The sequence below is a fragment of the Nuphar pumila genome, chromosome 15 (genome assembly GCF_984573655.1).
Source record: "Nuphar pumila chromosome 15, dmNupPumi1.hap1.1, whole genome shotgun sequence".
NCBI classification, from domain to species: Eukaryota; Viridiplantae; Streptophyta; class Magnoliopsida; order Nymphaeales; family Nymphaeaceae; genus Nuphar; species Nuphar pumila.
Genome location: NC_143263.1, coordinates 90,980,664 through 91,052,752, shown reverse-complemented (window position 1 = coordinate 91,052,752; position 72,089 = coordinate 90,980,664). Strand labels below are relative to the sequence as shown.

The 72,089-nt window shown below is 37.0% G+C and overlaps 1 protein-coding gene across 1 annotated transcript; it reads right to left on the bottom strand.

Annotated features, from left to right (window-relative positions):
* Positions 1-30,073: 30,073 nt before the first annotated feature.
* Positions 30,074-63,863, bottom strand: CCD1 (carotenoid cleavage dioxygenase 1). Its single transcript, XM_089988867.1, has 14 exons — positions 63,505-63,863; positions 62,576-62,646; positions 62,192-62,206; positions 59,004-59,115; positions 57,553-57,652; positions 57,268-57,330; positions 35,915-36,025; positions 35,650-35,834; positions 32,947-33,082; positions 32,192-32,309; positions 32,011-32,112; positions 31,393-31,644; positions 30,740-30,851; positions 30,074-30,367 (listed from the first exon to the last, which is right to left on the bottom strand). The coding sequence occupies exons 1-14, from the start codon at positions 63,736-63,738 to the stop codon at positions 30,338-30,340; spliced, it is 1,641 nt and encodes a 546-aa protein (XP_089844993.1). The 5' UTR covers positions 63,739-63,863; the 3' UTR covers positions 30,074-30,337.
* Between the last annotated feature and the right edge of the window lie 8,226 nt (positions 63,864-72,089).

The window sequence follows — 72,089 nt, the reverse complement described above, 5'->3', positions numbered from 1 at the left end:
CCTAGGAAAACTCGCGACTCGAAGGTTTCGAGTGAAGGGTAGGGAAACAATTAAAATTTTTGTTTAAGGGTACAATTGGGCTATTGATGGAAATTTCTGTTGTAACAAGCTTTTAGCAAGTAAAAGCTCAGGCAACGGTGTTCGAATTTTTCAAAAAAAACCTATGTAGACGTTAATGCCCCTAACCAATTGATCATTTCCTATTCTTCTGAAAAGTAGTTGCCTCACTACCTGACTCACCTGCAACACGCAATTTTAAAGGTGTCAAGTTTGGTTCAAAATCAGGTAGAATCAGACCTCGTGATTTAATACGATGGTATCGGGTTTGGACTCAGGTTTAATTGGACCTATTACAAGAGAAACCATACCTGCGCCAAAAGGGGTGGCAAAATCTGGCACGACCCGCCAACCCGTTTCTTAGGCGGGTTCGAGTTTGGCTTAAATGAGTTCGTGTCGTAAATGGGTCGATCCGCCTAACCCTGGTTGGGTTCGGGGATTGCCAACCCATACCATTTTTCTATAAAATATATTTTTTTCTTTCAAGTTAAAAAATTGTAGATCTTAATCGAAATTCGGGTCGAGATCCCAAGGAGAATCATCGTTCCACGTGTCAACCAAAACAACCAAAGATTCCTTTTACAAACTCGTCATTTTATCAACATATCAGTTTATTTTCTCTTCATTTTTTTGGGTGTCATGGCAGCTACTGCTATCATGTTCAGATTCTCCATCAATCAAACCCGCACTTGCTGACATATGATAAAATGCCAAAAGAAACATTTCGTTATGAGACAATGATTCTTCCTTGTGGACAATGTCAGCCGGAGGAAATCCCACGATAAATTAAAAAAATTTGATATTTTGAAAAAATAATAAAAATCATGGCATATCCATTAAGGGCTTAAAAGCAAAGGCTCCTGTCGGTGCTTCCAACACGTGAAAACAAGTTGATAGGTGCAGTAGCAGAGAGAATAATGCCTACAGCAAAATATACAAACTATCTCCAGCGGTGCGGATCAAATTGTTTTTTTGAGTTTTTTCTTTCTTCACTCATTTGATGAGTTGTGCCATCAAATCATTTCTCAATACTTCGAGAAGATCACTAGTCAGTTGACCGGTGTTACTTTCTCATTCTAACAACACTGCAAGTTTAGCCCTTCGACTCAATACATCATCAACCAAAGTGGTCTTGTCTGGCTGGCTTGTATTATAGGATCATGTCAAATTTCACTAAAAACTTTTGTCAATGAGCTTGATTTGGATTTGACTTTTTTTTGGGTACGACACAATGTTGTTAGTTTATACAACAAACTATGACCCCTGCCTCCACTGTAAACTATGACCCCAAAAGGCAATGCCTCCACTGTAAAACCCATTTGAAAAAAAAAAAACAATCGAACCCTGGTTGGGTTCAGACCCAACCCAGATCCAACCCCTAGAAAGAGTCTTTTAGGGGGGCTGGCAGCCCAAAGGGGGGGGGGGGGGGGGGATCGCCGGCAACACAAGGGGCAGCCCCTGTGTGTGCCTCCCCTTATAAAAGGGCGAGAGGGGAGGGCTTACGAGCCTCTCCCCCGATCCCTGACTCTCTCTCTCTCGCCTCTCTGCATCTCTCCCCGACACCATCTCTCCCGTTTGCCAATGCCGACGCCGACGACTTCCCTTCCCGGTGACCTCCCTCCTCTTCAGCAGCCCCAGGTAAGCCCTCCCGTCTCTTCTTTTCCCCCCTTTCCTCTTCTTCTACCTTCTCCTCTCCCGACAGCCGCAGGCAGGGGCCAAAGGCCCCTGCGTCTCTCTCTCTCTGCTTACCTTCCGGCAGGGGCCATTGGCCCCTGTCCCTCTTTTTTTAAAATCCAGCAGGGGCCGATGGCCCCTATTGTTTTCTTTTCTCAAGCCCGACAAGGGCCATTGGCCCCTGCCTCCTCTCCCAAATGCCACAGGGGGGCATTTGGCCCCTACGCTCCCTCTCTTTGCTCATTTTTTCGACAGGATCCATCAACCTCTGCCCTTTTTACTTTTTGGCAAGGGCCATCGACCCCTGCCCTTCTCTTTCTAGTAGGGGCCGATGACCCCTGCCCTTCCTTTAAAACCAACAGGAGCCTTTGGCTCCTGCCTCTCTTTTTGGAAACCCAGCAGGGGCCGATGGCCCCTACCCCTCTCTTATTTGTTTGGTTGGGGCCGAAGGCCTCTGCCCCTCTTTTTATAAAACCGACAGGGGCCGATGGCCCCTGCCCTTCTTTAAATATTCGGCAGGGGCCGATGGCCCTGCACTTGTTTCTTTTGACGGCATGGGTCATTGGACCCTACCCCATTTTGTTTCAAGTCGGTAGGGACCATTGATCCCTGTCTTGTATTGCAGAGAAGCTGAGTCGCCTCTCTACCTTTGCTCATTTATTTGTCTTCTAAAAGGTCATGTTTTTGCAGTTACGCAATGGAGCCCGTACGTGCCTCGCAAATCGAACCGACAATCACTTACGTTCGCAGGTGACCTCTTTCTCTCAACACCCCGATGTAGAAAAAATTGCACAAGGACTTAAATAACTAAACCAAGCCTAAATAATTAAAGACCAGAATAATTAAAATATATATTTATATATGTATAAGTATATAAGTATGCTCTTAGCTCAAGAACGCGGTTTCGTGATCCTTGTCCTTTACTTACGTATTTTCTTGCTTTCTGTGTTTAAATTTGCCGTCGCTTTTTGCACCCAGGCTTTTGTTTCTGCATTTACTACTTTCTGTCTTTTAGCTCAAGGATGCGGTTTCACGATCCCTGTCCTTTGTCTTCACATTTCTTGTTCTCTGTCTGTCGTCGCGCTTTGCGCCTAGGCTTTTGCTTTCACATTTTCTGCTTTCTGTCTTTAAATTTGTCGTCGTGCTTCGCGCCCAGGCTCTTGTGTTTTTGCATTACTGTTGTTGTTTTCACCTTGCTATTGCACACACTATCATGTAGCATTTCTTCATACAGAGTTTCATAGTTTCAAACTCAGGGAATATGCGTAGGCTTGCACCTCTCTCGCGCCTACGACCGAGGAATAACAACGTTTAAACTTTGCAACCTCGATGATGGAAGGGGCTCTTTGTAAGAACCCTGATTCATCGATTGAACAGTTTTACCAATAATGCTGGAGGCTTTGGGTATTGCGCCATCACAGTTGGTTTTCCTGAATCAAAGCGTTCAGAAGGAGTAGTTTTTCTACTCTGTTTAGTATTTTTGATGCAACTCAAGATTTCCCAAAATCTGGGAGTCGAGCAAGCTTTTGAGCATAATTTTCTCATGCAAAATTTGCATTCTCCATTCATCGTTATCAGTGTCAAAATTTGTGTTGCATGTTGACACTACGATGATGAATGTGAGATTCGAGAAAATCGCATGCCATAAGTTGGCACATGATATTGGTCATTTCAAAAGTTTAGAATGATGACATTATATCGTTACAAATTATATTGTTGAGGCTCCTATTACGGTCCTACAACCGTTCCTCGTAACGTACTCATAGGCATGCATGGCATGCGAGTAATACGACAGATGTTTGAGACGGTTATACGACCTCAACCAGTGCTATAAGCATATTGGTAAACCACATTACAGATTGATTGATTTTCGCATTCACAGGTAAGATGCTCGATTGGGTCAAAAGACCAGAGCATGTAGAATGGGTCGTTGGTTAAGTAACCCGTGACACACCCATTTGTTTCTTGTTGTCTGTCAAGGGAAAGAACAGATTGATACACACACTTCGATGGACAGATTGTTAACAACCATTCTAAGAGCAAAGACTCGGTGTCCCCAGTTATCGGAGTTAGGGGATGGGACTACCAGACATTATCCTAGGTAGTAGATCTTTTGGACTTATGCATAAGTAGGATGCATCCGTAGCCACGAATGCCTTTAGGGAATTCTCTCTCGGCTAACTGTCGTCCCCTTACGAGAGGACTTAACTAGATATTCGGGTTATTCAAAATACATAGAATAACAGATGACTGAACTAGTCTCAGTTGTTTGTACGAATCGCGTCTACGCGTACCCGCAAACCAGTTAATGATGAAACATAAAGTAACTTGTGCACTCTACCTAATAAGCATATAATTGTTGTTTTGCTTAATGCTCAGTAATTTTCAATTCATTGTTAAATGCTTTGATATAATGTGTAGCATGTGTCAGTTAGACTTTCACACATGCTATTAAACTGCACATGTTAATTCAGTAACTGCTTAGTTACTCATCATGCATAATTAATTGTTTATGCTTCTTTCAGACGTTTTTGTCTACTTGTGCACCTACTAGTTTTTCATAAAACTAACCCATTTTATGAGTACATGTGATGATTAGATACTTAGCAGGCGATGACGCGATTGCGAGATATTTTCAGGATCCACTGTTACCACTTGCAGCTCTTGTCCTGATCGTTTTGGGTTTTTGTTACGGATTTCTTAAGAAAATCTAAATTTTGTACAACTTGAAACTGTTTATAATATGAATGATTTCATCTAGATATTTGTAAACTATGCCTTTGTCATTTGTGCGCTTTTAGCTAACATACCCAAGATTGTCGGCTTGCTCTCTTTTCTTTTAAAGACATGTTTCCTCTGAATTTATAAATAAACTCTGAAAAGAAAAAGGATTCTCTAGTCTTCTAACCGTTTTCAAAAAGGTTTACAAGTTCAAAATTTTTGGGGCGTTACATCCACATGCAAAGATAATATCCAACCTGCATCGCTTGACGTTTTTTAGCTTGCAACTTTCAAAAGTGATGAAATGTCCTTCCTGTAACAACACCCCACCAATCGCGAAGTCAGACACATTTGTATGTACTTTAAATAGCTTCTGCTAATCAAGAAACTATAGCAATGATTCTTCTGTCAAAACACGCTTTAGCTTCTCGAAGGCTTCTTAACAAGCATTAGTCCACAACCATGACTTGTTTTTTTTTTCAGCAGATCATTGAGTGAGGCGACAATTAGTGAATATCCTTTAATGAATCGTCGACCATAGCTCCATGAAAGGGCACAACTCGAGAACCTTAATAGGTAGTTTTCACTCTCGAATTGCCTTAACCTTTTGTTTTGAGAAGTGATATAAAGAATCGTAAGGTGACTGAAGTCGCATTCTAAGCACAAAGAAATGGAAAAATGAAACTCATCTAGCTGACTCTCTATCACTCAAATAAGGCTTGATGATGATGTTTGTTGCAAGGTTGGTGAATTGAGGCAACTGGTGTTCCAATATGTTATTTGATAGTTTATGATGTAATCTAAATCATAGTTTCGTTCGTATAATACAACATATGGTGTATGAAATTTATTTTCTAAACTATAGAAAGAAGTATCAAAAGTTGAAAAGGCGTTGGGAAACTTGTACCAACTTACATAGAAACATGTTTTATAACATTATATACATGAGTATGAAGTTCATTTCTATTAGCATTTTTGCATTCAAGCAACAACTTCATTTTATAAAACATTATTTTTATTAAGATTTTTAACATTAAAATTCATAAAACTTATTATATAATAATTACTGCTTTATATATTATGTTTAATTATTTTAATTTATAGATACTTTTTTTGTAAAAAATACACTTTGTATCAGCTTTTTAGAAACTCGCACTAATTCTTTTAGAAAACATATTAATGTTTATTAGAAACTTTTATCACTATATATTTGAATCATATCAATGTGTTTCAAATAAAAATGTAGCCCAAACTTTTTAAGCCCTTATGTACCTATAGTCAGAGGCGTAGCTGGGGGGCGGGGGGGAGGACTGAGCCGTAGCCCAGTCCTGATTCCATATGAAATAGATTTTTATCCATTTTTTGTAGCCCAGCCAAGCCCTGACTGCAGCAAATAGTTTGATTTGTCCATATGAAATAGTTTTTTATTAATAATTGCAGCCATTTTTTATTTTATCTCAAAAAAATTTTTTTTGCGTCTCGGAACCCTCGACTACCCCACCAAATATATATTTTTGGCTACACCCTGTTTGTCCCCTCCCCCCCCCCCACACACACACATGAATTCTAGCTACGCCACTGCCTGTAGTAGTACCTCGTACTTGTATCAGTGCCCGTACCCATTTCTGACAAATATGATCTAAACATCTAAGCAAGTTGTGGTTTGTAGGACTAGTAAATGAGCTCAATAAGTCGAGCCAAGGCTGTTCAAACTCAGTTTATTAAGTGCATATGCTTGCTCGGGCTCCGCTCGTGAACTTGTCACATGCTAAGTTGAGCTGAGCCCGAGCTTGTTATGAGTTGAGCCCCACAAGCTGAGTTGAGTTACCAAAAAAATTAAATTTTTTTTTTGAAATTTGATAATATATAGTACATGTATACTATACATATAAAAACCCATCCACGTGTCAGAATCCAACACTTCGAGAGTTGATCCCTATAAAATCAAGTACATAGATCACAACTGTATAGTCAAAATTAAAAAATAAAATGAAGAAACCTTGAAAAACTCATTTAACACTTATCATACATACTCTCTCTCTCTCTCTATATATATATATAAAGAGAGAGAAAATAGGGTGTAACATGGAACTTACAAGTAATTCAACGGTTTTTCGCCACTAAAAGCCTTTAAAACACACAATCAGAAGGATTGTGTATATATATATATGTCCCGAAGTTAATTATAGGTTTTCGGTGTGTACTACCGTGGCCTACAATTGAGTTATAGGCCCTACGTAACATACAAATAACACACGGAAGCCAAACTGAATGCAAAAGAGGGCAAATCAGCCACATTAAGAGGGCAAATTTTGACTAATGTTAAATTGTTTCAATAGGTGAATCAATTTCTCAAAAAAGGCTCTGAATCGAATCGAATCTTTTGTGAATCGGTATTTTCACCATTGAGTGACAAGTGTTATTAAAAAAAAAAAATTAAATGTTATAAAACTTCAGTTGAAATGACATGTGAATCGGCCGGCAACCTTTGAATCGGTCGATTCTTACAACATTGGTTTTCCCTTATAACACGTAAGATGTGATATAATGAATAAATGGGAAAGAGTTGATCATCATAGAATCTTGCCCATGGGAATAGCAGTGGGAAATGACCTCCCGTCCCACTTAGCTCCATTTGGACTGGGGATGGAAGACATAAAATGGGAATTAACCTGGGATGAAGGTTAAAATTAAAACCCGTGCAGGAATGGACTTGTTCTTGCCCCAGCCTTGCCCACGATTTCTGTTAAAAAAATTACTATTATACTTTTATACATATTATAAAATCTTATATATATATATATAACTTAACATAAAACCCTTTCTCGAATATGTCTTCTCTTTTTCCTCTCGTTCCTCTAACGAGTCATTGGAGCTTTCATTTTTCTCCTCTCCTTCTTCTAATGGTAGAAGGCGGCATCGGAGAAACGAAGTCTCACCTTACCCTATTTGGATCGTGAATGAATAACATGAAACAGGGAATAAACCGGAGATTGAGGTTAAAATCAAAACTTGTGCGCAAATGGAGGCAGGGATGGAGGACGAAATTTTGAAACTGGGCAGGGTTAGAGACCTTGTCCCCAGCCTCCACCCCGTTCCACTGCCATCCTTAATTACCCATGTGATCCATGTTTCACTAGCTAGGTCTACTCCTCCTGGGCCCACTAGGTCCATATGATTCTGGTGTCTCAAGTGTCCTCTCCCAAAGTTTGGCTTTGTGTGGATAAGAGTGCACCTAACGTTCTCCCCTCTTTAGTCTTTACCCTGGTGGCCTAATTTCCTGACCACAATGTATCCGGTGATTCCGTTCCAAAGGACAAGACCCATTTGTGCGCATGAGCCCACAGCCATAATCATTGCTCTGTCCGACTTGATGTGAAAAAGCACATGACGAGTACATGTGGCCGAGCCAGGGATGGCAATGGACTGGGGCAGGGGACAAGGTCTCCACCCCCGCCCCGCCTCAAGATTAGAACCTCCATCCCTGCACGGGGATGGATTTTAACCTCCACCCCTGCCTTCATCCCCGTTTCATGTCCTCCATCCCCGGTTCAAACGGGGATGAGGCAGGGCAGGGCCCGTTTCCCCGTAGTCTATTGCCATCCTTTAGAAGGACGGGGGATGGGGCGGGGCGGGGTTAGGCAGGGATCGTGGCGGGGCAGGGAAAAGTGTAAGTCCATCCCCGAACGGGGATGGATTTTAACCTTCGTCCCCGCCTCCATCCCTGTTTCATACCCTTCATCCCCGGTCCAAACGGGGCGGGCCCCCGCTTTCCCCCGGTCCACTGCCATCCCTAGGCCGAGCAGGTTCCTTTTAAGCACTAAATGATCAATTAGTATTAAAAGTATTTAAGAAAAAATTTAAAAATAGAAAAAGTATAACAAAATATAAATATGGTGTTAATAATGTGATAACATTGTGATAAAAATTTTCAAAACAAGTGATCTTTTGAAAATATTGTATTTTCTGATATTATAATAGTTTTAAAAAATCTTTCAACAAAGTTGCGAGATTTTCAAAAAAACTGACTGATATTTGTAAGCAATTTTATAAGTCGTAAAATCTCCATGAGGAAAAATATAGTGAAAAATCTAGTTTTCCTCAAGAAAATCTTGGGAAAATATCAATATATATAATAACATACAAGTTTATTTTATATATAGAAATTTTTTAACTTGCTTATATCATGATAAGTGATATTTGAAAATATCGCGTTGTTTGGGTATTATGTCTTTATTTTCTGAGAATAAGTAAAATTGTCTGGGTATTATATTGTCGTTTGAAAATACCTTGATTTTAAAAAACATGATAATCAAATTGCAATTTGTTCAAAATATTAGAGATATTTATCACACAGCATACAACTACAATTCTCTTTTGGCATATCACCTTGTTATTGGATTCGATGACATGGAAGAGTTGCATGATATTTATCACAAAATATGATCATCTAACTTCTGCTTATTGGATTCGATGACATGAAAGAGTTGCATGATAATCCACAACTACCATTCGTTTATAATTGTTCAAATTTGTAAATGCCATGGCCTTCGACTAAGATTTGTAGTGAATTTGATACTTGAGGGTTGGTTGCTGCCAAACAGGGTTTGTCAATCAACTTGGAAGCTCGGATTTCCATATTTTAGTACCAGTTAATTGTAGTCAATCATACTTTGAAACCTGAACTATTGTAGAGATGAGTTGAATCTGTTTCCCCTTGAATCAAACCTGCGACAGGTATTGAGCAGCACCGAGGCCAGTTCTGATTCCTAAGGTTTACCACTATAGAGTAGGGCCAATTAGTAGGGATGCAAACTGTTCGGATCCGGAAGAGTTAAATGCATGGGGATTTGGATCAGAATCGGATCTGAAACAGCCAAAAATTGCAAACCTCTATTATCGATCCGGCCCATCTGCATCCTACCAATTATGGTATGAACCTGAGGGGTTTCTTTGTTGTTACCAACAAAAAATCCAAAAGCAAAACAAAAAGTGGATGCACATTTGGCAAAATACCTGGTTCAACCTATATTTTGAAAGAACTAATTAACCATTATCACCCAAATTTTGAAAACCAAAAAGCGGGTTTTATTAAAAAAAAAATGGATTGAAAAAGCCAGATCCGAATATAATATGAGAGAGTTGTGGGGTCTATTCTTCAAGTTGTGTGGCTTTTCTCCTCTACCGAGCAGAGATCATCTTCACTAAGAACTCAAAATATTCAATGTCGGGTTTTAGCTTGCGAGTGATCGTACCTCATATGCAGATCTTAAAAAAAGGTGTGGTTGATAGTTTGAAGCACCACCAATGCTCGAAAAAATACAAAAAATATGATAAATATCATATTCGTTAGAAAAATCCATACTTTTATAATGAAATAAATATAATAAAAAGTGTAGAGAAAACAATCTCACTTCGGGCTTAGGTAGCCCTTTCTTACGACAATGACAGGCGCAATGGAACCCGAACAACACTTCAGCTAAGCGTAGGCAGCGGGAAGTTAGGTGAGAGAAGGGACCTCGACCTAGACTAGTCTTGAGTTGGCTCAGCTGGGTTGGACTCATGTGGGTAGAGTCTGGTTGATGTCTTCTAAGAAGCTAGGTTGGATAGTAGGTGTAACAAAGTTTCTTTACTTAGGTTCTCCATAACTAGAATAGAGAGGAGAGTCTTTATTTATAGTTTTTATAACGGGTTTGAATTTTAATCTTATAAATCTAAGGTTTAAAGATTCATATCTACCTTCGGATGACATGCGGTCATTGGTTGAAGGTCTTTGTCTAATTTGCCAGATATACTTTGCTTGGGGGCTAACGTTTTTTAGATAAGACAATAGACATGATAAGTATTTTGGGACTCCAAGATGTAGTCTAGGTTCAATCAATATGGTTTTTGAATCTTAAGAAAAGGAGAAAAAAGTTTCTATAGGCATATCTATTAACGTGTGAATCAGGATCAAATGAACTGCAAATGACATACGATGCTAATGACACATGCTGCTAACGACAATACAGAAGTATTAATGATACTCCAAAATGCTAACGACACATTGAAATTTGCCAACGACAATTCATGACCTAACGACAATCCAATTGTTGTCCATACTTTTCTAATGACAAACCCTAATGTTTTTAGAAAATTTGCTAAAATAAGCTTGATGGGTTAACTTGTTTTAACTATAACTTTATATTCGGATGTCAATCAAGATATAGTTTGCTGAATTGGAAAGCCAAAATCCTTAACTTTAATTCATCTTTGAAGTGTAAAACCAAATTCGATCATTTTGGTGATAAAAAAATGACTCAAAATGGGTCCTACTTAAAAAAAAACTATTAAACAAGTCACTTTGTTTTAGTCATCACTTTTGATTTTGATAACAGATTGACCTTATTTTTAGTTTATTTGAAAGTTAAGTTCCTCTAGCTTAACTCATCTTTTGGGTAAAAATCTTGTGAATATCAGTTTGAAAGCAAAAAATAAAGTTGTAATTATAATAATACCAAAATAAGCTAAAAAAAATAGATTTTGGCATAACATAACATGAAATGACTCAATCAAAAATGGGGTGTCTACATATGCCTCTCTTTGTTGTCGAGTGTGTGAAACTCGATCAATAACAAAGAAAATAGACACACTATTTTAAAAAGACCAAAGGATTGACTCTCACACTGTGCTTTTTGAAAAAGTCTTATGAAAAGACAAAGATATTAACAATAGATTATGCACTCTATAACTAAAGGTATGTTGTGGCACAACACGAGAACCTCTCTATGATGCCTATCTATATAGGAAGAGAGGTATTATCGAGCGAGGTTGTACTACAGACTAAGTCAATACCTTATTTTACACAAGGGCTTTCCCTTGAACTCAATATGATGAGCAGAATGTCTTTGTTGAATGAGGTTAGATGAAAGATAAAACAAGAGTTTTTCTCGTGTAAGGTTGCATAGAAGATGATTGACAAGTTTTTTCAAAAGATAGAGACTTCTTGAAAAGAGAAGGACATAGACAAACTTTTTTAGCAAAGACACATTTGGTCTGGACATGCTTAGAGATAAAGGTGGTTATGTGCTCGTCAAATGAGGATTGGATTGCTTTAATAATATGAGGGACAACCTATTAACTTAATATCCATATATCCATAAGATGATCCTAAGATAGGACCAAATAGGATTTTCCTAATGGAACAATTGGGTTCATAAGAACTATGTCAACTGCAAAAAAATTTAACCCTTTATTTATGTGATTATTTAATAATTATAAGCCTTTACATTGAGATTTGTGCTTTATATTGATGAATAAGGGTTCATCATTAAAATCAGATCATAAAATGGTCATATTTGAGTTTGAATCAGATCCATTTGGATCTGAGGACATAATGGTCATTTTTGAGAAAGATTATGGCTTTTTGGGCAAAAGACATGCCCGATATTTTGGGAGAAAGGTGGAGGATATTTTTGATAAAGAATATGTAGAATTTATCAAAAAGAGGTTAGTTTTAAGGGTAATGACAGAGTTGTTATTTGCAATGCACATAAGGGTATTTTCAGTAGGTAAAAGACCTACCTGGGATTGTTTTTCTTTTTTAGGGCATCTCTATCATTTCTCAAGGAAAACTGGTGAAGGATAGGTGCCCCCCACCCTTCTTCTGGTTTAACCACCTCACCCCCCCCCCTTTCATTTTGGTTTATGGGGCTATTATCTCCTTAACCTTCTCTCTCTCTCCATTTTGTGCATTATCTCTTCCCTCTCTCAACTGAACCTCTCTCTCTTGTTCTCTCCTTTGTTGTCTCTCTCTAGACACTCATCCTTGGTGAGAGAAGTTGTATGGTTCGTTTTGGGAGGAGTCCAAACTGGTGGAGTTGTTGCGGAGGAGTATTTTTCGGTGGTGTTGGATATCTTTGGATGGAGAGGTGAGTCTAGAAGAATTTTCGGGGTTGAGGCTTTTCATTGACGAAGGATTGACCTAGATTTGAAGTATGATCTATAACTCCACATTTTGCTTACTGGTGCAGCATGTACATAGGAAAGTGGGCGTTTGGAATAGGAAATCATGTTCTATTTCTGTGATTCTAACATGATTGTGAGAATCTGTGAATTCCTACGTAGTTTAAGATTTTAGCATATTAAACCATGTTTAAATGATTTTGATCTTCAAGATTATGACCTGTTTCAAATGAGTTCATGTTTAGATATCTGAATGCAATATGCTTATGATTGTTCCATGTTTAGAATTATGTTGGTTCAAGAGATGGTGGGTGTCCATTGTACGATGAACTCTAGTGAAGTGTTGCTCGATTTTGTTGTGCCTACATATGTTCTTAGTTCTGCAGAATTAGTAGGCATCAACTAATCTTGTTTATATATTGGTCTGTCAGTCAGGTATGTGATACTAGTCGCACCACTTGGCAGCTTGAGATATTTCAGTTGGACTGAATAAGTCCTTCCAACCCCTTACGCCAGACATGACCCTTATGTTTTAACTACACACAAGTGGTCTATCAAAGCAGAGCTTCTAGGAGACTTTAGAAGCTCTCACAAGTAGGTGACATATATGTTGCATGGTCACTAACACTTTACTCAAAATAAACAACATAGCTAGCTTCCTACTCGGCCTAGGAAACATTGGGCATGCATTCCCTTTTTTGTGAAAATATGTGCTTGATGTAAGGCATACTCCAATGAAAGGTTGTTGTAGTAGTTTATTATCAGAGGTTGTATGCATCATTCTGAGGAAACACAACATTGAGTGCAGACAACGATAGAAACTTGTTCTATTGTGCAACTGCAGTAGCACGTTGTAGACAACGACGCCTTTGTGTTCAAAGAATGGTCGACAGAACGCGTGGAAACACTCTTAAGATGGTTGCAATGTTGCTCCTTCATGAAATATGGTTGTACAACAATAATTTGTGGTCTGCTGTAGTCAATTGGCAACCAAATTCCTCTTCATCATGTTCCTCGCTCTGAACAATAGGGTCAACGAAGAAGGTGTCAAGATTCTCATCTACGAGAATCTGATCCTTCTGCCCCTTCTTTGCGAACAAATTCTTGTGCATCCTTCTGTTCATCATGCTCCTTGAGCAATCCACCACCTTCGTTAGTGGATTGTAACTCATGTTAGATGGCTCGTATATCCACTCAAAGTTGATGCAACAAGTTTATTTATTAACAGTCAACTTCAAAATTAGCCAAGCGAACACCACTGTATTTGGTGTTGGTCCTTCAACCGAACATGCTAATGAATTTGAAATTCATCTTCTGTGTATAGTCTTGGCCTTACTTAGGTGGCATGGGTTTGCTTTAGTTTGCTCTGATACCAGTCGTTACATGCCTGAGCCATGAGGTGGGTCTTGGTTCAATCCTAGGTTTAGGTAGGTTGGCTAGGTTAGAAAAAGGGTTAGGTTATGTTTGGATTCAAACAGGATTTTAGAAAAAATACATAACACCCAAATTACAGCAGATAAAATGCTAAAAATTTAGGGTGAGGTTTAGGACACGTGGAAGTAGGTACTCACCAATTTTCAGAGCCAAACTCCACTGGGTTTGAGATTTATGAGTTTGGGATCAGGTTGCAAGGAACTAGATTGAGGCTAGGTCTGAACTGTATTTTGAGTCCAATAGGGTTCAATAGAAAACTCAAATCTCTCTACTGGGTTAGGATAAAATGTTGATTTTTTGAAGAGTAGGTTGGAGACATATGAGACATAAAATACACATTGATTATGGGTTAAATCTGGATCCAAAACTCATATGGATTTTATGTGAATCCAGATATCATGTCTCATGAGCCTCACTCAAGTTGTACATAGAGAGAATCATGGATAACTTGCTTTTTAGATATCAAAACCTTTGTTTGCTCAGTCCCTTTGTGAGCAAATTTGCAACTTGATCTTTGTCCCAACAAATTTATCTTTAAGTTTACCATTTTTTGTTTTTCTTATGATTAAATATTGATCTATTTTGATGCACTTTGTCCTTCCATGTTGAATTGGATTAAGAAAAATCTTAATTACACTTTGATTATCGCATAATAAAATGAAACTTGTTGTCCTCTGGTTCAAATCACTCAAGAAATATTTAATCTGACCAATGAGGAAGTTGTAGCCATGGCTCGATACTTAGTATCTGTGCTGGAATGAGCAACTATTTTTTGTTTCTTATTGCTCCATGAAATAAGATTTCTTTCAACAAAAACACATTATCCTGAAATTGATCTTTGTTCATTTAGATCTCTTGTCCAATTTGTATCTGAAAAGCCATTATAGTGAGCATATCTTCACTTCTATCACTTTTCTTATAGCAAAGCCCATCTCCAAGAGTACTTGTAAGGTATCTAAGAATCCTTTTAACAACTTCAATATAACTTGTTCGTGGATAATGCATGTACTATGAAACTTTATTTATAGCATAAACAACATCTGGTTGAGCAAAAGTGAGGTATTGAAGCATACTTATAATACTTGTATATGGTAGGATCATCATATACACCTCTTTCATCACAACTAACTTTTTCATGCAATGGGATAGGAGTTAACAAAAGCTTACAGTCTTTCATACTAGCTTTATTTAGGATATCAATGATATACTTGTATTGACTCAACACTAGAGTATCCTTTCCCCTATCAACCTCTACTTCTAGAAAGTATTTCAACCTTCCTAGATCTTTTATTTTGAATCTGTGGCTCAAGACTTTCTTAAAATCAACAATATATTTTTTTGAATTCCCCATAACTATTATGTCATCTACAAAAATTAGCAGTGTAGTTATCCATCCTACACCTTTATAAATAAATAGTGAATGATTAAGAGAGGATCTATAAAACCATACTTTTGTATTTCAAGAGAAACTCTCAAACCATGATCTGAAAACTTGTTTTAGGTCATATATTGTCCTATTCAGCTTGCACACATAATTTATCAGATCTTTTTTTCTATACCCTTGAGGTTGCTCCATATAGATTTCCTCTCTGAGATCTTCATGTAAAAATGCATTTTTAACATTAAATTGGCTCAAAATTCAGCCATGATCAACATGGGAAAGAAAAACTGGAATTTTTTTTTATCTTCATCATTGGACTAAGAGTTTTTTCTTATAATTCGACTCATGATATTGAGTGAAACCCTTCACTACAAACCGAGCTTTATATCTCTCTATATTGTCATCTGGTTTATACTTGATTTTGTATACTGATTTTGACCCAACAATTGCAATATCCCATGTTTGGCATTCATACAAAGCTTTTATCTCCTCATTCATGGCCTCAATCCACCTATTGGATTTGAATGCTTGGTTGTATATTTTAGGTTCTTCTTGTCTTGAAACTATAGTAGGAAAGGCTTGATGTTTTGTGCTAAAATTCTCATAGTTGGCTCATCTCTTAATATGATGCCAAATTCTATCAGATCTTCTTGATCATGTATACATATTTTCATTTTACTCGTCTTTATTTATGCATGATCCATGATAAAATCACATTAAAAACCCGTCTTTATCATTGTTTTCGAGAATTTGCTTTGAAACTCAATTATCAGGAAAAACCATATTTTTTGATTTGACCCTGTGTTTTACGGTATTTTATTAGATAAAACATTTCTAATTTAGATTCGATTAGGACTTTATCAATTGTCTCTAATTAGTTTTAGGAAAAAACCCTTTTGAAAAACTTGTTTTTCAAGAAGAGACCTTTTTGAAATTATTAAAAATTTATCATATATCTTTTGAAAAGCTGATTTTTAACCTAATGAGGACTATAAATAGTATTATTGAGGGCTGGAAACACGTTTTTTCCAGCAGCCCTCTTGCTTCCCCTCCTTCTTGCCTCCCTCTTCTCTCTCTCCCTTGCTTCTCCTCTCTCTTTTGCCGATTTCTTTCTCTCCTTGTTCTCCACTTCTTTTTCTTTCTCTTTTTCTTCAAGCTTCGAACCCTTTCGTCATCGGCAACTTCTTCTTCTTCGTCGGGGCAACATGTATGCAGCTGGGATCAACCATCTTCTCTTCTCAACCCGTCCATCGAAAGCAATCCGCGAGGTGATCTTCTTTTTCTGTCTTTTTCATCATAGATCTAGATTTTTCATTTCATTAAGCATTGCAGAGCATATAGTTTTAGTTATTCATAGCATCTACATATTTCATCTAGTTTATTTTATGTTTTGCATCTAAAAAAACAAAAAGAAAAAAAAATCGGTGAAGTATAGTTCAACATCTAGCGTTTTAGTTGTTCTTATTAGTCATTTTTTTTTTCTTTTGTTAGTAGGTTTTGTTTACTGCCTGTTATTATTTTTTTATTAAGTCTATAGTTGCTTCATTAGCAGTCCAGCGTCTTACCTCATTCAGTCTATGCATTTTTTATTCTTATCATATAGTTTTTTTTAGTTTGTAGTTTCTTAGTAATAGGCGGTTCAATCAATGTTTTCTTTAGTTTTGTCCTTAGCGTCTTTCAAGCAATGGTTATAGTTTTTTTTTAGTTTATTTGCAGCAGCGTTTCTTTAGTTGTTTTGAATCAACGTTTAGTTATTAGTTTACTAGTTGTCATTTTTTTTTAGCCTAGCTAATCAAACATTTTTTTTTTACCTTATTAGTTAAGCCCATTAGTCATGTATCCCATAAGGTATTTCAATTAACATAGTTATTTTCTTAAGTTATTTCACTGCTACAATCATTGATTTCATTTAGTTTTTTTAGTTCTTATTTCATTAGTGGTTACTTTATTAGTTTACCTCATTAGGTTTTTACCTTAGACAGTCTTTGTGTTGCATATAATCCGTAGAGTATTGCATTAGATTTTCATAGATGATGGGTAGTTTGCTTTGACATTTTTGCTGAATAGTTAGTATTATAATATAATGGGTAGATTAAGCATTATGTTATTTAGTTAAATTAGCATTTTTTTAGTCAATGTTTGCCTCTAGTTAGTATATTCATATATGTTGCTAATTAATTAGATTTTTACGTACATGGTATAGTATTTATAGTGGGCAGTGCATTCAGCCATCATGTGTTTACACTAACCTTAGTTTAATTAGCTTAATTTATCTCTTCTTAAGTTATTTATTCCAATCAACATGTTGCCAAATTTAGGTATTCAGAATTTGCTTTAGTTTGTCTTATAAGTAGTCAACTTTAATTAGATTATTAAATAATCAATTCTAGTCCACGTTTAGTTAGATCATCTTTCGTTAATTAGATTATTATTTGATTAGTTCATAAAAGTAGATTGAATTCTTGTTAGTTGATTTTAGTGTTAGCAATTTTTATTTAGCATGCATATTTAATTAGTAAGATAATCAATTTTATTTGTATTACTTCATTTGATTTTCAGCATAGTTTAGGTTACTTTTATATTTTAGTTTTATTTATTAGTTTACATTCATAAACTGTATAGCAGCATATCTTATGTTCATTTAGTTTAATTGGTTATTAGTTGCTTTCTTGAATCAGTTTGTTGCAATTTAGTTCTTGAATTCTAGTTAGTTAGGTGGTTTTGCTATTTTGACATTTAGTGTAGGTTGTTACAAGTAGTTCATAGTTTAGTTCTTGTTATTAGTTTGTTTTCAATTAGTTGAATCTTGTTTTTGCTTAATCTTTTTTAGTCATTAGTTAGTAAATTCTTGTTTAGACTGATTCGTACTGCTTTGTTTCTTGTTTTTGTTTTGCAGGGAAGCATTGGAACTTGCGGTAGAGCTCTTTTCGTGCTCCTGAAGAGCCCTCTGAGGTCCCCTAAAAGGACCCTTTGAGGTCCCCTCAGTCTCTCAGAAGTGCCCTCAGGGAGCCCTTAGAAAAGCAAAAGTTCAAGAAAACATGCATTATCTCAAGAAGGGACATGAAGACTCAGAGCACTTAAACCTTTTCTTTTAGTTTTAGCTTAGGATTTTTAATTCTTTTATTTTATTAATTGGGTCTGTAATAAAATAATTTATATTTATTTTGTTTAAGCTCTCTGCGTAGGGCCGTACACCCTTAGTTAGTTAATTATTGAATTAATTCTTTTTATTTTGGGCAATAAAGAGTAGTTTAGATTGTGTGATTGAATACAAAGTATTTTCCATTCTCTGAGATCGACTCGGACTCCACCACTCGTGCGAGCCAGTTTTTATTATTTGATGTCTGGCTTTCACACTTGTTTTCATTAAAAATATTGTTTTAAAAAAAACATTTTCATAAAAACCACACTTCTCACATTTGAAAGCATTTAATCATCTTGAGATGGAATATTTTTCTCTTGTTATTGAATGTTAGGTGTTTCGCTATTTTTGCAATTGCACATAAGTCCATTGAATTTGTCAACTTCTGAGATTGAATCATAAACACTTGTTTGTAAATCAGTTGAAACCATGTTGTTGTCTTGTTTCTCTGCATTATGTTGTCCTTGAACCTCACGTTCTTAACTTATGATTTATTTATTATGCTCCTCGCTAGATGTATCAAATTCTCTTAGAAATAAGATTTCACTCATCCATGAAATTGAGGTCATTGAGGCCGAGTCTTTGGATGTGTGTTGCCTTTGTGCTCAAAATCCAGCTCATTAAAGACAACATTCCTTGAAATTTGAATGCACCTATTCTCAATATCATATTATTTATACCTTTTATAATCATCAACATATCTAACAAATTTACAAAGATATGCTTTCTTATCAAACTTATTTTTCAAAGAAGCATCAATGTGAACATAACAAATACATCCATAGGCTTTCAAAAAATCATAATCAGAATAGATTTCAAACAACTCATAATAGGGTGATTTGTCCTGAAGTATCGTTATAGGTAGCATGCTAATAATATGAAAGGATTTTGTCCAAAGCGATAAAGGAACATGCCCCTCATGCATCATGGCTAGAGAACTTTTAACATATGTCTATGCTTTCTCTTAGGAAGTCCATTTTGTTGAAGTGTTTGAAGACAAGATACTTTCTTATTGATCATTTTTTTCTTGTATTATTCAATAGTCATTAGAAGAGTATTTGCCCCCAACATTACATTGGAAGTTGAGAATAAAGAGAAAAAACTGATTATGAATTAAAGCATGAAATTTTTTAATGATTTTAAAAACTGCATATTTGTATTTCATCAAAAATATGTAGGTATATTGTGAGTAGTTATCAATGAAAGTAACTATCGACTCCCAAAAGAAGAAACATTGGGAGTTGGTCTCTATACATCAGAATAAACAATTTCAAATAACTTGAAGGTAAACATGATGCTTAGACATTTGAAAACTTGGACAAATGATTGTCTGACTCTTGACTCAAACTCGACTTTGGAATTAAATTACTAGAAATAAGTTTTTTAATAAAAGCTTTATTATAATGTGCAAGATGACTGTCAAACACATGACTTATTTGACTCTAACTCATTCATGAAGCAAGAAGAAGAATGACTCGCAAACTCTTTAGTGGACTTGTTTTTTACTTCTACTGATGGTTCTTCCTTGAAAAGATACATATTTTCTCACATTTCTCCTTCAGTGAATGTTCTCTTCTTGTGAAGATCTTTTACATAAACAGAATAAGTAAAAATAACACATGGATTGGTATTATCAACAAGTTTGGAAATAGAGACAATTCTTTTTTATGTTGGATTTAAGAAAGATATTAGATAACTGAAGACTGAAATTGGACATAGGAATATAAACTTTTCTAGTGTGTGTGGTGGGGTGGCGAGTGTCATCTTCAGTGATAACTCTATCTTTTTCAAAATAAGAGATCAAATTCTTAAATTTACTTTTATCTTCGGTGATATAATTTGTTGCCCTTGAGTTCACATACCAAACTCCCTGATAATTTGGATTAAGATTCAGTCCTATAAGAGCTGCCAATGAGAATTATTTATCCACAGGCATCTGTGACTCTGCTACTGATCCTCCTATCTTATTTGGAGGTTTTTCTTGAATGTTGGCTTTAATGTTGTTCCTTGGATCATCATTGAACTAGTTGTTGGCTTTACTGTGTCCTAGCTTTTTGCATATAAAACAAGTCAGAGCTTTTTTACCTTGGTTGACTAAAGGTAGAATGTTTGGAAGAGAAAGAATTCTACAACCTCCTTGTTTTTCTGCATGCCTACATTCTCATCCTCCTCGCATACCCCTCAGCCTCTTTCATACTGCTTCCCAAAAATGAGAACATTATGACTCTTTGTTGCATGATTTTTTTGTTGTATATAATAGGTTCATCTCAAATTAGAGTAGTTCGAGGTGCAATGCTTCAAAAGATGACAATGCAAAAAAATAGGACAAGGTAGTGTAGAGTACATTATACTTTGGCCCAAGTCCATTGAAGGCTACTGTACATTATCTCAATCTAAAATTTCACACCTAACCATAGCAAGTTGGACAATGATTTCTTTCGTCTTTTGTCAAAAAATGTTTGTACTAATTTTGACCAAAGTTCTATAATTTTACAGTTATCAGGAATGTTGATCAAGACTTTATGAGATAACATGGACATGATGTAGGCAACAAGTGCCTGATCACGTTTCATCTAAGATACATAATCTGTATTTTGAACATATGAGGTTGAGACATCAACCCATTTTCATCATTTTCTTTATACAAAATAAATTTTGGTGGGATCTTGATTGACTCATCCAAGTAATCCGAGAGATATTGGCTACAAATGAATTGAACAATTTGTCTTTTCTATGTAAGGAAATTAAAATTTGTTAAATTTTCAGAAACAAGATGATTAAGAAAAAGATGAAGAAGAATCCATTAAAAAAATAGGAAGAGGAATGATATTAGATTTCAGATTTTTTCAAGAAAGATGGCACTATTTTCAAGAAAACATGGTTATAAGAAAGGGCTTTCTTTCTCAAACTGGCTGCTATTGATAAATATTTAAAGTTAAAACATACTGAAGAAAAATAGTCATTAATGATATACAAATTTGCACGCTTTTTTTGGCAGAAAACAACTACAAAATTAAAGATATATGTTGTAGAAGTCAAAGTTTGATCTATAAAAAAGCTTTAATAAGAGAAGGCTTGAAAGAGAAAAAACAAAAGGGATGCTCACGTGAAAATAGGGTATCCATGTGAAAATAAAACATACAACAAGAATTACGACAATACTGAGATGCTATGCAAAGAAAATTTCAAAATAAATGTTCAGCAAGAACGAAGAATAGAGAAATCTAAGCACAAGAACAAGATTTAGGATTTTCAACAAAAAACAACCAAGAAAGAAGGAAGATAAAGAAAAGTATCCAAGCCTTCTTAGACTCACCTTGATGAATAAATCAGGACCAAACGCGTGTTGATACCATGTTAAATTATATCTACACCACCAGTGAAGGAGAGAAGAAAGAGAGGGAGAGGTAGAGCAAGGAAGAAAGGGGCGGCAGAAAACCCAATGCATGATTCCCAACATGAGATACGTGGGTTGCCTCTATTAATATTAAACTGTAAATGATTTGATTACATTGACTATATTACTCCTCTTTATATTAGGACATAAAATACAACTCAAAGGTAAAAATAGGAAACATAAACTAAACATAAAATGCACACTGATTATGATTCAAATTTGGATCTAAAACCCACATGGATCTGATTTGAATATGGATATCATGTCTCATTAACCCCAACATCATAGCTAGTCATCTTAGTAATCAAATGCATATATGGATTAATATAAATGTACCCTTTTCCATTGGTCAATTTTTTTTTGTGTTTTTTTTAAAGATGAGATCACACTAGAATAACAATCTCTAACACTCATTCACCCACATTATTTTTGGGCATCCAAGCTAGAGACAACCCCCAATTGGAATTTGACCCCAGACCTGCTGGTTAAGGATGGTGCATCTCAGTCTCCTACATGCAGTAATAAACTCTATACTGAAACTCACTAGACTAGCACTTTTGCTCATATGGCAGAGTTGTGAAATATTGGGTTATCAAACTCCAGGCAGTAGTACTAATCTGCCACCATCCACCGGTCAAAGTCCTGGTAAGTGGAATTGAAGGGTTTTGAAGCAAGCACACCTTCCTTTCTTGAAGCATGCTACCAGACTTGGCTGGACAATTTAGAAGAATCCAATTTTATGGATAAAATGCATTTTTAATGGAATCAGGTAAAATCCAAATCTTAAGTCACCCGCATTTAACTCTCAAAAGGACAAGCCAACTCGTGCATGCAATTTTTTGCATGTATTTTATGTAAATTGCAATTTAAAGGTTTGATGGTAGCTGCTAGAAACAGGTATGGCTTAAAAAGTTTTAGGTGCATTTTTAGTTGAAAAACATATTGATACAACTTTGAAAAAATATTGAAATGAGTTTGTAAAAACATTGATATAGTCCCTACATGAGTTTTTAAAAACTAGATATAGGTATATTTGCATAAAGATACCTACGTAATCCATCATTATTGCATAATAAATTATTTATAAATTAGAATATTTAAAATCTTTGATAAAAATAATATCTTTTTAAAAATAAAACTATGTTTGTATCCAAAGATGTTAATAAAAATGAACTTGATACTCATTTATAATGTAACAGAAACGAGTTTCTATACTCGCTAATACACATTTCTCAAGTAATTAAGACAAATATCTTAAACATTTAATAGTTCCATTTAGGGTTACAGAAGTAAGTTTCATAAATATCAAGTGGGTACACCTGATGCACGATATGCCAGGGTGTGTGCCAAAGCAACTATGGGTCCGAGTTTGACCAAACATCCTCTAATACTCATAAAACTCCACTTATGCATGATTTTGCATTCAGAATATATGGATATACTTAAGGTGTGTTTGATATGTTGGATAAACCAGGGTTATCAAAAATGCTATTAGCAATGCGAAAACGTGTTTTCCCAAAATGCGTTTCGAAAGCGTGAAACACGACGCTTTCGAAATGCTCAAGAAAGCACAAAACATGGGGCTTCTGAAGCGCTCGATGAAGAGCACCTTTTTAAATGGGAAGCGAGCTTCCCAAATAAGGGAAACACGATTCTCAAAATTGGTTATCACATTTCCTGATATTTTAGGGCTTGGACAATTTTACCTCTTAATAAACTATTTTTTACCAAAAAAAAGAAACAATGTTTTTTTAAAAGGGCAAAATGGTTATTATAAAACTTTTGCAAAAAAACAACATAAAAACGAGTAGGGTATGTGGTTTTCATTCTCAAATCCCAACTCTCTCTCTCAACCTTCGATGACCATGGGTGTCCTTAGGTAGGTCCTCTCTTTCACTTTAACTCTCTCTCTCTCTCTCTTCCTCTCTTTCCATCTTTCACTCTCTCTCCCTCTGTCACTCATTCTTTCTGTCTCTCACTCTCTCTGACAATCTCTCCTTCTCTGTCTCCCACTCTCTTTGTCTCTAACTTTCTTTGTTTTTAGTTTTTACTATTGTTATAATCCAGAATATGGTAGTAGATCTAGATTCAATGTCTAGGATTTAAATGTTGCATGACAATTAAGAAATGGGGTCCACCTAGGGGTGTATAATGCTAGAGTCCTATGAGACATCCCCTAATTATATAAATTAATTAAGGTTAATCAAGTTTGGTTAATTATTATAGATGAGTCATTTAGTTGATTTGTTCTTGCGAGAAGTCCTTAGTTAGCTATGTAGAAGTCCTAGTCTAGTGAGTTTCTTTATGTCATTAGCACTCAACTCAAGCTTTCCTTATATAAGAAGGCCTTAAAGAGTCATATCAAGCATTGAATATTGAATTGAAGTTTCCTCCAAGGCCTAGTTGTCCCCATCTTTCTCTCTTTTCTCTCTTCTTTCCCTTGGATGACCCTCTTCCTCTAAGGTCTTCTTTTCTTCTCTTTCTGATATCACTTGGCACAATGTGTGTGCTGGTGGATATAGCTTGAGCAAAGGGCCCAAATTTTTCATGTTTTCCTTTTAGAGATTTAAGAAGGCTACACTACTCAAGAAAGTCGTTCAAAAGCCTAACAGTTGTGGTTCAGATATACTGCCCTCTTTGAAGCCTAACTCAGGTAACCAACCCTTTAAACCTTTGATACTAATATTGTAGATTTGTAACCAGACCTTAGGTTGCATTATCTTGTTTTTCATAGCCTTAGAACCAAAACTGTATCTACTTGATTAACATGAAAAATCTTGTTTTATCATTTGAGCATCCCAACCATCCAATGACCTATTTTACTATTTTTTTACCTTCAGAAGTCTAACCTAACTGACACATGTCCCTAGGTGTCCAGCAAGCCCTTGGTTTAGCCCAAATCAGATTTGAACCAAAACTCTTTCCTGACTAGTCTTTTGAGTCATTTTTAGCCTATTAGATTTCTTTATTTCCTTGTCTTTTCTCAAAACCACATAAATCTTACATCACGGCTACCCTTAAGCTTCTACTCCATCGTATCCAACAGGTCTGAGAACTGCAAGCACGATCCTCAGGGTCATGCCTCTACTCCATCGTGTCCACCTAAATCTTACATCACGGTTGTCCTAACTGCGGAGGTCTAAGAAACGCAGGCACGATCCTCTCGCTTTTGTCGAGCTCTATTGCTAGCTCAAGGCTCCCTTCTGGTCCAAGATCTAAACCGTCCGAACCGGATCTTGAGAAGGGTGCAACACTATTCAAAGTTTTTTATGATAATTATCAAGATAATCTTGTGATATTATTGATAGCACATTATGAAATATTCAAACTAGATGATACTTTGAAATTGTTGGGTTTTATACTTCTATTTGATAAAATCTTTGTTATAGTATACAATATTTTTAGTATGTTAGAGATACATGTGCTAAAGGTGTCAATTAGTGTAACACCTAAGAATTTTTCATATTAAATAAAGATGAATTTGTGTGTCAAAATTTGGTTTGAATTTAACTTGGAATTTAATTTGAATTTCAATTTGGGTTTGAATTTCAATGTGGGTTTGAATCTTAATTTGAATTTGAGATTCAATTTGGAGTTGAATTTTAATTTGAGATTTAATTTCAATTTGATTTAAATTTAATTTGGATTTAATTTGGGTTTGGAATTTGGATTGAATTTGAAAACTTAACTCATAAAGTGGGATGCCCCTTAGGTGTGCCCCTTTTAGATCTTGGTGTTCATTATGGGATGGACTCAATCAAGTCAATCCGAAGGGGACATCTCCACCTACTTTTCATATTTCACTTCCTTAGTTTAGTCAAACTTGTTAAATTGTTTATGAATCCTAATTAGCTAGAATTCATAGGTAGTTTCTTAATCTAATAAGAATCTCAATTACCTAAGACTTCTTAGGGATTTTCTTATTAATTAAAGTTCTCATAAGAAAATTTATTTATAGAGAGGCCTTTCTCTCCCTTCCACACATTTTAGCTTTCTTCCTATTTTTTTCTCTTTCTTATTTTTTTCTCTTTCTTATTTGTTTCTCTCTCTCTCTCTCTCTCTCTCACACACACACACACACACACCTCCCTGAGAAGGCTCCATAGAAGTTGGTGTAGGGTGGCCACACCTCCATTAAAGGGTGTAGTTGTGGTTGAAGAGATTGTTCGGTGAAGACGATTTCAGAAGATTATTCATAGATTTACTGATTTTGAGATAGGTATACAATAACTTTGTACGTGTGTATAAGGCTAAGATACATGAGCATACCGTGGGATAATCTTCGAATATATATTAGCACACATATCAACTTAGATTTATGTAGGTACTAATGTGGTTGTATGCATAGGGTTTTAAAAATACAAAATCCTTTTTTAAAATTGATTTTATGGTCTTTATCGAGAAAACATATCTTCTATGTAAAACATTAGATTTTAGATACTAGATTCATAATTTTATAGCCTTTGTTTGCATGTTGTTCTGTGTATTTTGGTCTAACCAATCTTAATGATAAATCTAGTTCTTCAAAACTGTGAACCCATAAATCTTATAAAATTATAGAGATGTTTCATACATATGCAAGTAATCTCAGTCTAAATCTTAGACTCAGATAAGTCATGGTTTGAGAGATATGACTTCGGAAAATCGTTCCTGACAGGGATTTTATGAAGTCATAAAAAACTTTGTAAAAATTATATCTCCCTAAATACTCAAGATTTGGAGCAGAGATTTTAGGGTGTGTTGGTCTGTATATGAAAGAACACACTGTTAAAATTTTGGAGGTTGATTTCTCATTGTTTGAAATGAAAAATAAGTGCTCTAGAATCTATAATTCTCTGAATCTGGTTTGGTCAAATAACAGAAACAACAAATATTATGTAAATTTTAGTTCTCTGTTAAAATTGAATTTAATTCTGGGTTTTCATAAGCTTGAATTAGACATATTGAGCCACCTACTGTAAAAATCTAGCATTTAAGTCGTTGTGTATGATTTATGGTTAATTTTACATTGGAAAGACAAAATTGGATAAGATAGTTCTGTAAATAGAAAACATTATGTGCTTATAAAATTTTTAATTTTTGATCTGTAATGAGTTAAGGTTTAGGTTTTTGCTTGTATGAATATAACATATGTGAGAATCTTCTATGAAAATTTCAGAGCTTAAATCATTTTAAATGAATTATGGTAGAATTTACAATAAAAGGTACATTTTGTGTTAACAGTTACAAATTGAAAATTTATGTTAGAATGCATGTCATGGTTCCAAAAGTAAAGCAAATGAACTTGGCATGGTTCCAAAAGTGAACCAAATGAACACATGATACACTGATGAACAATATGTGAACCTATTGAGGCAAGATGAATGTACCGTCACTTTTGAATACTATGTTCAGAATTTCTATCATAATGTTGTAATGTGAAGCATGATGTGTTGATGTATAACATGATGTTATGATATGCAACATGATGTTATATAATATTATGATGTACTATAAGATATAAAAAATATACATATGGATGCTCGTGAATGAGCTTGTGGTTTAAAATAACCAATGTGGTGACATGAGTACATGAATATATTATGTGGCATGTGATGATAATGTGCTATAATGCATGAAAAACATGCATACCCACAGGATCACTCATGAAAGAGCAAGTGGTTGAAAAGAACCAATGGGGTGCTAAAGTTGCATCAAGTTATGAAAAGATTATACATGCACATATAATATAAGGTTACCTCAAAGCGGATGTGGGGGTATAAATGCTCGATTGGTTTAAAGGCACCAGAATATTCTAAATGGGTTATCAACATAAATGAGCAAATGTACCATATAATTACCTCAAAACGGATGTGAGGGTATGATGCTCATGCCATGAATGACAATGTGAAAAGCTACCTTGGGGGATACTTGAGCTATTGGGCACTCAAGTGTTGAATGATAAAAGGCACATGTGATGAAATGCAATGAACTTTTTCTTTAATAAAAATACCCAATAACCTATTTAGATCTAGTTTACCATAGAGAGGGTAGGTGGTACAAAACTTCGTTGGGCAATTTTATGTTTGTGAGAACAAGGGGTCTCATTTGGTTTCCAGTCCTCGAAGTTAGGGGTTAGACTACTAATGTGCCATAGGTGGTAGGTCCATGCCTTCTACAAAAGTTTAGGATGAATCATTGGAATCAATGGCCATTATAGATTTTCTATGGGTCATGAATTGCCCTTAGTGGATCAGTTTCAGTAAGTCACTCAGAGAAATTAAAATACATAGCACAATAAACATCCAAGTGGTCTTCTCTGATTCGATGACTTATCATGTGCGTAACCGCATGAGTGGTAAAAAGAGAAACAAAAACCTTACACTTTCATATGGTGTTAAACTTATATTGAAAATATGTCTTAATAATTAAGATGCATAATTATGGACATGTTCTTGATTTGTTACATGCTGCATGAATTTAATTGTATGATTTATTAAGACTTGTTATTTTTATTAATCATGAATTCAAACACTTCAATTAGTTCATGAATGATATTGTCTTATTGATTATCTTTGATTTCAGATTTTTTAGTTGGATTAATCCACGATTTGGATATGGACCCAAATCCAATATGAAAATTGGATCAAGTCCCACGTTGAGTTGAAATACTTGTAACCCGTCCAAAATTCTAATCAAAACCAAAACTAATGTTTTCGTTGTATTTATGTTTTCTTGATAAAGGGTTCTTATCCTTGGTTATCTCCTTCGCAAACTTAGTTATGGTGGGCTAATATACGGTAGTGCTTGCGTACAAGCGAGAGTGCTTAGTCGGATTAGAGTATTGTCATCAATAAGGCCTTACATAAAAAATTATGCTCTTTTTTTGTGTTAAAATTTTGGAGTGTTACAATTGGTGTGTGTGGTGTATGTTTTTAGCTTTTTGCTTGTAGAAATAGGAAAATTTAAAAAAATTAATTGTTTATATCACTAACATTTCTTGAATACAATGTAAATTGATAATCGATTTATCAAATCAGCAATGCAAAAATGTTAAGGCCAATGATCCAACAAAAAAAATTGTAATTAAAAAAATTGCTTAAAAGTTGAAACTCTTTATAGTTGCAAATGTGATTAGTTTATAGATTTGCCGTTGTTTCTTTACACAAACACATAGATATTTGTTTGCTTTCTATAGTTCATCATTGTTTGGATTTCATTACTAGTTATCTTATTACCATCTTGATGTGCTCATGTTACATAGTTTCACTTTCACCTACATCTTTAAATTGTTGCACTTACATATATGATTCAATTTTGAGATTAATAGCTGAACTTTAATATTATTTATTCATGTTTTATTTTGTCAATGATAACATAAATTTTATTATTTTATTATATTTTGGGTTCTTATTTGGTTCCTATTTGCTTTCCTCTTTGTTTCTCCATTGAATCTGGGTTCGCTTAGGGTTCAATTCCTAAGTTGCTTTTGGGTTTGCATACGAGTTGATTCCTAGGTCGCTTCTCTTCTCGCTTTCTAGACAATTCTCGGTTTACTTTTAAGTCATTTTGCACTTCCCACTTTCTAAAATTTTAAAAGTGTCGCTTCCCGCTTCTGATTTCTCGACTGGCAACTCTGGGACAAACACCACCTGAACGAATAAGGTGGCATTTGTCCAGGGTGTGACTCACTGGTTCCATGCTACCCTTTGAAATACAAAGAGGTGGGAAGCAAGCAGTTCCCCGCCAGGACAGGTTGGTTCCCAGGTTCCCACGTATCAAATGCAGGACACCACCCAAGCAGTTCCTGCATGGGTGTGTCCCACGTATCAAACACATCTTTAATGGTACACATTTTCTGCACAGAACAAATGTTCTACAATACAATGAGATGCCAAGAAATCTTGATGAAATGCCTAAACATAAAAGGAAAAGAAAAGAAAGGAAGAAAACAATAGAACTTTTTACAATAACTCGACAATGCAGACATCTCTTATGATCCATTGAATGATGTAAACTCAAGCCACTTGGCCTAACATTTTTGGAGAGCTGCTTGATGTGAATGGCTCCAATACTTGGGGTAAGTGGTAGAATTAAGATTAATGACATTTTTATTTTTTATTTTTTATTTTTGCATCATTTCAGAATTGATATCCTCAGAGAATGCCAAAACTAAAATGACATCTTTGTATTCATTGATAATTCTAGAAATGGGATTCAGCAAATATACCATTATCTAAATCAATGAAAAAACACTTGATATTATATAAACAGGACATAACCTGAGGATGCATTATGCAGGTAACCATTTCATCAGATGATGGATTCGCATCTTACGATGAGATTACATATGTAATGCTAGTTTCATTCATTCATCAAGGAAACAGAGGAAATATTCCGGTAAAACAGCACTATATTAAGCATGTCTTTTATTGGCGGTGGAATGCAGAAGAAAGATCCCCAGGAAACAGCATTACACAACGCGTATTGGTGACACTGGTACTACTAAAGTTTACAAGGACAACTAGAAATACGAGTTTACAAAGAGTACAAATATGTATCCAGCTAGTGCCCCAAGAGCAAGCTCTTCACATCTCCAGAGACAATATCAACCCCTTGGCTGCTGCTGAAGTTGCTCCTGTTTATGAACCAGAAATCCGGATTTCAAGAAATCAGGTTCAACATTAGGTGCACAGAGTAACTATTTTCTTGTATTTTTGTAAAAGTTACCTTCATCTTCATATTGAAATTTTCCAAAATAATTTCATGACATAAAATGACTAAATTTACATGAACAGGAGCTTAGGAGCATGATCTTTGTTAAGATCCTAATAGGCACAAAGTGGCTTGTCAATTTGCAGAATTGGTGACAACACCGAGTTGGTTGATGTTGGATTAGGTGCTCAGGAAAATTAGATCAGAGTCTTGACAGAAATCATGTTCTTCAGTAATTAACCTTCATAATTGGTGAGTTTTGAAGGGACCAATTACATTTGAAAAACAAACTAACCTCAGTAACAAAGAAAGCATGGAACCCATATGGAACTCTGCTAGGAAGCTCAACAACAGCAACTGGTTCTGCTGACATTGTTTTAGCATCAATTACATGCACTTCTGATTTTCTGAAACATCAGATATCAAACATTAACTTTGATTTTTCAAATGGCACTGGCAAAGACAGATGTAGAAAAAAAGTAGCAGATTATCATTCTCAGGATTGTAGAATAAAAAGCAGAAATAAAATTTCCAAAATGAGAAACTTTATGACCTCTTGAAAAAGCTCTTAATTGCTGTAGTAAAGCTACTGACTCTGCTAATTGCAATGTGCTATGCATATAAATTCCATAGGTGCAGTTTAGATGTCAAAAAGATCAAACTCCTCTACTAGAAAGCCAGAACAACGTTCAGTGTCACTACACAGATCAAGCCGATTGAATGCAATTCAACAAACTATTCATCATTTCATAATGGTAGTTATGCTAGTGATGAGACGAGGGTGACTACCTTGTTGACAATGATACCGATGATAGTGAAGATGAGACAATTAAAATAACAATCACTATGAAGAGAGAATTAGGTAACCACTGGTTTAATAGTGATAATGACAGTGGTGGTGATGATGTATGACAAATAACAATAGTAGTGCTGTGATATGGAAGGTACCCAGCATTCTCATCATGCACAAAGAATATCAAGTAGCCATCATCCTCTTCTTGGGAAATACCAGACAGCTTGGGCACAAATACTGCTTCTGAACCAAACCTTCCAGGCCCCAAGTCATAGATACCTTGAACAGTCCCCCCAACCTCAATGCTCGTTTTCCCACTCACTGGTGTGGCATGCAGATCAAACTTAACAACTGCTGTCACTTTTGTCACTTTGTCAAGTATAGTTCCATATACGAACTGCTGCTTTCTGCAATTTTGAAGTGTCAGATCTCGTAGAACTACTAATATGAAAGACAAATAGAACAATAAAATTCTAATATAACTGAAAGAAAATATATATAGCAGTTTTTTAATCTGATGACTTTAAGATACAATAAAAGAGAGCCAAATCTTTACTAGTGACATACACTCAAAAAGATGTAAGAAAAAGAATAGTACTACGAAACTGATGAATAACAGAAGACAAATGGAACATCTGATTATCAACAAAAGAACCTACAAAATCTTGTTTTTCTGTTTATCGTGGGCTTTGTCATTTGAAGTTCAAAAGCCATGAAGTACATTTGGATGTTTCATAACATGCAATATGGATGTCCAAACAATCAATGCATACCGGCTAGTGTAATTTTCATTGATCCGAGGGAAGTCAATAGCTGATTCCGACAATTTTTTCTGTGAAGCCTCTCCAGTTTTTGTATTAAATCGCATTTCATACCTGAATATATCAAGAAGACATTCAGATCCACAGAGTATTATGGCACAAAAAGAGAATAATGAAAGGTGAAGTATCATACAGCTCATTCTTAAAATTTCCCCGTACAACTGGATTGGGTCCTGCGAGTATTTCCAGATCTGGATTTTCCATGCGGCATGTGATTAGGATGACCTCATCACCCTCCTCCCAGGCATTGGCTGGCAACAATTTTTTCAAGTTAGAACACCTAAAACTATAATTTTGCAAGCTTCTGCCTGAAAAACCTCTTGTAGTCTAATACAAAACAACTTCATCCAAAAACAATAGAATGAATTAGCAAAGCATTATTCAAGGACAAGGAAGACGCTTGTGCATGAACTATTATATAATAGGATTTTTATTATATTACATATATATGATGAGAGAGAGATGTTCACAAACACATGATTTTCTTGTCAAGCTTATATTATGGTCATTATCAATTGAAAAAATAGACTTCATCAGCAGAACCTTAGAAACCAAGTTAACATAAACCATTACAAAAATATGATTTTTTTTAGTTTCCAAATAATCTTAGACTGTGATTATTTCTTCATATTCAGATCACAAGTAGAAGCCACACAGATTGAAAAAAGCACCAAGTCTGATGAGTAACCAGGATAAACATGAAATAGAAGCTAGACTCTGATAATAATATGAAGAATTGTCATAAATCAACTAGAAAGCTCAAGATAATTTTTTCAAATCTTAGAGAAAAGGGATATAAAGGTAATCTTAGAAATCAACTTGGCTAAGCTTCTGAGAATCAAAGGAGCTATTATACAAAAAGAAAGCAGACAAGGAAAGGTATCTAACCATTATGAAATATAAAGCAATTGGGAAGTTCAAACCATCGCATTTGAAGCTCATCTTTCGCATAACGGGGAAGTATGCCAAATCGAGCCTTTTTTGTCTCATCAAATTTGTAGGCTAGTCCTCCTTTTGCAATGTTCTGAAACACAAGCGAAAACTTTAACTAAGAGTTCTTTGCAGCTAGCTATAACACCTTTCTTATTATTCTGTTAAAAATGCACCTAAAAAACTTGGAAATGCATTCAAACTTCACATCCCAATGTTTGTCAACATTGCTAATCAAGCTCAAGATATTTTTGTTAAACAAATGCCTATGGATAATAACATGTTTATTGAGTTTTGGAGTACAGTTAGATACATTGAGCATTCATTGGTTTTATTCAGGTCCTAAATTATGAAAGAAATAGCCCAGATGGACTGGATAAGTGTGGGTCCACATTCACATCTGACTTGGCAGATTCCAGATTCAAGTTGCAACAAGTGACAAGTTCTATCTGGATCAGACCTTGCCTAGCTAATGTAAAGTGGGTTAAATCCATGGTTGCCAGTTGAGGAAGCGGGAGCGGGAAGCGAGGCACTTTCAAAATTTTAGGAAGCGGGGAAGCGTGGGACCACTTAGGACCGATTCGGGAAGCGTCTCGGAAGCGACCTAGGAAGCGTCTCGGAAGCGACCTAGGAAGCGTCTCGGAAGCGAGGGGGAAGCGAAAAAAATAAAAATAAAAAATACAAAAAAATTGGAAAAAACAGGGGAAGCGAGGGGGAAGCGTGATGGGAAGCGTGCTTCCCATTAAAGGGAAGTGTGTCCCCCATTAAAGGGAAACGCATCCCCCATTAAAGGGAAGCGCGCTTCCCAAAAAAGGGGGACGCTTCCCCCCACGCTTCGGAAGCGCGGCGTTTCGCGCTTCCGAAGCGCGCTTCCCCTTTTAGCTAGGCGCTTCCGGTAACCCTGGTTAAATCCTGTTGGAACTCAAGACAGGAATTGAATTCTTTTATATAAGATATGAAATGATTAAGCACAATCAAAACCAATCCCATAGATGTGCTCAGTATGTCACCTGGGTACAGGTGCAGGTGCGGGTATGGAGAGTATGACACGGCAATTCCAAAAATATCGCATAAATACAAAATAAATTAAAAAAAAACTGAATATAATCTAAATATATATGCTATATCTAAAATATATATTATATATTTATATACTATGTCACATGGGTGCGGGTGCGGGTGCGGCAAAAATATATATATAGTCCAAAAGTTGGACATAAATGACCCTGGGTGCGGTCAACGCACCCAGGGTCAGGTTGGCCGCACCCGCATCGCGTTGCGTCGACGCGGGTGCAGCACCCAGTTTGCCGAGTCCCTGTGACATAGATTATATACTGAAAAAAAGTTATAAACTGAAAATATAATTATAAATTATAAATTAAATACAAACTTGTATGTACGGAGGATAAATGGCATGTCCGGGAGTCGATGCGTGTCGACAAGGGGATACGTGTGTAGACACAGGTACGGAGGGCAAAATGAGTGTCCGGGTACCATAGTCAGCATGGTTTTTCAAGAAGGAAATACACTTTGGATTAGCCATTTTAACATAAAACCAAAACTTTTCCAATCATGAAAGTTTGGTGAATTGTGAGAGGTTGATTTTTGAAGCTCCTGAAAACCTGTCTTGCACAATCTAAAACATGGTTCTTACCAAATAAGCTATGTATATCATATCTAGGGCCTGAACCATAAAGCATTAAAAAAAACAATAAAAAAAAATCAGAGGGCTCTACTAGGTAGCACAGCATTAACTATTAACAACACGACACATACACAGATATATATATATATATATATATATATATATATATATATATATGGGGCAGACAATGCTGGTTTTTCAAAATTTACATTTTTCTTGGTTTTCTTTCTAATCTGACCTTGGAGATGTGATCAACATGGTGTGTTTAGTGGGAATTGACTTTTGGATCTTCTGATTATGACACACAAGCAGGCTTCTTAAGGGTTTCAAAAAATCAACAGCCCACAAATTTCTAAATTTTCAAGACAAAAAGATCAGTTTTTTAATCAAGAAAACATGGCATTTCGTTTAACAGACATGTAAGTTAATGTTAAATCTGCTTAAAATTATGCTGTTGCAGACTGGGATCTACTGATCCACTTACTAATCAATAAATAAAACCTATGAATTTATCTCCTCTACAGTCATCACTACATTCTTTATTTGGGCTAAAGTCCTAATAAGTTAATAACTGAATCAAAAGGATTTCATAGATTTCCTAAATTTTTTTGCTTTGGTTTAAGATCGGGAGTGATAACATATATTGCAATCACATGCTTCTACCGTCTATGAAATCCACTCTTCCCTGAATACAAAAATCTCTTTTCCCTTACAAACTCAAAACAGTTAGCCCGATTAACTGGTTTATGCCTGCTGTATAAATAGCATGATCATCGCAGATGATATATGAGACGGATGTTGTGCACTTATTCTTCTATGGAACTATCCTAAGTGTTTGACCCTGGACTTTGCGGAGGCCATCCATCTATGAATGATGCACTCAACAGTCACACAGTAGTTGTTTCTTTTACTCACCTTGAAATTGGAAACATGATTTTGGCATTTTTCATCAGCACCATGCTTCTTGAAAGGAAATTATACTATCTTTCAAGCACGTGGAACAATGTAAGAAGTACCTTTGGTGTGAAGTACAGAGGTAGATCCATGAATATTGCAAAATTTTCAGTGATCGCAAAGTCGTGCATCATGATAGGGGCTGATAATGTTATGGGCACAGGATCAAGTATAACGCCTTCCTTGGTAATGACTCGATAAGTAACATATGGTGGAGTCCTTGAGTACCCAAAAGTGAACATTTCACCTGCGCCAATGTGAAGCCCAAACTGTCACATCAAGATATATATACCAACCAAGTTCATTATTTGGATAGATTTCATTTACCAGTAAATGGGTCAACCTTTGGGTGAGCAGTAAAGGAATGTGCTAGCCTCTTGTCATAGTCCATAAGTCCAAGGGTTTGCAGGTCTCCATCTTCAAGGACTTTAAGAACATCTATATAACACAAAGAAAAAGAATTCTGAACTATGAGAGAGAGAGATGCATAAGAAAAAATTATTAACTGAAAAGTAAATAAAAAATCATAAATAAATATATATATATATGTATATATAGAAGCTATTAGTTAACTAAAATTGTAACGAGGGCAAATATTTTGAAAAGAAGAAGCGTACATTTATTCTTAATTAGGGTTTCACAAGAGAGTTCATAAATTTTCAACCTAATAGGCATAGGGTTTTAATTTTCAAATATATAGGACAATAATTGTTCAATCAACATTGGGTTCGCAATCTAGGATCTTGGGTAATTATCTTAGCAGAAGGGTAATTTGTTCCAAACTAATATGAGAGACTGGATAGCTATTTCAGAATATGTATGTATTAATATTGCTCTCTCTCTCTCTACACGTGTGTGTGTGGAGAGAGAGAGAGAGAGAGAGAGAGAGAGAGAGAGAGAGAGATTGATGTTAAATTGTACATACATAAAACTGTATATATATAGTATAGGTATACGTATATGTACAGAAATATACATATATATGTATTATATATATAAGTTGGACCAAGTCAACAAGTATTGACTTGAAAGCCAACTTCTTGCATACTTGTTCTTCAATAAATATATTATTTTTTTATCCTTTGTGTATGCCCTTAGTGGCATTTGTGATTGTGCTCTTCATAGCACTGTGATTGTGTCCTTGGTGGTATTTGTGCTTGTGCATTTTGCACTTGTTAGTGGAAACTTTGTTCGTGTTTGAAGGTGTTCCACCTATCTTCAGAGCTTGGAAGTATTGAAGGTCATTTGAAAACTCACTTTTTTAAAGTGTTGGTGATCTTGTTGATTGTTTGAACCATTGGTGGAGTGCTCGTGTTCCTCATATTGCTCTTTCTTCTCCTCTCTTCTCTCCTCTTCTCTTAGCCCTTGTAAAATGAATGACAATGATAATGTCACCATTAAACCCATAAAACTCAATGATTTCAATTACATAACATGGCCTTTTATTATGAAACAATTTATTTGGAGAAAAGGGTTGTAGGGACTAGTAGATGGATCTGATCTGGAACCTAAGCTAGTTCTCACTTAGGTAAAGGGTGAGAAAGAGGTACCTCTAACCGAAAATGAAAAGACCAAGGTTATAACCACTTATGAGAAGAAGTGGAAGGAATGGAGGATGAGACATGCCAAGATCACATCTTGGCTTCTTAGTAGTGTAGATGTTAAAAAATGTTCAAGCCTTGCCAAATTTGAGCATGCTAACAAGGCTTGGGATTATCTTTAAGAGTATATTTTCTTAAGGATATTGCACATATATATGCAATGTGCAAGATAGAGTTCGGACTATGATCCAAGGGGATAAAACTATTAGAGAATACTATAATGATCTATCTGAACTATCTTAAGAATTGGCATTGTCCCGAAGATATAGAACTCCACCAAAGACAAATGGATATGGAGCACTTTTACCAATTCATCAACGGTCTAAGATCGTTATTTGAATCTATAAAGTCTATTCTTCTCCATAGAGGAAAAGTTTCTTCTATTAAAGATACTATAGAAGAGTTGAGTATCGAGGAAAATAGATTGAAAAAGTATGTAACAAAAAATAAAGATGATTCGGTCTTAGCCATCCCTAGACCGGAAAATTACATAGGTGCATTTAAACCACCTCATTATAGAAGACAAGACAATGACTATGATAAAAGGAAAGCTATTTGCCATCATTGTCATGAACCGGGACACATTAGGCCCCAATGTCCCAAACTAAGAGGGGCATATGAGAAGAAGGTTGCATCACTAGGCTCTCCACAAGAGTCAAATGAAATTTCTACACCACAAGATCCATCTATTGGAAGCATGTCTTTGGCTCAATTAATAGAAGCTCTTCAACCTCTTCTCAAGGGTGCATCCTCTTCCATTAGAGTCGTTGTTTCGTCTTATTCCGACCTCGGTAAAATTTCTTACCTTCTTGATTCTGGTGCATCTTTTCATATGACTCCAAACAAAGATATTTTATCTGAATATCATAACTCAAGTGTGTCAAATGTTTTCATGGCCGATATTACATCTCATCAAATTGAAGGAATAGAGAATTTTGAAAAAAATCTTTCAAACTCAAAAAGCTTTTTTATTCCAAAGGTTTCGTCACATCCTTAAACTAAACTTAAATCTTTTATCCGTCTCTCAAATATTCGATTGTGGTTGTAATGTTTCCTTCTCTTCAAATGAATGTTTGATACATGATCGCCAATCAGGGAAGCTGATTGGGCAAAGGCATAGAGAATGGGGTCTCTACTATATGGATTTTTTGGAGATCCCCAAAGATGCTTTTTGTTGTAATGTCCAAAAATTGGATTTGAATGTATGACATAGAAGACTAAGACATCCAAATGTATCCAAAATGCAATATTTTTCAAATTTAAAAAAGTTTTGTAATCGTAATGATTTCTTTTATGAAGAGATTACCATTTAATGATAGAACTTTTGTTTCATCTAGACTACTAGGGGTCATGCACCTATTTTATCTAAAGGTGGATATGCATATTTGTAGATAATTTTACAAGACATACTTGGATATACTTAAGCATAAATATGAAGTCTTTTTTCATTTTCAAAACTTTCATAAATTGGTTATAAATAGGTTTTAAAACAAAATCTCTATATTTTAGACTTATTGAGGAGGAGAATTTGTTTCAAATGAATTTTAAAATTGTAAATTATGGCATCACACGTCAATAATCTTGTCCTCACACACCACAACAAAATGACTTAGCTGGAAAAAAACATAGCACATCATTGAAACTTCAAGGACCTTATTGCTAGTCATGTGCCATTTTTTTTTGGTAGAAGCTACCTTAACCTTTGTTTATCTTATAAACAGAATGTCATCCTCTTCTTTCCAAAATATTTATCCTATTGAAAAACTTGTTAAACTCTCTCCTAACTATACCAGATTACAAGTGTTTGGTTGCAAATGTTTTGTGTGTGTTGAGAATAGGTGGTTTCTAGTTTAAGTTCTTTCATATTAGAGGTTTTTTGAAATTTTGTTCTCATAAGGACTTAGATGTAATTTCTCCTTTTAGCCTCTCTCTATTTAATATAGAGAGAATCCCTAATCAAAGAGAAAACGAGTTTTCTATTCTCCAGCCGTCTCTCTCTCTCTCTCTCTCTCTCTCTCTCTCTCTCTACACACACACAGGTGGCTGTGCATCGCATCCTCTTCTACATGGTATCAAAGCCCTCGATCTCGGGAGCGTGATCAACAGGGACTGATCTTCATCAACGAATATGACTTCTTAAAATCAGATTTGGTCTTGTTTGATTGTGGAAGATCTGATAACAGATCCGGGATGTTACCCAGATCTGTCGTCAGATCTAAGGAGAAGATGTGGAGCCGTAACCCTTGAGCTCCTCATCTGGATCTCCAGCCGTGACCTGTTGTTGCCGAGTCCTGTTCCTGCCATGACGTGAGATCTTTCCTGTGTTCGTGAGTTGTCGAGTTGTGTTCCTGCTGTTTGGGAGCAGCAGAAATCTTCATTTCCTGTGTTGCCGTGATTGTTGAGTTCTTTCCTGTGCTGATTGCGTGTGATCAGAATTTTGCTGAGTTCTTTCCTGTGCTGATTACGTGTGATCAGAATTCTGCCGTGATTACAGATTTCTTTTCTGTGCTGATCGCTTGTGATCGAAATATAATTGATCTGTCTAACTGTGCCCTGAAGACTTATTGGAGATGTCGTGACTTATATGCTTGGAGAACAGCAGGTGTAGTGAATATTTGTTTTGCGACTGCATACTATCATTGGTCGTGATGTGTTTGGGCTCAGCAATGTTCGTGATTCCTGAACTTTAGTTGGTTTTTAGTTGGTTGGTTTATTTCAGAATGTGGATTTCAACAGTCGTGACTCCCTGCTGTGTCGAGTTTTTTTTTGGAAAGAAGCATGGTAGTTTAAGTTATCCTTCTGTCGTGGAAAACAGCAGGTGTGATTTCCTGCTGTGTTGAATTTTTTGTTTGTGGGCTGCTGTTTTTGTGGAAACAGCAGGTGTGATTTCCTGCTGAGTTGAAAATTCCTCTTGAACACTTGCTGTTCAAGTGAGGTAATCTGATTTTTATTTGAATAACATCTTCAGTATGGCTGAAACTTCGAAATGTGATTCCAAAATGGAACATATTGGGGAGTATAAGGCTTTTGCCAACCCCTTCTCGTATGGCTCTTCCGTAAGGTTGAATGAAACTAACTATGCCAGGTGGTCCAGAACTTTTATGATGTCGGTATCTGGACATCGTCGAAAACATATTTTGTTGGAAGGCGAACCCACTGAGAAATTGGGAAAATATGTTACTTGGGATGAAGATAATGACATAGTTATGTCATGGATCATGAATAGTGTCGAACCCCATATTGCAGATGGATTGATCTACTATAATACAGCCAAACTGATGTGGGACAATCTTCGTGATACATACTCACAAGAAACGAATGTGAGTCGTATCCTGCAAGTCGAACAGGAAATATATAATTTGCAACAGGGAGATCAGACCTTGGCCCAGTACTATGCCTCTGTCAAAGCTGTGTTTGAAAGACTTAATGCTCACAGGCCTCTTTGTTGCTCAAAGCAAAAGGATCATCAAGAACAAACCATGGTTGCTCATTTTCTTACAGGTCTTTCTTCAGATTTTTCTGTTGCAAAAGTTCAAATGTTGACTGGATCAGATGTTCTCACTCTTGCTGATGCTTACAATCGTCTGAGTAGACTTGCGATCTCTCTGCCACAATCTCAGCCTGTGACTCAGTCATCTGCTCTTGTTGTCTCATCTGGTTATGGGCGTAAAAATATTCAGAATATCAGAGGACGAGGACGTGGACGTGGTATGGGAGGCAGAGGAAAGCTTCAATGTACATTCTATGGAAAATCTGGACATTTAGAAGATCGTTGCTGGGATAAGCATGGTCGGCCAACCTCTTCTTCATCAAAGTCATATACTCCTAAAGCAAATGTTACTACTATCGAGGCAACAAATGTACAAGAGAATATCTCTGCAAATGAAAGTAGTATCACCCTTAGTCGTGCGGAATATGATGAGTTGATAGCTCTTCGACCTTTGAGTTCCACCCCTCCTGTAGCTGGTGTTGCCTATTCAACCGGAAATCATCTTCATCCGATTGATAGTAAGTGGATTATTGACTCTGATGCATTCAGACATTTGTGTGGAAATTCACGTGTTTTTTCAAATCTAAAGGATATTAAGGCTCAGTTTGGAGTCTCATTAGCCGATGGGAGCTCCTCCCCGACTGTTGGTCAGGGAAATATTTCTATATCCTCCTCATTACAGTTGAAAAATGCTCTTCATGCTCCAAACTTTCCTCAAAGTTTACTCTCTGTTAGTTGTCTTATAAAAGAACAAAACTGTAGAGTAATATTTGATCCAATGGGTTGTCATTTTCAGGATTTGCTGACGGGGAAGAAGATTGGTGGAGGCTATGAAGAAAATGGAATTTACTACCTACATCATCCAATGGGTACTGTTCATGCTGCAGTGGAACATTCATTCAGTCATGTTTAATGGCATCGTCATCTTGGTCATCCTTCATTGTCAAAGCTTCGGTCAGTCTTTCCTCAGATTCCTTCCACCACATCATTTCAGTGTGAAGCATGTCAGTTGGGCAAGTATCATCGAAGTTCGTTCTCTTCGAGTCAGAGTCAGTCTAGTAATAAAGTTTTTGAACTTCATGCAGATGTATGGAGTCCTAGTAAGATTCCTACTAGGACTCAGTGTCGTTATTATCTTGTTATTGCTGATGATTTCTCTAAGTTGTCATGGGTTTTTTTAATAAAAGAACGATCTGAAGTTCCAAGTATTATCAAATCCCTAATTCTTGAAATAAAAACTCAGTTTAAATCTATTGTCAAGATTGTTCGCACTGATAATGCTCTCGAGTTTAAATCAAAAGGTCTGTTACAATTTTACCAAGATCATGGCATCCAACCCCAAACTTCATGTGCCTATTCATCTCAACAAAATGAGGTGGCTGAGCGAAAACATCGGCACCTGCTTGATGTTGCCAGGACCATTATGATTCAATCCAATGTTCCTGCGTTATACTGGGGTGATGCGATTACCGCTTGCTATCTGATCAACCGCATGCCTTCGTCTTCTGTGGGTGATCAAATTCCATTACATATCCTAAAACCTAATGCCCCACTTTTTTCTTTCTCACCAAAAATATTTGGATGTGTTTGTTTTGTACACAAACTTGGCCCTGACCGTGATAAATTAGCTGCTCAAGCTACAAAATGCATATTTATAGGTTATCCAAAAAATCAAAAGGGCTATCGATGTTATGATCCTATTTCTCGCCGAGAGTATGTCAGTGCGGATGTATCTTTCTTGGAATCCTCTCCATATTACTCTATTTTTGGTTCTCCGCTGCAGGTTGATCCAGTTGAGTCTTTTCCATTGCCTATACCTCCTTTTCCTTTGGAATTTGTGCCCTCATTACCGAACCAAACTTCATCCTCTTCCAGATTTAATAATCCTCCATTGGTATATGTGCGTAGAGCTCCACTTCCGCAAGAGCCTTCATCTTCTTCTTCTCCTGAGGTAAGTTCTACTGACAATAGTGATCTTCAGGATGATGATAACAGGCCTATTGCTCTACGAAAGGGGACACGAAAATGTACCTTATATCCCATATCTCATTTGTCTCCCATGCCAGAATTGGACATCAGATGAAGTCTTTTATTTCAGCCTTATCTGCTGAAACTATTCCTTTGAACTATCAACAGGCAGAACTTGATAATCGCTGGAAGCTGGCTATGCAAGAAGAAATGAATGCTTTAGTATCTCAGCAAACCTGAGATCTAGTTGATTCCCCAGCAGATGCTGACATTATTGGATGTAAATGGGTATATACAATAAAGTACAAATCTAATGGTTTTATTGAAAGGTACAAGGCCAGATTAGTAGCGAAAGGGTATACTTAGACATATGGTATTGACTTCTTTGAAACTTTTTCTCCTGTTGCACAGATGGGTACCATCCGTCTTGTTCTCTCAGTAGTTGTTCAGCATGGTTCGAGCTTGTGCCAATTAGATGTGAAAAATACATTTCTATATGGGGATCTATCTGAGACCGTTTACATGCAACAACCTCCAGGATTCGAGGTTGAGGGGGAGTGTCAGAAGGTGTGTAGATTGAGAAAGGCGATTTATGGCTTGAAACAAAGTCCTCGTGCATGGTTTCAAAAGTTGTTTGAAGTGATGTCAAGCTTTGGCTTTAATAGATCAGCAGCAGATCATACACTTTTTATAAAGAAAACTAGCTCTGGCATAGTTGTTATGGTGGTATATGTGGATGACATCATTCTTACAGGAGATGATGTGAAAGCTATTGAAGCCACAAAGGCTCATCTTCAAAAACACTTTGTTACAAAAGACCTTGGTTCACTCAGGTATTTTCTGGGTATAGAAGTTGCTAGGAGCCGTGAAAGGATGGTTTTGTATCAACGGAAGTATGTTCTTGACTTATTAAAGGAAACGAGCATGTTGGGAGCTAAACTAGCAAATATTCCCATGGATCATAAAGTTCAGTTGTTTGAAGAAGGGTCAAAACCAGTTGATAGCAAAAGCTATCGCTCCCTAGTAGGGAAGTTATTATATGTAACTGTGACCAGGCCGGATATTGCTTTAGCAGTAAGCAAAGTTAGCCAGTTTATGGACAAACCAACTGAGGTACACTGGAATGCAGCCATAATGATTCTCAGATATCTAAAATCCTCTCCTGGAAAAGGGTTATTGTTCAGGAAAGGTGGAACTCTGGAGATAGTAGCCTATTATGATGCTGACTATGCTGGATCTGTAGTAGATAGAAAATCTACCACAGGATTCTGTGTGTTTTTGGGAGACAACTTTATTTCATGGAGAAGTAAGAAACAAAATGTGGTTTCCAGGTCGAGTGCAGAATCAGAATATCGGGCTATGGCCCAAACAGCTGCTGAATTGATGTGGGTTCGCACTGTTCTTCATGATCTCCAGGTGAAGGTTTCCTCTCCAATGACCATGATGTGCGATAACAAAGCGGCAACATATATAGCAAACAATCCTGTCTTTCATGAGAGAACAAAGCACATTGAGGTTGATTGCCACTATGTAAGAAATATGATTCAAGCTGGTCATATCACTACCAAATACCTAAAGTCAGAAGACCAAGTTGCAGATATGTTTACAAAGCCTCTTGCTAGGCCAAATTTCTCAAAATGTTGTGACAAGCTGAGCATGATTGATATCTATGCTCCAGCTTGAGGGGGAGTGTTGAGAATAGGTGGTTTCTAGTTTAAGTTCTTTCATATTAGAGGTTTTTTGAAATTTTGTTCTCATAAGGACTTAGATGTAATTTCTCCTTTTAGCCTCTCTCTATTTAATATAGAGAGAAGCCCTAATCAAAGAGAAAACGAGTTTTCTATTCTCCAGCCGTCCGTCTCTCTCTCTCTCTCTCTCTCTACACACACACAGGTGGTTGTGCATCACATCCTCTTCTACAGTGTGAACCAACAAAAATGACATTTTCTCCTAGAGCTATTTCGTGTGCTTTTTTTGGTTATGTTGATAACCAAAAAGGATATCATTGTTATGATCCTAACAATGAAAAATTGTAAATTTCTAGAAATGTAACCATTTTGGAAAAAAATATCTTTTTGATAAAGAGCAAACTAAGGAAGTAATTGAGTACTCATTCTTATTTGATCTTGGTTCCAATCAAGATGTTGATGATTGTGATTGTGAATATGCCTTTGAAAATATTATTGAATCAAGAAATAGTGAGCCTCCTGATGAAGAATCTCATGATGATCAAATTTGTATACAATATTCTAGACAGGGACATCAAAAACCACCATGTGCACATGAAAATTTTTCCAACTTGAGTGAAGAACTGGAAACTAAGAAATTCTCTAGAGTTTCACAACCTCCATCAAAATTTGTATCTTATGACTATTTTTCTTCCAAGTATCAAGCATGCGTAACCCTATTATATAGAACCCATATTTTATGATTAGACCAAAGATCACTCTGAATGGGTTAAAGCCATAAGGGTAGAACTAGATGCATTAGAAATAACTCATACTTGGTCTATTCAAGATCTTCCACAAGAAAAAAACCCATAGATTGTAGATGGGTATATAAGATAAAAACCAAGAGTGATGTGACCCTTGAGAGATACAAAGTCAAGTTAGTCGCCAAAGGGTATGCACAAGAATATGATATAGACAACCTGTTGCTCGAATGACCACAATTAGAACCCTCATTACAGTTGCTTCAATTAAAAATTGTCTCATATATCAAATGGGTGTTAAAAATGCCTTTTTAAATGACAATCTTGTAGAAAAAGTGTACATGGAGGCACCTCCTAGTATGAGAATACCTCAAAAGAAGGCTCTTCGTCTAGAAACAGGCATTCTATGGCCTAAAACAAACTCTCAAAACTTGGTATGATAAATTTAGTGATGTCATGCTTAATATTTGCTTTAGATCTTGTTTGACTGACATTGCTTTTTTTGTTAAGAATTTTGATGCATGACATCTTAATTTTCTATGTTGATGATATGATAATCACTGGAGGAGATATACATGGAGTTTTTAATATTAAAAATATTCTTAAAATTGGTTTTGAAACGACTGATTTGAGTTTTTTTATAATACTTTCTAGGAATAGAGGTTGTTTGTACACCTAGAGGGTATTTATTATCTCAGTCTAAGTTTGTTTATGATATTGTTCTCAGGTTTGGAATATCAGATAACAAAAATGTTGACACTCTTGAAGTAACGAATGTCAAAATGAAAATTGATGATGGGGAGCCTCTGGATGATCCAACTCTTTATCAACAGCTTATCGGAGCGCTCTCTTACTTAACTATTACTAGACCTGATATAGCACACATTGTACACACAGCTAGTTTGTTTCAGCACGCTCCCACATCTATTCACATGAAAGTTGTTTTGTATATTATTAAATATCTAAGAAATTCAATTTTTAGAGGATTATTTATGTCTTCCTCGTCTAGTACAGACGTTGATTTGCCTTATGTCACATTTGAGTACCAGCTGGCGGATTTCTTTACCAAACCTCTCTCTGCTCAATAGGTTTCATTTCCTCTTAGGCAAACTTTCGGTCATCGTACCGTAAGTTTGAAGGGGAGTGTTAAATTGTATATGCATAAAACTGTATATATATATATATTATTATATAGTATATATATATAGACAAAAATATACATATATATAAGAAGGTTGGACCAAGTTAACAAGTGTTGTCTAGCCGTGTAAGAAAATGGTGGTCTTCCACAAATGCACTTGAATCCACTAAAAGAATGTCTAAAAAGACACTTCAACCAAACCCATAAAAGGGTATAAAAGAAAGAACACAACAATAAATAGAGCTCTCCCAAAAGAGTGTTGGACTCTAGTCCTATTAGAATATGAATTGGATATGGATCCGATAAAGGATCCATATCCATTCACGAGTTTTGTTTTGTACTCTAATGTAACATGTGCAACTAATGCAGGGCACTTTTGTCTTTGTAAAAAGCCATTAAGGAGAATAGTGGCTGCCGATTCCAAACAGAGAAAAGAAAATCCGTGCTTTCTCTCTCCCTCTCCTTTTCCTTTCCCGAGTTATGCAGGGGTTTTAACATGGTATCAGAGCAGCGGCGACAACCCTGGGCATAAAGGTGTCTTCTTCGAGAACGCGAAAGGATCTGCACCTTTTGGCCACGCCTGCTCCTCTGCAAGTCGACCTTGTGCCTCTCTGTCACGCCTGCTACCTTCTGCGACTCTCTGTCACGCCTGCTACTCCAGCGACTCTCTGTCACACCTGCTATCTTCTGTAAGTGCAGACGAGTTCACAAAAGCCGAGCCCAAGAGCCGAGTTTCTTCAATCATCTTCAGTCGAGCCCAAAAAGGTGAGTTCAACCCTGTGCATCTCTGTCACGCCTGCTACTACCTGCGCCTCTCTGTCACGCCTGCTGTCTTCTGCGACAGATACTGGAATCTGTCTATCACGCATGTTGTCTTCTGCTACTTCAGACGAGTTCACAAAAGCCGAACCCAAGAGTCGAGTTCCTTCAGCAGAAACAACTTGTTTTTGCTGAGAAAAGTCTATTTTTTGTCTTCTAAACAGGTCTTTTTCTCTTCTTATCTTATCTCACTTGTTTTTGCTGTCTTTCATTTTTGCCCCATCATCTCCCAACTGTGTCATTGTCGTGACATTGTCTTTCTCTGTGCCGATTTCTGCCAACTGTGTCAGTCCAGTTTCAGCCACTAGTGTCATTTTGTAGGGTCATTTTGTCAAAAAAAAAAGAAGAAGGGACTGTCAACAAGTCTACAAATGGATACTTCATTCAATTCAGGCCTTTCTTCCAGTTTTCTGGGGCAGCTAGTTTCGGAAAAGCTAACTACAAACAACTATCTGACTTGGAAAAGGCAAATTGCTCCTTTTATTCGTAGTCAAGATCTTTCAGGTCACTTGGATGGCTCCACCCCAATGCCTCCAGAATTTTTCACAACCGAAGCCAAAGAGGATGGAGGATCGCAGAATATTATTCGCAACCCTGCATTTGTTACTTGGATGAAGCGTGATCAGGCCCTCGTCGCGTACATCACTTCCACATTGTCACAAGAAGTATTGATTTCCATTCCTGATGATTGCACATCCAAAGTTTTGTGGGAGGCTTTAGCTCAGACCTACTCTCAGATATCAAAGGCTAAAGTGTTGTTTCTTAAACGTGAATTTCAGATGTTAAAAAAGGGGGCAATGAGCATTATTGAATTCTTAAATCAAGTCAAAAGCATCACAGATCAATTAGCCATGGTTGGGTATCCAGTGTCAGATAAAGAAAAGGTACAACAGACACTGAATGCATTGGGTTCAGAATATCATGTTCTTGTTACATCCTTATTATGCTTGCCTACGTTGCTCAGCTTTGAGGAATTACGCGCCAAACTCTTTCAGTATGAGATGACATTGAAAAGCATGTCTGAAGCTCCAACAGGACAATCATCTACGCATGAGGTTCTTGCCACAGGGGTGATAGCTGATCGACCACGAGAAGGACGTGGCAGAGGCAAGGGAAATCCAATCCAGGGTGGACGTGGGTTACTACCTATACCAAATTCCACTGTTAGTTTTTCAAAGAATGTTCCCACATGCTATCAGTGTAACAAACGAGGTCACATCAAAGTTAACTGTTGGTTCAACCCACAAAATCGAAATAGAATGCAAAACACTAGAAATGTTGGTACATCAGGAACTGCAGGTACATTTCGGGTCAGTGATGATGCTAAGGATCTTCTACTATCTGCAATGGCCAGCTTGAATATGAAGCAAAATGATGATGGAATATGGTATGTTGACTCTGGGGCAGCAACCCATGTGACTGGCAATGCAGGTAAGTTCTCTACTTTGACTCCCTATTTTGGAAAATCTAATATTGTAACTGGAGATGGGACTCACCACCCTATTTCAAACATAGGCAACGTTCTCATTCCTTTGTCTAAGTCATCTATTCATTTATCTGATGTTGTTCATGCACCAAATATAAAGAAAAATATTGTCTCTGTTTCTAAGCTTGTTGATTCTACCAATTCATCTGTGGAATTTACTCCTACTTCTGTCTTTGTCAAGGATCTTCAAACGAAGGAGATGTTCGCTAAAGGAGAGCAACGTGGAGACATGTATGTCTTTAATGAAGATCCTGCCTCCAGTATCATGAAGCCCAAGTCTGATCCCGTCTCTAAAAGCGTCCTAAGTACATCCAAATGCAATAAGTCAGATCTCTGGCATTCTCGTCTTGGTCATTGTAGTCAAGTCTTTATTGAAAAATTAGTGTATAATGGTTTTCTTTCAGAGTCTATTTCACCTTCATTGAAGGATAAAATATGTCCCAGTTGTCAGGTTTGCAAAAGTCATGTACTTCATTTTCATCAAATAAATAAAAGAGTCTCCATGCCCTTTGAGATGATATGTTCAGATGTTTAGGGCCCAGCCTCCAATCCTTCTTCTTCTGGAAGTAAATATTATGTATCTTTTATTGACAGTTTCTCTCGTTTTACCTGGATATTCTTTATAAAACACAAATCAGAGGTTTTTCTCATTTTTCGTCACTTTCATGCCTATGTTAAAAATCAATTCTCCCAAAATATTCAAATTCTCCAATGTGATGGACGTGGTGAGTATTCCTCCAAAGAATTTTTAGATTTTCTCCAAAATAATGGGATGCATCGTAGAGTTTATTGCCCGTACACTCCAAAACAAAATGGAATTGCTGAACGTAAACACAGACATATTGTGGAAAGTGCAATGAGTATGATACATGGGAGTAACTTACCCATTAGTCTTTGGACTGAAGCTTTTCACACTGCCACTCATGTGATAAATCATCTTCCTACGCCTATTCTTGAAAATCAATCTCCCTATTATGTTCTCTTTGGTGCACATCCCGATTATAATGAGTTACGAGTTTTTGGATGCACATGTTATGTACATATTGACAAATCCATGAGGACTAAGTTCCAGGACAAAGCCTCTATTTGCCAATTTGTAGGTTATGCAGATGAACACAAGGGTTACAGGTGCTATGATCCCGTCAATAAAAAGATAAGAATTTCCAGAAATGTTGTTTTTGATGAAAATAGTTTTATGGGAAAAGAAGCAGACGTCAATCGTGAACGTATTGGTGCAGTTGCTGATTGGTATGACCTATGGCTTAGTGCTGAACTTATTTCACAAACTGCCGAACATACTACTTTGACCCCTGAAAGCACACATGGTGAGACGGTTTCGGATGATGCATCACAAACAGAATGTCTGAGATACAAAGGTAATGTGTATACCAGGAGACCCAGAGAGCGAACAAATGTACCTGCTGAAGAACACATTGCATTGTCTGATAACAGAGAAGCACCAAGAAGATCAGGCAGGATAAGGCATCCAATTGAAAAATGGGTTAGTTATGACAACTTTTCTATGGACTTTCAAATTTTCCTATCCAAGATTGAAAAACACGATGAACCACTTGGTTTTCATCAAGCTATCCAATCCAGCAAATGGATTGAAGCGATGAATGAGGAAATTGAGGCGCTTCACGAGTGTCAAACATGGGAGATGGTCGTCTTCAAGATAAAAATGTTGTTGGTTGCAAATGGGTATATAAAATTAAATATAAACCGGATGGTAGTATTGAACGGTACAAGGCATGTCTTGTAGCCAAGGGTTTCACTCAAGAATATGGTCAGGATTATGATGAGACATTCAGCCCAGTGGTAAAAATGGGAACTATTCGTATTATTCTTGGTTTGGCAATTGAACATGGTTGGACCCTTAGTCAGCTTGATGTTAAGAATGCATTCCTTCATGGGGACTTAAAAGAAGAGGTTTACATGGAGCAACCTCAAGGTTATGCAGAGAGAGACACAAAAGAATATGTATGCAAATTAACCAGAGCCTTGTATGGTTTGAAGCAAGCTTCTAGGTCATGGTTTGAAAGCTTTTCCTTAGAAATTCAGAAACATGGTTTCTTTCGTTCCCAACTTGACCATTCTTTGTTTATATACATGAATAGTACCACTGTAGTTTTCTTACTCATATATGCTATGTCACATGGGTGCGGGTGCGGGTGCGGGTGCGACACGGGTGCGGCGCAATTTCAAAAATTTTGGACACGGGGACTCGGCTATATATATATATATTAAAATATATATATATATATATATATATATATATATATATATATATATAAGACTCGGTCAAAGTTGTGCCCATTAGGGGACAGGTGATGAGTTGTGAAGGCATTCTGTACACTTTCTTCATACAGGAATAATTCACTTTTGGGCACTTTCTTCATACACTGTAATAATTCACTTTCTTCATGCAGGAAAAAACCACAAAAACTTGAGTTGTGCCCATTCTGTACTTAAAACTTGAAAGTGTACAGGTTTTTTAGTTGTGATGGGTTTTTTTCCTTACAGCTGTAGCCCAGAAAATTTAAAAAAAAAAATTCAAAAAATTTGTTTTTCCAAAAAATGGACCAAAATGACCCTGGGTGTGTTGACCGCACCCAGGGTCGGGTTGACCGAGTCCGAGCCGCACCCGTGTCGGTGCGTGTCGACGCGGGTGCGGCGACCTTGGAGCCGAGTCCGTGTGACATAGCATATATGTTGATGATATTGTGATCACTGGTAATGCTCCAGACCACATTCAACAAATTAAAGCTTTGTTGAGTATGTTGTTCAAAATGAAAGATCTTGGGGAACTGAGATATTTTCTTGGTGTAGAGGTGGACAGACAAGATGAAAAAATGTCATTAACTCAACACAAATACACTCTTGATCTTCTGGCTAAAGTAGAAATAACAGATTGTAAACCTCTACCCACACCTAGTGTTGTCAACCAAAAGCTCAGTATTTGTGATGGTGAGTTATATCCTGATGCAGTTAAATATCGCAGTTTAGTGGGTATGTTGCAATACATTACTTTTACTCGACCAGACATTGTATATTTTGTTAATCAAGTGTCTCAATTCATGCATGAACCAAAGACTGGTCACATGGATGATGTTAAACGCATCCTTCGCTATCTAAAAGGAACGGTGGGTGACGGAGTCATATATATTCAATCTTTATGGAAGACACCAAAACATGACATATTGGCCTATACAGATGCAGACTGGACAGGAGATCAAGATGAGAGGAGATCTGTTTCAGGATACTGTGTTTTCATTGGGAGAAATCTTGTCTCATGGAGTAGCAAAAAACAGAAGGTTGTGGCAAGATCTAGCACAGAGGCAGAATATAGATCTATGGCAGCTGCCACAGCAGAAGTGACCTGGATTAGGCATCTACTTACAGAGATGGGAGAGGATATCTCAAATTCGACACTTATGTGTGATAATAGAAGTGCTATACAAATTGCATTCAACACTATTCATCACAGTCGGACTAAGCATATTGAGATTGATAAACATTTCATCAGACAAAAGATAGCAGACAAAGAGATTGAACCAGTTTATGTGCCTTCAGAAGACCAAGCTGCCGATATGTTTACCAAAGGTCTTACAAGTCAATGTTTCTGGTATCTGAAGAACAAGTTGCACATGGTTCACTCCCATGCACAACTTGAGGGAGGGTATTAGAATATGAATTGGATATGGATCCGATAAAGGATCCATATCCATTCACGAGTTTTGTTTTGTACTCTAATGTAACATGTGCAACTAATGCAGGGCACTTTTGTCTTTGTAAAATGATTGTAAACTATGCAACACGGACTCGGCTAAAGGGTTGCCGCACCCGAGTCGACACGCCCCGACACGGGTGCAGACTCGGGTGCGGCTTCGGACTCGGTCAATGCCGAGTCTGACTCGGTCAATGCCGAGTCCGACTCGGTCAATGCCGAGTCCGACTCGGTCAACGAGTCGAGGCCGAGTCCGTCGACATTTTGGACTCGGTCAACTTTGACCGAGTCCAAAAATGTCCATTTCGAGTTTTAAATTATGTTTTGGATCCGGGTCGGGTCGGGTCCAAACCCGACCCAGATCCAAATTTTTTTGGCAGCCGAACCCTAAAAGGGGTTTATCGAGAGGGAGAGGGGCTTACCCTCTCGATTTTGCCTCTCCCCCTCAGCCCCTACAGCTTTCTCTTGCACCCACGCCGGCGATCCAGACTCCGGCGACGGTACCCACAGGCAGCCACTGTCTCCCCCTCCGTCAGATATGTCGACCCTCCTGCACCCTTTGCTCGTAGCCTCCCTCCTTGCACCCTTTGCTCGCAGAAGAGGGGCTCGCCCCCCCTCCCTGCACCCTCTGCTCGTAGAAGAGGGGCTCGGCCCCTCCATGCTTCCCTGTTTTCGCAGGGGAGGGGCTCGGCCCCTCCCTGTGCTTCCCATTCATAAAGGAGGGGCTCGGCCCCCCTCCCTGCACCCTATGCTCGCAGAAGAGGGGCTCGGCCCCTCCATGCTTCCCTGTTTTCGCAAGGGAGGGGCTCGGCCCCTCCCTGTGCTTCCAATTCATAGAGGAGGGGCTCGCCCCCCCTCCCTGCACCCTCTGCTCGCAGAAGAGGGGCTCGGCCCCTCCATGCTTCCCTGTTTTCGCAGGGGAGGGGCTCGGCCCCTCCCTGTGCTTCCGATTCATAGAGGAGGGGCTCGCCCCCCCCTCCCTGCACCCTCTGCTCGCAGAAGAGGGGCTCGGCCCCTCCATGCTTCCCTGTTTTCGCAGGGGAGGGGCTCGGCCCCTCCCTGTGCTTCCGATTCATAGAGGAGGGGCTCGGCCCCCCTCCCTGCACCCTCTGCTCGCAGAAGAGGGGCTCGGCCCCTCCATGCTTCCCTGTTTTCGCAGGGGAGGGGCTCGGCCCCTCCCTGTGCTTCTGATTCATAGAGGAGGGGCTCGCCCCCCCTCCCTGCACCCTCTGCTCGCAGAAGAGGGGCTCGGCCCCTCCATGCTTCCCTGTTTTCGCAGGGGAGGGGCTCGGCCCCTCCCTGTGCTTCCGATTCATAGAGGAGGGGCTCGCCCCCCCTCCCTGCACCCTCTGCTCGCAGAAGAGGGACTCGGCCCCTCCATGCTTACCTGTTTTCGCAGGGGAGGGGCTCGGCCCCTCCCTGTGCTTCCGATTCATAGAGGTAGTGTTTATTAACTTTATTTTATTTACTTATTTTCTTTTCAGTTTTCACTTTTCAGATATAATGGCGAGTTCTAGCGGTAGTGTCAATACATTTGGTTCAAGTTCTAACCCTGAATTAGAAGTTTCTCAACCACTTTGGAGGCTTGTGACAAAAGGGATAAAAGCTAGTAGTGGTGGTGGTGGGAATGTGCAGTTTCATTGTAATCTATGTAAGATTGCTTTCACAGGTTCTTATACGCGTGTGAAAGCACATCTTTTGCATATTCGTGGTCAAGGAATTAGAGCATGTTCTGGGGTTGACAAAGACATGTTAAAGCAATTAAAAAAAGAACAAGAGGAAGCTGAAAAGAAGAAAATTGCAGAGATGAAAAGCGATTCGATTAATTTGTCTTTTTCTACTGCTAGTGATATACAAGAAGAGCTTTTAAAGAAAAGAAAGATGAAAAGCAATAAAACAATACAAGCGTCATTCAAAAACATGGCAAGAGCAGAAATTGATAAAAAGATTGGTCGATTCTTTTACTCAAGCTCAATTCCTTTTAATGTAGCTAGAAGTCCATACTGGAAAGATATGATTACATCTTTGGCTAATTGCAATTTGAGTGGTTATGTGCCTCCTAGTTCAGAAAAACTAAGAACAGTCATTCTTGCAGAGGAAAAAAATAGAATTGAAGACTTGCTAGAGACCCAAAAATTTGCATGGAAACGACATGGAGTGTCGATTGTTTCTGATGGGTGGACTGATATACAAAGGCGACCACTGATAAACTTCATTGCTTACTCACTTAATGGGCCAATCTTTTTGAAGACTGTTGATGCATCTGGAGAGTATAAAGATGCTGAATATTTAAAGAGATTATTTGTTGAAGTGATAAAAGAAGTGGGTGAAGAAAGTGTGGTGCAAATCATTACTGACAATGCTCCAGTTTGCAGTCGTGCAGGAATGAATTTGGCAAGTGAAGATACATATTCACATATTTTTTGGACACCTTGTACAGCACACAGTTTAAATTTGGCACTTAAGAGTATATGCAATCCATCATAAGATGATGCACATGCACATGAAATGTGCTTATGGATTGAGGAAATAGAGCATAATGTTCGAAATATTAGAAATTTTGTTGTAAACCATTATCATGCCCTTTCTATATTTAATAGGCATTCTGATCTCAAGTTACTGAAAGTTGCTGAAACTCGTTTTGCTTCTCTCATTGTTATGATAAAAAGAATTAAGCAACTCAAGAATGCATTGATGATGATGGTGGCTGATCAAGATTGGGATTTTTATCGTACTGAAGATGATGTCAAGGCTCAAGCTATCAAAAAATGCATCTGTGATGATTTTTGGTGGGATAAAATTACATATTTTGTTGAATTTACAGAGCCTATTTGGGAAATGCTGAGAGAAGTTGACAGAAATGTACCCATGCTTCATAGAATTTATGAAATGTGGGACAATATGATTGAAAAAGTTCAAAGTATCATTTTTAAACATGAGAAGAAAGATATTGCACTTGATGATTCAGAAATTTACAATCATGTACATTCAGTTTTAGTGAGAAGATGGAATAAAAGCAATACACCTTTGCATTGCATGGCACACTCTCTCAATCCAAAATACTATGCAAAAAAATGGTTGACAGCAGGTGTTGGTCGTGTTTCTCCAAATGAAGATCCTGAGATATCAAGAAATAGAATGATATATTTGGGAAGACTTTTTAATGATCCTCACATGTTTAAGGTTGTAAATAGTGAGTTTGGCAAGTTTTCTACTGGGAGATTTGATTCTTTAGCAGCACTTGTGGCAAGGGACGAGGAAGATCCCCTTAATTGGTGGGCAACATATGGATCAGAGACACCAAATCTGCAACGTCTTGCAATGAAGTTGTTATCCCAACCTGCTACATCATCTTGTTATGAAAGAAATTGGAGTACACATACTCAAATTCACAACATTAAAAGAAACAAACTCACTAGTAAAAGAGCAGAGGATTTGGTATATGTTCACTCAAATCTACGATTAATTTCTCGCCGCACCAAAGAAGAGTATAGGTACTTTTTTTTCTTTGTATTCAAAGTTTGTATTTAAATATTTGTATTCAAAGTTTTAAGTTAGATACTAATATAGTGATTTTTTGATGCTGTTGTGGACCATCCAAGAATTGGGATGTAAATCCCGAAGATTTTGACTTGGAGGGAGAACATAATTTACATACTCTCAACATGGACTACCTCGATCCTGTTTTTCCTTCTAATTCAGACGATGAGGCAGATTTATGATAAGTTTTGTTGTTTATCACACTCACAAGCTTCTTTATGTGTTATATTTTGGTAAGTTTGTGTTGTTAAGAATTGCTTTTTTTTGCTTTAAAATTTACAATCTTTATATGTTAATTTATTGTTATATATATAATTATAATATTTAAAATATATATATTTATAATATATATTTTTTAATATATATATATATAGCCGAGTCCCCGTGTCCAAATTTTTTGGAATTGCGCCGCACCCGTGTCGCACCCGCACCCGCACCCACACCCATGTGACATAGATTGTAACCCTATTAAGACTAATGAAGTATTACTGCAGCCATTAAGGAGAATAGTGGCTGTCGATTCCAAACAGAGAAAAGAAAATTCGTGCTTTCTCTCTCCCTCTCCTTTTCCTTTCCCGAGTTATGCAGGGGTTTAACAAGTCCAACGGCTCTTAATGTAGCCGTTGGACTAGAGTCCAACTGCTAGACTCTTAGTCAAGTTCTAACTAGAACTTCACTAAGTTTCATAGCTAGTTCAATGTGAACTAGATATGAAAATAAATAAACTAAAGAAAAAAAAACAATAATATATATAATAATATTATATTATTATTATATATATGTTACATTACACTTTACATTTTAACAAGCCGTTGGGTTTTGTCCTCTCTCTCTTCTTAGTCTTTTTTCTATCCCTCTTGTCTATATAAATAGGAGTTCATCCCCCTTGTAATTGTAATGCTTCTTGCATACTTGTTCTTCAATAAATATATTATTTTTTTATCCTTTGTGTATGCCCTTGGTAGCACTTGTGATTGTGCTCTTAGTAGCATTTGTGATTGTGTCCTTGGTGGCATTTGTGCTTGTGCATTTTGCACTTGTTGGTCGAGACTTTGTTCGTGTTTGAAGGTGCTCCACCTATCTTTACAATGAGCACTTGAACGTATTGAAAACTATGGCAATATTTCCACCCAGATAAAGTCTTAACACTGTTTGTAGCATATGTTGTCTGATCCTTTTCTGCGCTAATATCAATCTGTTCCTGCCAGTGTTTCCAGTCTCACTTTAACTTTAGTCATACAGATTTGTTTCTTCATACCACTTTCCCAACATTATTGGAATGATTCACAAAAAACAGCATGAACAAATCAAAGCATCTTCTAGAAATACATCTATATCCAGATTGAGAACTTTAAACTTAGAAAAAGTATTTCCTCTTGTGCTCAAGATGAGTGTGTGCATGCATGTGCGTAACAGTGTGGCAGGAGGGAGTTGGGTGTAGAGAGAGGATGAGAATAGTTAATCCGTGCACACTTACAAGGTTTATCTCCTTCTTGGAGTGCCAGAAGTCGTCCATGATGGTATATTAAGTTTGTATTGCCTGGCATTGTTCACAAAACGTGTCATTGAAGCCTAAGTCAGAAGTGTAATCTTGAAGCATTTTTTGTAATTACATATGAAGGTTCATAGACTGCTGCATTCTGAGGTTCAAAAATTTGCCATTGTTTCTCAAACATTACAGATGATCATCAAAATGAGAAAAGATTGAGACAGGGCAGGGGAGGGGGGCTGGTTCTAGGAAGAGCACAAATTGTGGACATGCCTGTTCCGAATCCATATGAAAGATCAAGAGCTTTTAACTTTGCCCGCAGCATGAAAATTTGAACTGCAAAAAGTCCAAACATTCCCTGAAGGTCACCAAGCTGCATGAACAGTACAAAAGTATGTAAGTACAGAGAAGCATGAACTAAACATTTTCTAGGAATAATTAAATCTTAGTGAACATTCTAGGCCACTTGTATATGATATCTAAACAGTTCAGCATAAATCCATTTTAGTGCAACATAAAAATGCCATAAATTTATGAAACCCAAGAAGCTTGCACATAAAATGTTCCTGCAAGTACAGTTTGTTAATATCATTGAAGAGAAAATCCCTAAAATATACAGATATGTCTTTGCAAATACAAATGTGTGTGTTATGTTTTTCATATATGTGTGTGTTTGTTTCGGATGAATTTTTCTATAAAATGCTGAAAGTATGCTTAGTATTTTGAATTATGTAATATGTTATTTATATATGTATGTGTTACTGTGCTTCTGTGAAAGGTTGAAAGCATGTTTTGTTGAGTTATGAATAATTGAAATATATATATATATATATATATATATATATATATATTTTGTGTGTGTGTGTACAACTATATATATGTATATTAATATATTTTGTAAAAGCATGTGTAAATTTGTAGTTGTGTAATGAAAACATCTTATTAGTAAAAAAATTAAACATATTTTTATGTATATTTTGTGTACTTTTTATATCTTAATTGGGGTACCGACTAGTCCCGCCTAGTCCTCGACTAGTCTTTTTACGGGTCTAACTACTAGGCACCGCCTAGCGCTTTTGACTACATAGATTTCATCAGTTTCAACTCAATGAGACTCGACCTAACTAGAATCGATGCAACTCCAACCTAAGTCTTTTGAACCATAATAAACGCATGCATAGATAATGGTCCAAAGGGCCTATGAGTAAAGCTAAGGAGATAGCTGTATGATGTGGCCTCATGTATCTGGCAATACACAGTTGCTTAATGTGTTTCAAGTAGACTGGTATAATGAATACTCCTACAATTTGTGCAATGATCCATAGTCGGTAGGTCTTGACAATCAAGGAGCATCTTTTCAATATCATTCCATAAGCGAACATCAAACTTTTATCTCAAATTTATGGTTGCAATGAGCAAGACATGCAAAGAAGTCACACGTAAAAGGTGGAGATACCTTTATCAGCAAATGTATGTGCAGCCTAACAGTTTAAACACATGCTTCTCTAAGGTAGATGCACACTGCACAGGCCTTTGCATTTAAAAAATTATCAATAAGTTTATACACTGCATATCCATATGCTACTATAACCATGCAGACCTTTGATGTCTGAAGGATAACTTACATTCATAAAGCAGACAAATATTGTGATTTGTTTCAATATACTATACTAAAAAAAAGTAGAGAAAAAGCCCACTGCATATTAATTGTATTACATGGTTACCTTCATAAACTTTGCTCGCCCGAAAAATTCTTCCTGCTTGAATCTTGATGTTCTAACAAAACGTGAAACATATGTCGCCTTTCCATCCTTAATCCGCAAGCCATGCACCATTCTGTAAACACATTTGGAAATAACTGAACTCAAGATCATGCTGCCTAGTGCAACAAAAACCTGTATTCATGACTAAAACACCCTTCCGGTGTCAACAAGGAATATACCAAGAGGCTACGAAATGGACAAGACTAATAATCCAGTTAGAAGCAGGCAGTGTGAAAAGCATGCCTGACCAAAAGTCAATATTGCAGACAATATTTTTTGAAAAGTTGAAATTAATTAAAATACCTTCAATTAGAAATGGGCATCAGCCCAATAGGCCTGGGCCTTCATTTTAGTCCCAACCCCAGCCTGAATATATAATATATAGATATAGATATAGATATAGATAGTCACAGATATCGGCGATATTTTGAAAATATCGCGATATTATCACAAGAGTATTGTGATATTATCAATTAGTTTTAGATTTTTATTTTATTTTTTACATTTTAAATATGTTTTCTTCTTTGTTTTACATTTTCTACTTATTTCTTTTATCATTTATGTATTTTTGTCTAAACATGATATTTTCTTACTTATTTTTGTAATTTTTTAAACCCTGAGATTTTCCCGAGATTTATCACCAAACCTATAATATTGCGAGAAATAGCCGATAACGCTATTTGTGACTGACATATATATATATATGTGTGTGTGTGTGTGTGTGTGTGTGTGTGTGTGTGAGAGAGAGAGAGAGAGAGAGAGAGAGAGCACTTGCCCACTCCTATCTTCAGTAGTTTTGTTATAGAAGGCACAATTTTATCGCCGTAGACAAATGTGGCACCTTCTTCACAGAGCAACATAAGGACAGGTTGGCACTTGTAATGTGACAGCTGGATAGATAGACATAGATTATCTTGACAAAAAGATAATTTATCTTAATCAAAACCAGCCAGCCGACATCCCCAACTTGGCTATCAAGAAGAATTCAAATCTTCTAAATATAAACATTCTTGTATCCTTGAATTTCAGTAAGAAAGTAAAATAATATCTAAACTTCAACTGCTAAAAATTTTCAAGTTTTGGCTTCAATCTAAAAAAATGAAGAAGGAATTAAATCATAATTACTGATGTTGTATTTACATAAATATACTTGAATATATACTTTAAAGTAAAAAATGAGTACTGAAAATTCAAATGGAAAGTCAGCATCATGTCTTATTAACAAGCAAATTGACATGGAAGTTGAGATAAATGGAAAATGAAATTCCTTGTAAAACTTAAAGCAATAAAAACTGATGAAAGAAAAATGCATTTAATCTCATTCAAAATGAAAAGAGCATCAAACATTTATTATAGATCAGCCAAGAAAAGGTAGTTATCATAGTTCCGAATCACATCATGAAGTAAATGTATCACTAACTTAGCTACAATCAGAAAATCTGCTACCACCTAATGGAAGCCATTTCTAAGGCATGCAGGTAGATAATCACTATGTTTTGAGTTTGAACACATTTTTTTGTTTTCCCCAGATCAATTTGTACCTTTCTAATACCATACCATAGATCATGGATGTAGATAAGGTTAGAAGCTAGCATGAGCGGCAATTTACTTATTCTTACAAGGAGTATGTATGATATAGAAAGAGTTACAAGGTAGCCTGAGAAGCAGCAAGCTACAGTTACAACATATGTTGTTCTTGAACCAGCATTATGGATCTCAAACTCCCAATCTTAATCGCTGATGATTATATACAGTAAAAACATGAATCAGTGGCTCAAGTTGAAGATATAAAGATGGAAGTTAGGAGGATTGTCTTAGAACTATGGAGGTCTGATTATGCTTCAGCCAGCAGCTACATCATCGTATTATGAATACAAGCACACTAGAAAAAATAATGGCCCTTATCTGCACCATACATAATTATCTCTCAACAAGTTCAATAACTGAGATGTGCTCAAGCAAATATAACCAATTGATAGAATAAAAAATCACTGTGTTGTTGATTACTGGAACAAGAAAAAGAAAAAGGAATGTGTACAGTGTGGAAAGAGAAAACAGAAGAATCTAAAAAATACTGGAACTAGCACCAGTGTCATTGCTCCCCTCAATAGTACCAGATAACTCCTCATCACTTGCACAAAACAAAGACTTAGCAAGGAAAAGCTAATCTCTACTGTGGGAGTGTGAAACCTTCTTCAACTCTGTTATCCAGAGGTGAAGAAACTCAGTCAAGAATAAAATTGTGCGGTCATCATAAAGCTTGGCTCAAAACATAAATCTTGAAACATCAGAAAACAAAAGGCCCGCTTCCTGTACACTTTCTACTTGTGGCTACACTCTCAGGTAGAAACCATTCATACACACTTCATAGGAAAATGTTAATATGACAAAAACACAAGGAATTACATTCTGACATTCAAATCAAAGATATTAACAAATAATAGCAAGATCTTCAAAAAAGAAATCCTAGAAATGAGCTGAAAAAGCAAACAATTATGATTTATACATTAACAAGTAGTCAGCTAAAATTGATATATTCCGATTCTCCAGTTCCCAGTGGAGAAGGGAGAAGTAACAACTTGGTCTCTCTATAGGTGACAATAATGCTTATCAACATAATTGGCAATATACAACCAACCAAGCGAATGAAGGTACAATTTCTCTTAACACAATAAACCACCTAACATCCAAATAGTCCATATCCTGTAAAGCCACAGATAGTTCAACTTTTTTTGCAAAAATAATCCTTTTGAGTCATCAAGACTAGTTTAAAGAGGCCAGAATTACATCAGCCATGAATTTGAGTCATCTTGTGAGCAACTTGACGGCTGAGTTTTATACACATACATAATATGTGATGACCATCCGCTCATTCTTGCAACTCAGAATAACCCATCCAATTCAGCTGGACAAACAGTAAAAAATAAAAGACTTCCAACTCAGAGGTAACTTCATTCAGAGCTTGTTAAGAAGTCATGCATGTATAGAAATCATTGAGAGGAAAAATTTAGAACTTGTCTAAGTAATTAACCAAATTTTAGCAAAGATCGAAACAGCCACTGAATGGCATATTCAACAAGCACACCAACTTTACAAACCCAGTAAGTCACATGTATAAACAAATTAAGAATAAAGAGGATAACACGCACCCGTCTCCATCGAACCTGCGTACAACCAAAACAATATCAGAATTTAGGAATAAATGCACTCGTCCGAAAAGTAAAAATTAACAAAAGAAACCTTGAAAAGATATACTAAAACAAGAGAAAGAAATTGCCAGTTCAGTTGATAACAAAACCAGTTCATAAGCTGTGCCAAAAGTCTCATTGCAAAAGAACAGATCGTATTCTCTTTTCTTTTTTTACCCTTAAACTACTTGCACGAGAAAATTCTCGCAAGGGGGTGTGTGAGGTGAAAGGCAGAAGGCAACTAAAGGATGCAGTTCTGCTTTCATCGGGATCTTACTACAGCTCTTTCAAATGTCAACATAATGTTGGCTTGTAATCTAATGGCAACAAGGTGGAGAGCAATACCAGTGGTACGAGGCCAAAGGAGAGAACTTTGGATTTGGGCCAACTCTAGCAAATTCACCGTTCAAGCAATCCTGTCAAGAGAACAGTTTCTTATCATGTTGAAACGATTAACCTAATCAACGTTCAAATGCCAACTTCTCTAAAGGCAAAGAAATGTAGCTGAAATAATGAATCTGTAAAAGCGTCAAATTCAAAGAAAATCAATGGATCTTGAGAACATTCTTAACAAAATTAACCCATGATATATAGTTGCTGGGAATCCAAACTAGATGCTTAAAACGAAGTTGTGAATCAGAAAGATCATCAGGGGACAAGAAAATTTAATGTGTAGTAGATAATTTCTCATAGGTCTTAGAACCATCTGGGGAACACGTGTCATAGGCAGTTTGGTAATACCTACTAAATCCAGAGTCATCAGATTGCCCTTTTTTCTTCGCCTTTCTTCTTCTCTTTGGTATCATAGTTGGCTAGTAAAAACGCATTCAGAGAGAGAGAGAGAGAGAGAGAAATAAAAAAATCAAATTCAATAAAGAGCACCACCAACCGGAATCAAATAAATAACAAAGCTTAAAAATGCATGACAACAAAGAACAATTTGGGGGAAAAAAAGTAAAAATCTACCCACCTAAATCAAATAAAAAGAAATCCATCTTTTTTCGAGAAATGACATACAAGCTTAAATTAAAAAAAAACGCAAAAAAACAAAGAACAATTCCTCCAAGACAGGCTACAAAGAAACAAACAAATAAACAAAAAATAAAAACAACGCAGGATTCAAACCGTGCAACCTCTTTCGTGTATCATCGGAACCGAGAGTGACAACATTTAAAAAATGATCAAATTCTTAACTTCGATTGCAGAAATATAAAGAGAAAAGGACGAAGAAGAAGATTACTGTGAATGTGGAAAGAAAAATATAATATACGTACGGGGAGGGAGCCCCGGACGGTGAGGTTGTGGATAGGGGGAGTCTCGGGGACAGGGGCGTGGTTGCCGGAGAGGAAGAACTGAGGTTGATTGGTCTTGGAGCCGTGGGCGATGCGGACGGCGAGCGCCTCCACGGCGTCGATGAGCCATGAGAGCAGCCCCACCTTGGGCTTCGGCTCCACCACCACCACGCTGTCCCATCGCCCCTCTGCCCCATCCTTCCCGCCTTCCCCCATCTCTGCTCTCTCCCTCTCTCTGTTGATTACTTCCTCCTGATTTTTTTGGTTGGCTCTCTTTCTCTCCTTCTTGGGTAGGCTACTCTATTGATGGTGGCTCAGAGGATGACACTCTCTCTCTCTCTCTCTCTCTCTCTCTCTCTCTCTCTCTCTCTGTTTTCTTTGCCGTGCTTCGGATGCATAACGTGAGATGACGAAACTTGCAACGTGGAATCCATCGTTTTCGTGACATCGTTCTTAAAAATATCACTAGATCAACGGCCCGCCCACGGGGCGGGGCGGGGCGGGAGACAAGGTCTCCACCCCCGCCCCGCCTCAAGATTTTATCCTCCATCTCCGGCGGGGATGGATTTTATCCTCCACCCTTCCCCCGCCCTGCCTCAAGATTTTATCCTCCACCCCCGCCTCCATCTACGGCAGGGATGAATTTTATCCTCCACCCCGCCTTCATCCCCGTTTCATGTCCTCCATCCTCGGTTCAAAAAGTATTTTTTATATATTTTTAGTATGAATATAAATTTAAAATTATGTGGATCCAAGTTTGAAATTCTATTTTTTAACCCGATAAAACTCAGACCCAAACCCAAACCCAAACCTGGTTATTAGTTGTATGGGCGGGTCCAGATCAACCCTGACCCAGCCCTATAACATGACCCGTTGACAGCCCTAGTGTAACCAAAGCTTACTTTTTGCTGCCCCAAAAGGAGTTAAACTTTCAACATACAATCATTCTTGATAAACCACTTTTGAACACATTTTTAGACCTAAACCATAAGAAAAACCAAAGGCTATTCAAGGAAAATCAGAACTTACAATGACAGTTGCACAATTACCTTGGCCTCCCCCCTATGTGCCATCTGTACTTCCGTTCTCAGTTAAAATAGTTTCAGGTACACAAAAAGAAAAGCATATACAGTGACTTTTGGATGTGAAATTTTGAAACCATCTTTCCCATACAACAACAGACTGAGCTCCCAAACATTGAAATAGCCTTTGTTATTTAAAAAAAAAAAGGATCAAAACTGCTGAAAGTTAATCAACTAGTAGCGGTCATGCACAATAGAAATCCTTTGCATGCATTTAGGGATGGCAGTGGACAGGGGAAAGCGGGGCCCCGCCTCGCCCGTTTGGACTGGGGATGAAGGGTATGAAACGGGGATGGAGGTGGGGACAAAGGTTAAAATCCATCCCCGTCCAGGGGTGGAGGCGGGGATGGACATGCACTTTTCCCCGCCCCACCCCGTCCCCGCTTCATCCCCGCCCCGACCACTTTTCCCCGCAATATCCCTGCCCCAACCCGCCTCATCCCCGTTTGAACTGGGGATGGAGGACATGAAATGGGGTTGAAGGCGGGGGTGGAGGATAAAATCCATCTCCGACGGGGATGGAGGCGGGGGTGGAGGATAAAATCTTGAGGTGGGGCGGGGGTGGAGACCTTGTTCCCCTGCCCGCCCCACTGCCATCCCTACATGCATTAGATTTTATTCAGATATTCTCAAAAAAGGAGACATGCCCATAGGAGAAATCCTTTGCATCGACTAGGTGATGACTCTTGGATGTATGATGTGTTAAAATCCAATCAGAATTTTGTGGCTACAATTGCCCACAGGAGCATATAAGGTTGGGTGATCGTGTCATCAACCCAGAGTTTTACCTTGCAAAAAATAGACAGGCCCACTAAGTGACCTGGATCTCGGTGAGGCTTTTCCTTCGTCTAAAAAAAAACAAAAAACAAAGGAGAGAGAGAGTAGGAAGGCAAAAAAGCATCCCTTTCTTGGGTGTGAGAGAGATATCGGAAATCTTGGCCCTATGAATGCTAAGCCATATTTGATCTTTGGGTTACCAAACTCCACTACTGCCCTCATTCCTCTGCCATTCAAGCATTTACAATTGGGGAATAGGAGTTTCTGACTGAATCATTATTAATTATCCAACAAGGTCTAGCCAATCAAGTCCACTGGTATGGGTACCATAATCTATGTTATGTTTATGCCGGTTGAATAAAATAATAATAACTAATTAAAAATTAACTTTAACAGGTAGGGATGATTGACAATACTTATGGGGTTTCCCTAACCAGTGAACAGGTTTAACATAACCCCACTAATCTGTGGCAATTTTCCTAGGCTTTAACGGGTTTTGCCCTGCCCACTTACAAGTTTAACATAATCCCACCTATAAGTAGGGGTGGCAATCCGGTCGTGTCGGCGGGTTGGAGGATCAGCATACCTCAACACGAACCCCACCCGTTTATTAAACGGGTCGGCTGTGGCAAACACGAACCCGACCCATTTATTAAACGGGTAACCCGACACGACACGGTTAACCCGTTTAATAAACGGGTTGGTCGGGTAAATGGGTTGGCAGGTCAGGTTCAGGGTTTTACATTGAAAAGTTTATGGGTTGGCGGGTTAGCGGGCGGGTTAGCGGGTCTGGTTTGGGTAAACGGGTTGGCCAGCGGGTTGGCATACCCCTAACACGAACCCGACCCATTTAATAAACGGGTTAGGCGAGTCAACCTGTTTACGACACGAACCCATTTAAGCCAAACCCGAACCTGGCTAAGAAGCGGGTTGGCGGGTCGTGTCAGAAATTGCCACCCCTACCTATAAGTGGCAATACTCACAGTTTTTTCCTGGCCACTTAAAGAGTTTTCCCTAGCCACTTAATTATCTAGTATATCTGACTTGGTTTTGTTTACTTGCTGATGAAATCTCTTCATCGGTTCTACCTCTTATTTTCTGTTGTCTATTCTTTTTTTCAGTATGAAAAATTTTGTGGCCTCCATCAATGGATCTTGAGCACATTACTTCTTATTTATTGAACTGGTAAGGGTCAGCCTAACCCCCAACCTAAGCTACACCTTGGGAGTGATACTGTCCACATGATTCTCTCTCTCTCTCTCTCTCTCTCTCTCTCTCTCTCTCTCTCTCTCTCTCTCTCTCTCTCTCCTGCCTTTCCTGAGAAAGAGAGCTCCACGTTTTTCTTCTCATGTCCGTGAGTATTTTTTAAAGAAAAATTCATTTAGGTCCAACCTATTGTCTAGAGTATCGTACTCTCTAGCTAAATCACATACATAAGAGCAGGGTTGGGTCTTGTCAAACTCATTTTTTAATTAGGACTAAAATTAGATTCATACTCGATCCATTTTGGTTTGGGTATGGCTAAAATTGGAGATCCATACAGGTTAACAGGTTTGGGTGAAAATCGAGTCTGGTTCAAGCGGCTTCGGTGTTATCGGGTCTAACAATTTGACGGGTATGGGATCGGGTTGGTGTATTGCTGAAATTATGGACCCATAGAGGGTAACAAGTTTAGGAACAAAACATGCCAATTCTAAATGATTAACATCTCAATTTGATTCATATTCAGGTTGGGTCGAGATAATACTAAGATTATAGGCTTGTATGGGTTAGTCAGATCTAATGTAAAAACATGATTTTGTCAACCATGAGATTTCGGAATATTGTGAACTGTTGAATTATCGTAGCATTAAAAAATGTTCCTTATACAACTCAATTGGATTATCTAAAATCTTTTTTACTAAAGAAACCATATAGATCATATCCATAAAGCAAAAAAATGTGAATATATATATATATATATATATATATATATATATATATATATATATATATATATATATATATATATATAAGGGATAGGTGTGTGAGGCTTTTTTTTTTGCTTACTGTGTGCCTATCGAACTTTGAAAAGATTGTTTTTATTTTTTCTAAAATCTGACTATACAAATTTTGTGAGAATCGACTTTTGGATCATCCGATTCAAACACCAAGTTAGGTTTTTATAAGATTAAAAAATCAACGGTTTATAATTTTAAAAAATAATCAATGCTTAAAAAATCATTTTTTTTCTCAAAAAAACATGATCCAAGTATGATTTCCTAGTAAATCAATGAACACATCTATAGGGTCAGATTTTTAAAAAATAACCTGAAAACCCTTATCCAAACACAGGGTAGGCACAAAAAGGGTCAGGCACCTACTCTTTTTCATATATATATACATATATATATATATAACCTGAGCGAAGCAGTGTCAACAAGATTGCTGGAGGAAGTAAGCCTGCCTTTCCCTCGAGCCGCATTAGGGCAAGTGAAGTTAGCTTTGTGCATGCAACTAACTGAGCCCTCGAAGGGTAAGGACTGAAACCCGAGCCGCTAAAGCTGTGGGTGACATGAGCTGAGTGAGGACACCGAGCTCGGTAGGGCAAGTGCAGGCTGCAAGTCATTCCAACATTCCTTCCCTTCGATCAGTCACTCACTCGTTCATTCCCTTCTTAAGAGTTGACTTAATTTCCTCTATGTGATGGAAGGAGAGCTGAAGCTATATATATATATATATATATATATATATATATATATATATATATATATATATAGTAATTTACTAGAATATGAGAACTAAAAATATGGCCATTTCCAACATTTTTTTTGGCAAATCCAACCCTGTGGATGTGCTTGGCATGGAGAATTTGTTAAGAATCAACCATTAAATCATGTATTTTCGATGAAAAAACATAATTTTTGAATGGTTGAATATTTATGAAGATTATGAGCCATTGATTTTAAAAAAGTCACATGTATGCATCAAAATCTGATTATTCAATAGCGGGTTATTATAAATCCAAGCATGTAGATCACATCCGTATGGTTTGATTCAAGAAAAAAAAATCCATGAAAATAGCGGCTCACACATTAATTCTCACATTTTCAGTTCTCATATTCTAGTGATTCTCTCTCTCTCTCTCTCTCTCTATATATATATATATATATATATATATATATATATATATATATATATATATATATATATATATATATATACATATATATATATATATATAGAGAGAGAGAGAGAGAGAGAGAGATGCAAACCTGCTAAATGGGTTTTGGCCTTTTGTGCTTGTTTTGCAATTCTACCCATAGATGTGTTTGGAATAGTTTTTTTTAATAATCAAGTTGGGGCCTACCAGTTCAATGAATAAGAAGTAATTTGTGCAAAATCACCCAATCAAACATGGATGTCAATCAAGGGCCTTATCTTTCCATATTCTGTTAATCCCCCTCCAGCTAATTTAGTTAGCTTTCTCCCCAAAAAATCAAACTTTGAGCTCATCAAAACGGTACAGGACATCTATAAGAGTAGTTGGGATCCCTGGGTTGGCCCCCCTACCTTCCAAAAATTGGTCTAAAAACACCGACTAGATCAGCCAGACCTATTTCTATTTTTATCTTTATGTTACATTAGTTTCTTTCATGCCCCTCATTCCTTGTCTCTCAAACGTCCTTTCCTTGTAAAGCATCTGGCTTCCTTAATGTCACCTCTATGATTAAGTAGTGTCTATCCTATTTGTCAGTCATACCCATAAATCAATCCCCCCTCTGAAGATACACGGTAGCAAACGTTTCATGTTTGGGGTCCGAATGAGCGCCACGTGTATATATATATATATATATATATATATATATATATATATATATATATATATATAAGCATGTGGGGCATGTATCCCCGTGTGTGTCGGCATCACTTAATGTGAGAGTCCATTGTGATTGCAAAGACTTAAGTATTCTTTTTTGCCATTCTCGTCATGAAACGACGGTTCGAGAAAAAAACAAAAATGTCCTCTATCTAGAAAAGTGAAACCCGGTTCTAGAAAAGGACAAAAATGTCCTCCATGCAGAAAAGGTAGGATGATGTTAACTCTTTAAAGTCCAAAAGTTTCATTTTTGCCCTAAGCAGTAAACGTTTGCACCATCTACTATAATAGGAGCTTCCTCTGATAACACATCCTTTGTCGTCGTCCGCTACCACCAGAGTACCCTTTGCCATCGTCTGTGCAGTGGGAGCAGCATTGCCACCATCTACTGCATCTACCTTCTGAGTGTTTCTTTTTCACTGTCGAATTACCAAAACTCATGGCATTTCGGTGAGTTTCGGTTAAGGTTTCATTATGTAAACAAATCAATTTGTAAATTTGAATGCTAAATCTTACAATTGATTATACTATTCATGCTAAATAACACCTATTTTCATACTAAAATAAACCGATTTGTACCTATCCACCTTCTGAGCGTCGAAAAACAGTTAGCACAATTTGTTCTTATGAAGGTCAAACATTACAATGATATGTATTGATGAAGGCTAAATTTTTATAACGATTTGTACGTTGGAATACAACAATGATTTATACATTTAATGCAGTAGCAATTTGTACATTAGATGCAACAACAATTTATACGTTTGAAGCAGTAATGATTTTATGAAGTTACCATGATTTATACTTAAGTTTGTTAAATTGTACAACAATGTTTACTTATGAAGCTCAAACGTTATAACGATATATACTTATGAAGGTTATGATTTCTACAATGATTTATAAGTTTGAAGCAGCAATGATTTATACATTTAAAGCAGTAGCGATGTATATTTATGAAGTTACCTTGATTTGTACTTAAATTTGCTAAATCTTACAACGATGTTTACTTATGAAGCCCAATATTGTGACAATTTATAATGTTGGTGATTGTTTAACGAATGAGATAATTTATAATATTATATACTTGGGGAGGCGGTCATAACATATAATGATGCGGTTAAATTTATGTGTTATGCAGGTTAACATGACTAAAGTTCGTAAGGCAAGAAAGCCCCCGCCGTTCAATGGGATGACTATTAGAGAAATTATCCATCAATCCCATATATATGAGCGTTATGAAATATACCAAAATATAATGAAGATTGAGAATGATAAAGACAGGGACAAAGCATTGAAATTGTATTGAGGCTGAAGAGCAAAGGAAAAAAGATAAGGAAGAACTAAAGATGAAGAAGAAGAAGAGGAAGGATGATGAAGAAAAGGAAAAGAAAAGGAAGAAGAAGGAGGATAATGAAAAGCAAAGAAAGAAACGACAAAGGAAGAAGGAGAAGGAAAGGGAAAGGCAAAGGAAGAAGGAGGAGGAGAATGAAAAGCAGAGGAAGAAAAGACAAATGAAGAAGGAGGAGGAGGAGAGGGAAAGTCAAAGAAAGAATAAGGAGAAGGAGGAAGAGAAGGAAAGGCAATTAAAGAAGAAGAAGGAGGATGAGGAGAGGGAAAGACAAAGAAAGAATAAGGAGAAAGAGAAAGAGAAAGAGAAGGAAAGGCAATTGAAGAAGGAGGAAGAGAAGGAAAGGCAAATGATGAAGATGGAAGAAGAAAGGAAAAAGAAGAAGCATCAAGATGAGGAAGATAATGAAAGGCAAAGGAAGGAGAAGGAGGACGAGGAAGAGAAGGAAAAACAAAGAAAGGAGAAGGAAGATGAGGAAGAAAATGAAAGGCAAAGGAAGGAGGACGAGGAAGAGAAAGAAAGGCAAATGAAGGAGAAGAAGGACGAGAAATAAAATGAAAGAAAAAGGAAGGAGAAGAAGGACGTGAAAGAGAAGGAAAGACAAAGAAAGGAGAAGGAGGACGAGGAAGATAAGAAAAGAGAAAGGAAGAAACAGAAGGAAGAAGAAAAGAAAAGGGAAAGGAGAGGAAAAAGCAAGAGGAGGAAGAGAAGGAAAGAGAAATGAAGGAAAAAGTAAAAAAGCAGAGAAGAGAGGCGAAGGAGCGAAGGAAGGAAGAAGTAGAAAAGCAGAGGAAGGCGGCAGAGCGAATGAGCAACAAGAAAAGCAGGGGAAGAGAGGAGAATGAGAGAATGAATGGGGAGCAAGAAAGGAAGAGGAGGGAGGAGGGGCAGTGAATGATGAAGCAACAAGAAAGGCAGAGGATGGAGGGATGAAGAGAAAAAATGTGTGACCAAGATACGTAAATCGCTCATGTCTATCATAATTTACTATTATAGGTATTATTATGTATAGCGATTAGTATGATAACGATTACTATGTATAACAATTACTATGATAGTGATTACTATGTATAACGATTACTGTGATAGCGATTACTGTAAACAATTTACTATGATAGATATTATTATGTAAAGCGATTACTATGTATAACGATTACTGTGAACGATTTACTGTGATAGGTATTATTATGTATAGCGATTATTGTGATAGTGATTACTATGTATAGAGATTATTATGATAGCGAGTGTGCAACGATTATTATATACAGTGATTACTGTGTACAATGACGTGTAGAAGTATAAATGTGATTAATTTTGATTTGATACAAATAATATATTATTTTATGTTATAGAGAGGTCAGAAGAGAAGTAGAGCACCGGGTGAAAAGCTCAGATGACAGTGTCAGTGGTCTGTAGTTCTATCATGGTATGGACAACTGAGTGAATATCAGAAAAATCAATTACGAAATATGCACTTCGGCGGCCTTCTGGACCATCATTA

Excerpts from the sequence above, each read along its gene's own strand:
- CCD1 (XM_089988867.1), bottom strand. The coding sequence starts at position 63,738 with ATGGGGGAAGGCGGGAAGGATGGGGCAGAGGGGCGATGGGACAGCGTG. Across the intron at positions 32,310-32,946 it reads TTGCTTTATATTTCATAATG|CCAATGCCTGGGAGGAGGGT; the intron begins GTTAGATACCTT and ends AATTGTTGCCAG. Across the intron at positions 32,113-32,191 it reads GGAAATTTTAAGAATGAGCT|GTATGAAATGCGATTTAATA; the intron begins GTATGATACTTC and ends TGATATATTCAG.